This window comes from Scyliorhinus canicula, chromosome 6 (genome assembly GCF_902713615.1).
Source record: "Scyliorhinus canicula chromosome 6, sScyCan1.1, whole genome shotgun sequence".
Classification (NCBI taxonomy): Eukaryota; Metazoa; Chordata; class Chondrichthyes; order Carcharhiniformes; family Scyliorhinidae; genus Scyliorhinus; species Scyliorhinus canicula.
In genome coordinates this window covers 19,742,308-19,814,396 of record NC_052151.1, presented here as the reverse complement: position 1 = coordinate 19,814,396, position 72,089 = coordinate 19,742,308, and the positions used below count along the sequence as shown (strand labels likewise).

Below are 72,089 nucleotides of genomic sequence, written 5' to 3'. Positions count from 1 at the left end.
AGGTAGGGAATATGCAGTGAATGGTAGAGCCCTCAAGAGTATTGACAGTCAGAGAGATCTAGGTGTTCAGGTCCACAGGTTACTGAAAGGGGCAGCACATCTGGAGAAGGTAGTTAAGAAGGCATACGGCATGCTTACCTTCATTGACCGGAGCATTGAGTATAAAAATTGGCAACTCATGTTGCAGCTGTATAGAACCTTAGTTAGGCCACACTTGGAGTATAGTGTTCAATTCTGGTCACCACACTACCAGAAGGATGTGGAGGCTTTGGAGAGGGTGCAGAAGAGATTTACCAGGATGTTGCCTGGTATGGAGGGCATTAGCTATGAGGAGCGGTTGAATAAACTCAGTTTGTTCTCACTTGAACAACGGAGGTTGAGGGGTGACCTAATAGAGGTCTACAAAATTATGAGGGGCATAGACAGAGTGATAGTCAGATGCTTTTTCCCAGGGTAGAGGGGTCAATTACTAGGGGGCATAGGTTTAAGGTGCGAGGGGTAAGGTTTAGAGGAGATGTACAAGGCAAGTCTTTTACACAGAGGGTAGTGGGTGCCTGGAACTCGCTGCTGGAGGAGGTGATGGAAGCAGGGACGATAGTGATGTTTAAGGGGCACTTTGACAAATACATGAATAGGATGGGAACAGAGGGATACGGACCCAGGAAGTGCAGAAAATTTAGTTTAGATGGGCAGCATGGTTGGCACAGGCTTGGAGGGCCGAAGGGCCTGTTCCTGTGCTGTACGTTTCTTTGTTCTTCGTTCTTTGTTCTTTGAACCTAGCCTGTACCTGGAACTAGCCTGTACCTGGAACGAGCCTGTAACTGGAACGAGCCTGTAACTGGAACGAGCCTGTAACTGGAACTAGCCTGTACCTGGAACTAACCTGTACCTGGAACTACCCTGTACCTGGAACTAGCCTCTACCTGGAACTAGCCTGTAACTGGAACTAGCCTCTACCCAAAACTAGCCTGCACCTGGAACTAGCCTGTACTGGAACTAGCCTGTACCTGGAACTAGCCTGCACCTGGAACTAGCCTGTACTGGAACTAGCCTGTACCTGGAACTAGCCTGCACCTGGAACTAGCCTGTACTGGAACTAGCCTGTACCTGGAACTAGCCTGTACCTGGAACTAGCCTGCACCTGGAACTAGCCTGTACCTGGAACTAACCTGTACCTGGAACTAACCTCTACCTGGAACTAGCCTGTACCTGGAACTAGCCTGTACCCGGAACTAGCCTGTACCCGGAACTAGCCTGTACCTGAAACTAGCCTGTACCTGGAACTAGCCTGTACCCGGAACTAGCCTGTACCTGAAACTAGCCTGTACCCGGAACTAGCCTGTACCCAAAACTAGCCTGTACCTGGAACTAACCTGTACCTGGAACTACCCTGTACCTGGAACTAGCCTCTACCTGGAACTAGCCTGTACCTGGAACTAGCCTGTACCCGGAACTAGCCTGTACCCGGAACTAGCCTGTACCCAAAACTAGCCTGTACCTGGAACTAACCTGTACCTGGAACTACCCTGTACCTGGAACTAGCCTGTACTGGAACTAGCCTGTACCCAAAACTAGCCTGTACCTGGAACTAACCTGTAACTGGAACTAGCCTGTACTGGAACTAGCCTGTACTAGAACTAGCCTGTACTGGAACTAGCCTGTACCCAAAACTAGCCTGTACCTGAAACTAACCTGTAACTGGAACTAGCCTGTACTGGAACTAGCCTGTACTGGAACTAGCCTGTAACTGGAACTAGCCTGTACCCAAAACTAGCCTGTACCTGGAACTGGCATGTTCCTGAAACTAGCCTGTAACTGGAACTAGCCTGTACTGGAACTAGCCTGTACCCAAAACTAGCCTGTACCTGGAACGAGCCTGTACTGGAACTAGCCTGTACCTGAAACTAGCCTGTAACTGGAATTTGCCTGTACTGGAACTAGCCTGTACTGGAACTAGCCTGTACTGGAACTAGCCTGTACCTGGCACTGGCATGTTCCTGAAACTAGCCTGTACCTGGAACTAGCCTGTAACTGGAACTAGCCTGTACCTGGAACTAGCCTGTACCTGAAACTACCCTGTACCTGGAACTAGCCTGTACCTGGAACTAGCCTGTACCTGGAACTAGCCTGTACTGGAACTAGCCTGTGCCTGGAACTAGCCTGTACTGGAACTAGCCTGTAACTGGAACTAGCCTGTACTGGAACTAGCCTGTATTGGAACTAGCCTGTACCTGGAACTAGCCTGTACTGGAACTAGCCTGTACCTGGAACTAGCCTGTACCTGGAACTAGCCTGTACTGGAACTAGCCTGTATTGGAACTAGCCTGTACCTGGGACTAGCCTGTGCCCAAAACTAGCCTGTACCTGGAACTAGCCTGTACCTGGAACTAGCCTGTACTGGAACTAGCCTGTACCTGGAACTAGCCTGTACTGGAACTAGCCTGTACCTGGAACTAGCCTGTACTGGAACTAGCCTGTGCCTGGAACTAGCCTGTACTGGAACTAGCCTGTACTGGAACTAGCCTGTACCTGGAACTAGCCTGTAACTGGAACTAGCCTGTAACTGGAACTAGCCTGTACTGGAACTAGCCTGTGCCTGGAACTAGCCTGTACTGGAACTAGCCTGTAACTGGAACTAGCCTGTACTGGAACTAGCCTGTACCCAAAACTAGCCTGAACCTGGAACTAGCCTGTACTGGAACTAGCCTGTGCCTGGAACTAGCCTGTACTGGAACTAGCCTGTACCCAAAACTAGCCTGTACCTGGAACGAGCCTGTAACTGGAACTAGCCTGTACTGGAACTAGCCTGTAACTGGAACTAGCCTGTACCTGGAACTAGCCTTGACCTGAAACTAGCCTGTACCTGGCACTGGCATGTTCCTGGAACTAGCCTGTAACTGGAACTAGCCTGTACTGGAACTAGCCTGTAACTGGAACTAGCCTGTACTGGAACTAGCCTGTACCCGGAACTAGCCTGTACCTGGAACTAGCCTGTACCTGGAACTAGCCTGTACCTGGAACTAGCCTGTACTGGAACTAGCCTGTACTGGAACTAGCCTGTACTGGAACTAGCCTGTACCTGGAACTAGCCTGTACTGGAACTAGCCTGTACCCAAAACTAGCCTGTACCTGGAACTGTAGCTAGTGTGCACAGCCTTCTTCCAGACTCTTCCATCAGGCAGAAGATACAGAAGTCTGAAGACTCGCACATCCAGACATAGGAACAGCTTCTTCCCCACAGTTACTGGACTCCTCAATGACTGCCCCTAGGACTGATCTGTTCCTGTAAGAACACTATTCACGACGCTCTATGCTGCTCTTTCTTGGCCTTGTTCTGCACTGGAACCAATCACTATTTGTTGATGCACCACTGTCAATGTACTCTGTTGATTATTCTTTTGTCCACTATGTACGCACTGTGTACATTCCCTTGGCTGCAGAAAAATACTTTTCACTGTACTTCGGTACATGTGCCAATAAATATCAATCAATCAATAAAAGATAGCGAACACTTCAGGAGTATTATGGGATATGCTGTACTTGCCTGGATAGGTACAGCTCCAACAACACTCAGGAAGCTCAAATGACTCCATGACTCTAATACCCAGAAATAAGGCCTGACCTGACAGGGTTCCTAGTCATCAGTTTAAACAGCCATTTCCTGCAACAGTGGTAGCTAGTGTGCACAGTTTACAGGGCATATCACAACAAATCACCAATCTGCTTCCTCAGTAGCTCCCAACCCACAACTACCGTTGTCCAGAAGGACAGAGCAATTGGTCCACAGGAGTAACACTCAGTGCCCAACAAAGCTACAAAATTGGCATTTATTCATCTCCACTTGGTCATGTTCCTGGATATTCCCAGGAAACTGTTGTATCTTTAGGCTAACAAAAGAAATACATTGCCAAAACACGTGGGTTTGATGCAAGCAATGTTAGCAGAGGTTTATTGAATACGTCTTTACTGTACGAGGTTTGGTACTCGGCTCACCAAAGGCCAAGTCAATGATGTCATGTAAGTCAGGTGACTCCTTTCACAAAGAGACCTTGCCCACAATGACAATAACCAATAACACCTTCATAGTCCAGACTGCAGCAGTTCAACAATGTGACTCACCGCCAACTTCACAAGGGTACCGAGGGATGGGCAATTCTATCAATGATGTTCACATCTCAAGAAGGAAGAAACAAACATTGAGAACACAATCCGTAATTATCCAGCCAAATCCGTTCCTATTAACATTTACTGCATATCTTGACAAGGAGAAATGATCAATATAAAAATCAGCTCCACCTATTGATCTGAAATGTGGGCCCTGTAAATGCCCCGATGGACAGTTGAAATCAGGGACGGGATTCTCCCAACAGGAGACTAAGTGCCGACGCCAGAGTGAAAACTGGAGCGTTTCACTCCGGCGTCGGAGGCCGCTCCTCGCCCCCTATTCTCCCACCCCGGGAGGCTAGGAGCGGCGCCGCGTCATTTACACGCGCCGGGCCTTGGCGCCGCATAAAAGTGGTGGCGCGTAAATGATGTTACCCGCGCATGCGGAAGTTGGCCGGCACCAACCCGCACATGCGCGGTTGCTGTCCTCCCCGCGGGCGCCCCGCACAAAATAGAGGAGTGATCTTGCGGGGCGGCAGAGGAAAGGAGTGTGTCCTTCAGAGACGCCGGCCCGCCGATCGGTGGGCACAGATCGCGGGCCAGAGCCCTTTTGAGCAGCCCCCCCGGTGCTGGATACCCCCTTCCCCCCTCAAGCATTCCCGCGCTGTTCACGCCGGCAGCAAACAGGTATGGTTGGCGCCAGCGTGAACACGTCGTATTCGGCAGGCCGCTCGGCCCATCCGGGCCGGAGAATCGCCACTCGTCCGTTACAAAGGGTGAGTGGCGATTCTCCGAGCAGCCTGCCGTAAATCTCGGCGCGCCGTTTTGGGGGGGGGGGTGGGAGAATCACGTGCCGGGGCGGCATGGCAGGACTCACACGGCACTCCCTGCGATTCTCCAACCTGGCGTGGGGGGGGGGGGGGGGGGGGGAATTGCGCCCCAGGTTTCAGATCTGCCTTTGGAGGCAGATTTACTTCAGTATTCGTTGGGTGGTCCAGATCTCACCGAACAGGATTCTCCGATAATCGGCGCGATGGCTGGACCCAGCGCCAAAAACGGCACAGATCACTCCAGCGTCGGGCCCCCCCAAACGTCGCAAAGTCTCCGGGCCCGAATGGGCTAGCAGTGGCGTGACGCCATTTGCGACGGCGTCACCCGCTGTGGACGCGGCGTGTCACCTGACGCCAGGCGGCGTAACAGCACAAAAGACGGCCTCGCCCCCGTCTCCGAAAGATCTGCAAACGTGGCCGGCCACCGCGCAGTCCCGAGGTTCCAGGAGCGCAATATCAAGGCACTCCTGGACTCTGTACAAGAGAGGAGGGAGGCCCTGTACCTCGGACATGGCCACAGCGTCGCCCCATGCCTCAGGCGACGGCTGTGGAGAGAGGTGGCAGAGGCCGTCAGCGCTGTGGCTGTGACACCGAGGAGAGGCACCCAGTGCCACAAGAAGGTCAACGAACTTGTCAGGGCAGCCAGGATAAGTCCCCATCCCCTCCCCACGATGAGCGGCACACCCCCACGTGCAACTAACCCTAACCCAAACCCTAACCCTACCCCTGACCCTGGCTCTGGCCCTGACCCTGACCCTGACCCTACCCTAAACCTATCCCTAACCCTGACCCTGACCCTAACCCTAACCCTGACCCTGACCCTGACCCTTACCCTAACCCAGACCATGACCCTAACCCTGACCATGAACCTGACCCTGACCTTGGCCATTACCCAGACCCTGACCCTGACCTTGGCCCTGGCCTGACCCTACCCTAACCCTAACCCTAACCCCTGGCCTGCCTAGGCCCTACCCACCCTGACCCTGACCATGACCCTGACCCTGACCATGACCCTGACCCTGACCATGGCCCTGACCCAGACCCTGATCCTGACCTTGGCCCTGGCCTGACCCTACCCTAACCCTAACCTTAACCCTAATCCTAACCCTACCCCTGGCACTGACCCTGACGCTGACCCTGCCCTGACCCTACCCTAACCCTAACCCTAACTTAACCCTAATCCTAATGTGTTGCGACCTCTGCCAATATACGCACAACCGCTGTCGTGCAGTCATATACCTGTCTAATACTGTTGCCCTTTACCTCTGCCACCCACCCACCTGCCCCCCACAGGAGAAGCGCGCACACAACAACAGGGAGCGTCAGAGGACTGGAGGGGTCGCAGCTGATGAGAGACCGCTGTCCGTCCATGAGGAAAGGGCCCTGGAACTGGCAGGCGGACCTGAGGACCGGGAGATTTTGCGATGCAGAGGTCGGGGGCCCGGCAGCAAGTGAGCCACCCATGGCCCTTCCCCCTCCCCCATATCCCCCCTCCACATATACCCCATATCCCCAATATCCCCCTCCCCATATGCCCTCTCCCGATATCCCCCTCCCCCACATCCCCCCTTCCCCATATCCCCTCTCCCCCATATCCCCCGATCACCGTACGTGTCTCTAACCATGCTGCTGTATTGTGTATTGCAGCACCAAACGTCGAGTCACCCGTCCCCGCGGATGCCGACCACCCGCAGGATGCCCCAGGGCGGCCAGAGGAGAGGGAGAGACCCGGCCCCTCTGGCGTGCGATGCCCGCAGGATGCCCCATGGTGGACACGAGAGAGGGAGAGACCCGGAGCAACACAGAGACGACGCCCGCATCTCGTGCGGGTGCGGCGACGCAGGCGTGTGACACCCAGCGACGAGGGGAGCAGCCACAGGCCCCTGTCGCAGCCGAGCCAGGACACCAATACCCAGGACAGCCCTACCCAGGACACCCCTACCCAGGACAGCCCTACCCAGGACACCCCTACCCAGGTTAGCCCTACCCAGGACAGCCCTACCCAGGACAGCCCTACCCAGGACAGCCCTACCCAGGACAGCCCTACCCAGGACACCCCTACCCAGGACAGCCCTACCCAGGACAGCCCTACCCAGGACAGCCCTACCCAGGACACCCCTACCCAGGACAGCCCTACCCAGGACAGCCCTACCCAGGATAGCCCTACCCAGGACAGCCCTACCCAGGACAGCCCTACCTAGGACAGCCCTACCCAGGACAGCCCTACCCAGGACAGCCCTACCCAGGGCACCCCTACCCAGGACAGCCCTACCCAGGACAGCCCTACCCAGGACAACCCTACCCAGGACAGCCCTACCCAGGGCAGCCCTACCCAGGACAGCCCTACCCAGGACACCCCTACCCAGGACAGCCCTACCCAGGACAGCCCTACCCAGGACACCCCTACCCAGGACAGCCCTACACAGGACACCCCTACCCAGGATAGCCCTACCCAGGACACCCCTACCCAGGCCACCCCTACCCAGGACACCCCTACCCAGGACAGCCCTACCCAGGACAGCCCTACCCAGGACACCCCTACCCAGGACAGCCCTACCCAGGACACCCCTACCCAGGACAGCCCTACCCAGGACAGCCCTACCCAGGACAGCCCTACCCAGGACAGCCCTACCCAGGACAGCCCTACCCAGGACAGCCCTACCCAGGACACCCCTACCCAGGACAGCCCTACCCAGGACAGCCCTACCCAGGACAGCCCTACCCAGGTCAGCCCTACCCAAGGCAGCCCTACCCAGGACACCCCCTACCCAGGACACCCCTACCCAGGACAGCCCTACCCAGGACAGCCCTACCCAGGACACCCCTACCCAGGACACCCCTACCCAGGACACCCCTACCCAGGACACCCCTACCCAGGACACCCCTACCCAGGACAGCCCTACCCAGGACACCCCTACCCAGGACACCCCTACCCAGGACAGCCCTACCCAGGACAGCCCTACCCAGGACAGCCCTACCCAGGATACCCCTACCCAGGACAGCCCTACCCAGGACACCCCTACCCAGGACAGCCCTACCCAGGACACCCCTACCCAGGACACCCCTACCCAGGACACCCCTACCCAGGACACCCCTACCCAGGACACCCCTACCCAGGACAGCCCTACCCAGGACACCCCTACCCAGGACACCCCTACCCAGGACAGCCCTACCCAGGACAGCCCTACCCAGGACAGCCCTACCCAGGATACCCCTACCCAGGACAGCCCTACCCAGGACACCCCTACCCAGGACAGCCCTGCCCAGGATACCCCCACCCAGGATAACACTACCCAGGATAACCCTAGCCAGGCTACTCCTACCCAGGACACTGCCACACTCGATGACAGGACAGTGACACACAGCGTCCGGGTGGAGACAAGGCGCCACCCCAGGGGACCATGGATCGGAGTCTGACGATGCGCACGCCACAACGCCACTGCTATCTCCAACACCCTCCACCATCGCAGAGACACTCCCCTCGGTTGGACACTTTAGCGATGAAGCGTCTGGAACACTCACTGGTGCGCACAACACAGCCGTCCCGGTACAGCAGGTGGAGGCAGGAGCAGCCGAGGGGCCGGGAAGTCGGAGGGCATCCTGGCGCAAGCGAACATCTGCCGCCCAGACTGGTCCCGGGTTCCTGGAGTTACCACACCCACCCATAGACCCGATGCAGCCACCAAACCTGGGACGAAGGAAGAGGATGATGGCTGACTTGCGGCGGCTGCAGAAGCAGGTGGAGGAGTCCACCTGCGTCCAGGAGCTGGGAGTGGTGCCGGTCATGCGTGCCACCCAGGCCGAAACCGCACGGGTGGTGTCTGCTGTGGAGGCAAAGGGTGCGACGGTGTCAGACGTGGGGTGCAGGATGTGAGGCCTGGGGCTTTCCGTGCAGGTGGCATCCGTGGCCCAGAACCTCGCTTCCCTCGCACAGGAAGCCATGAGCCAGAGCCAGCGGCAGATGGCAGAGGCGCTCAATGCCATGGGCCAGTCTCAGCAGGCCAGGGCACAGTCTCAGCAGGCAGTGGCCCAGTCTCAGCAGGCAGTGGCCCAGTCTCAGCAGGCCATGGGCCAGTCTCAGCAGGCAATGGCCCAGTCCCCGCAGGCCATGGCCCAGTCTCAGCAGGCAATGGCCCAGTCCCAGCAGGACATGGCGCAGTCCCCGCAGGCCATGGCCCAGTCTCAGCAGGCCATGGCCCAGTCTCAGCAGGCAGTGGCCCAGTCTCAGCAGGCAGTGGCCCAGTCCCAGCAGGCCATGGCCCAGTCTCAGCAGGCAATGGCCCAGTCCCAGCAGGCAATGGCCCAGTCCCCGCAGGCCATGGCCCAGTCTCAGCAGGCAATGGCCCAGTCCCAGCAGGCAATGGCCCAGTCCCCGCAGGCCATGGCCCAGTCTCAGCAGGCAATGGCCCAGTCTCAGCAGGCAATGGTCCAGTCTCAGCAGGCAATGGCCCAGTCCCAGCAGGCAGTGGCCCAGTCCCCGCAGGCCATGGCCCAGTCTCAGCAGGCCATGGCCCAGTCCCCGCAGGCCATGGCCCAGTCTCAGCAGGCAATGGCCCAGTCTCAGCAGGCCATGGCCCAGTCTCTGCAGGCAGTGGCCCAGTCTCAGCAGGCAGTGGCCCAGTCTCAGCAGGCAGTGGCCCAGTCTCAGCAGGCAATGGCCCAGTCCCAGCAGGCAGTTGCCCAGTCTCTGCAGGCATTGGCCCAGTCTCAGCAGGCCATGGCTGAGAGCATCAGCGCCATTGCCCATGTGCTGGCCGGTGACGCCCAGACACAGATAGGGATGGCCAACTCTCTGAGCTCCATGGCTGCAAACCCACAGACCCTTGTCGATACCAGCACGGGCCTCCAGGACTGGCAGCGCTGGGGCCCGTCCCGGGTCCCCCTGTAGGGGAGGTCCCGGAACACCGCGGCAGCTCAGACTCCCCCCCTTCCATCCCAGGTGCAGCTGGTGGGCAACGGGCTGGACAGGCTGGCAGCTCACCATCCCAGTCGCCCGAGCCGCAGCCTGGCCCATCCAGGCCGGGCCTCCCCAGGAAACGGCCGCCAATGGGATCCCGAGTAACAGGGCAGGAATCACAGGAGTCCACCTCCAGTTCTGCTGTACTGTCTGGGGAACCACCTAGGCGTAGTCAAAGGGCCCGGAAGGCCAAACAATTAGGTACTGAATAAGTTGGCACGGGTGAAGGGCACAGACGAGTTTTAGGGGCTAGGGCACGTGTATGGACAGTTTGTAATTAAAATCACTTTCACACCACAGAAGCTGCCTTTGTGCTCTGTCCGAAGCGTGCGGGGGTGTCATGTATGTTGAGCGCCAGTGTGTGTGTGTGACGGGGGAATCTGATGTCGGCCCCAGGTGAGTGTGCCCCCCCTCCACCTGGGCCGCCCTCTCCATCCCCCCGGGCAGAGGATGGGACTGTGCGCTGCAGTGTCACGGCCGCATGCAGGGACGGTCCGGGTGGAGGGTGGTATTGTGGCCATGGGTCAGACATTGTCCAATGATGTGGAGCCGGGAGCTCATCGCAGAGCAGGTTGTCATCATCCTCCATGGCCTGCGAGAGACACGCTTCCACCGGCAGCCGTGTGAGCCCGGCCCGTTGTGTCACAGGTGGATGTGCAATGGAGGGGTGGTGTACATGTGGGTGAGGTGGGGGTGGATGGTGGTGGTTGGGGGGTTTAGGGTGCTGGTGCTGGGTGGGTGAGGGAGGGGTGAGGGTGGTCGGACGTTGCCATGGTGTGCGGTATGTGGCCATACTCGCCGATTCTCACGCCCCCCTAGTCAGTGAACCGGGCGGCTATCAGCCTGTCCCGTGCCCGCTGGCCCAGCTGGTAATGGTGGGCAGCCACCCGCCCATGTCCAGCCCATCTGTCCTGACCACTGCCTCCATCCTCCTCATCTGGGGAGGTCTGCGCCTCTTCCTTCTGCTCCTCCCCTCCCCCCTCCTCTGCCTGCGGCACATCGCCCCTCTGCTGGGCGATTTTGTGCAGGAGACAGCACACCACAATAATGTGGCTGATCCTATCTGGCGGGAACTAGAGGGCCCCCCAGAGATGTCCAGGCACCTGAAACGCATCTTCAGCAGCCCAAAGCCCCTCTCGATCACACCCCTTGTCGCTGCATGGGCATCGATGTAGCGATTCTCCGCATCACTCTGTGGCCTCCATATAGGCGTCATCAGCCACGACCGCAACAGGTAACCCCCGTTGCCCAGCAACCAGCCTCACCGGGGGTGGCGCCCCTCAAACATGCCGAGGATGTAAGACTGCGACAACACGTATGAGTCGTGAACACTGCCCGGGTACCGGGCGCAGACGGGCAGGATCATCCTGCGGTGGTCACAGACCATCTGAATGTTCATGGAATAGGTCCCCTTCCTATTGGTGAACATGGCTCTGTTATCCGCAGGTGGCCGCATGGCGACGTGCATCCCATCGATCGCCCCCTGGGCCAAGGGCACTCCGGCTGCCGCAGCGAAGCCCACTGCCCGGGCATCAAATGAAATGAAATGAAATGAAAATCGCTTATTGTCACGAGTAGGCTTCAATTAAGTTACTGTAAAAAGCCCCTAGTCGCCACATTCCAGCGCCTGTTCGGGGAGGCTGGTACGGGAATCGAACCGTGCTGCTGGCCTGCCTTGGTCTGCTTTAAAAGCCAGTGATTTAGCCCGGTGTGCTAAACCAGCCCCGGGCATCCTGGCTAGCCCGATCCACAGGGAGCGCCACGACGTTCTCCACCCTCTCCTCGTACTCCTCCACTTCGTGCTCCCCTCCTCCTCCTCGGCCTGTCGGGCGGGTGGCCCTCCAGCCTGGGCACCTGCCGCCTGCCCCTCTGCGGCATGCCCCTCTGCGGCAGCCTGCGCCGCCTCTCTGCTACACTCCTCCTCCAGGGCAACATGTAGAAGAGCAGCTGCCGCCACGGTGGCCAACATCACTCGCTGATCAGAAAACATGACACATGGGCTGCATGGGCGCGACTGTGGGAGGATGGCACCTGGCCAGGCAGACGACCCTGCTTTCCCCGCCCCCTTTCCGGCACTCTCTCTCCCCCCCCCCCCCCTTCCCTGGCACTTGCTCACCCCCCACTCCCCGGCACTCTCCCCCCCCCCCCCCCCCCCCCCCGCACTCTCCCCCCCCCCCCCCCCCCTCCCCGGCACTCACACTTTTCCCAATACTCGCACGCTCACCCCTCTCCCCTGCACTCTCTCTCACCACCCCCCAGCAGTCGCTCTCACCACCCCTCCGAACACCCCCCCCCCCCCCCCCCCCGCCCCCTCCCCCCCCCCCCCCCTCCCCGGCACTCACACTTTTCCCAATACTCGCACGCTCACCCCTCTCCCCTGCACTCTCTCTCACCACCCCCCAGCAGTCACTCTCACCACCCCTCCGAACCCCCCCCCTCCCAACCCAGCACTCGCTCTCGCCACCACCCCCCCAACACCATCGCCCCCCCCCCCGCCCCCGGTACTCGCTCTCACTCTCACCATCCCCCCCCCAAACGCCCCCACCCCCCTGCCCCCTCTCCCTCCACCCACAGACTGCGGCCACGCCGTCTCTTCTCCTGCGGCCACCCCCCACGCCGGTGACCTACCTCTGCGCTGAACAGCGCCAACCATCAGCACTGGCTGTCGCCGTTAAATAGCTGTTGTGATTTACGCCGAGTCAGCGGGACTTCAGCCCATCTGGCCGGGAGAATACGGGCAGCCCCGGGATCCGTAGCGTGGCGCCGGCCCACGCCATTCTCCGCGGCGGGCGGCGGGATCGACGCTTCCCCGACTTTTTGCCGGTCGGAGAATTCGGGACACTGCGGGGGCGGGATTGACGCCGGCCCCCGGCGATTCTCCGACCCGGCGGGGGGTCGGAGAATCCCGCCCCTTGTTTTTGAGTGAGGCACTCAGCTGATTTGATTACTTTACATTGACAAAGCCCCAAGTCATCTCCTGGCCTCTCTTCACAGTAACATTTACATGGTGCTTTGCATCTTTTGATGCTGAATTCCTGGGAGATGAAGAAAAACATTGTCACAAGATCAAAGTGACTTCATCTGCACCTGGACAAACCAAATTCCTGAATTTTACTAACTTGAGATTTTATATCATGATTCTCAAATCTACCTGCAATTCTCTCTGATTCTTTATTCCCAGGTCTTGTTCTCAGCTTGAAATCTAACTTCCACAAAATCCCAAACTGGTTTAAAGTTATGTGTCAGCAGAGAAATATTCAAGGTTAATTTTAAATGAATGAAAGTCAACACATCCCTTCGACCTGATGGGCTGCATCCCAGGATTCTCAGCGAGGGAATTACTGAGATCGTGAAGACACTGGTTATAATGTCAAAACTTCCATAAATTCTAGAATCACCCCAATGGTTTGAAGTGAGCTCATTTTACACCACTATTGAAGAAAGGAAGGAGAAAATAAAACAGACAAGTTAGCATGACATCAGTCTGCAGCGAATGTTGGGATCTATTACAAAGGAATATTGCTGAAAATATAGACATGCTGTTGAAGCTTTTCATCTTACACTCTTCAGAATAGATGCCGAGAAAACCAAATTTCAAAGAGGTCAGCAATCTATACTGCACAAGAAAAGGGTGCTGATTGATTGTCCATCTCAACTCTGATTGGTTGTGGAGTTACCATGCAGAATGTGCCATGGAGCTGCTCTTCCCCATTATTTTTTTATTTTAGTTTAAAAAGTTGTGATGCCAGGTCCTGTCCTTTCTACTTGCAGAGGATTGATCACGGAGAAGTAAGAATAGGAAACAAAGAAATGACAGACAAACTGAATAGTTACTTTGCATCAGATCTTCAGGAGGATCAGGGGGTAGAGGTGAGTGCATTGGCCATCACTAAGGAGAAAGTTCTGGGGAAACTGGAAGGTCTGAAGGTGGATAAATCACCTGAACTGGATGGACTACACACCAGATTTCTAAAAGAGATAGATGAGGAGATTCTGGAGGCATTGGTAGTGTTCCTACCGGAATCACGAGGCAGGGAGGGATCCAGAGGACAGGAAAGTGGCTAATGTAACACCGCTGTTTAAGAAGGGAGGGAGACAGAAGACGGGAAATTATAGGCCGGTTAGCCTGACTTCGGCCATTGGTCTGATTTTAGAGTCCATTATTAAAGATGAGATCGTGGAGTACTTGGAAGTGCATGATAAAGTAGGACTGAATCAGCACGGATTTGTCAAGGGGAGGTCATGTCTGACAAAACTGTTAAGAGTTCTTTGAGGTGGTAACAAGGAAGTTAGACAAAGGAGAACCAGGTGATTTATTTAGATTTCCAGAAGGCTTTTTACAAGGTGCTTCATGGGATAAAGGGGTATTTTGCAGAATGGGAGCCAGTGACTAGTGGTGTGCCTCAGGGGTCAGTGCTGGGACGACAGCTTTTCACAATATACATTAATGATCTGGAAGAAGGAACTGAAGGCACTGTTGCTAAATTTGCAGATGATACAAAGATCTGTAGAGGGACAGGTAGCATTGAGGAAGCAGGAGGCTGCAGAAGGACTTGGACAGGTTAGGAGAGTGGACAATGAAGTGGCAGATGGAATACAATGTGGAAAAGTGTGAGGTTATGCACTTTGGAAGGAGGAATGGAGGTGTAGACTATTTTCTGAAGGCCGAAATGCTTAGGAAATCAGAAGCACAAAGGGACTTGGGAGTCCTTGTTCACGATTCTCTTAAGGTTAATGTGCAGGTTCAGTCAGCAGTTAGGAAGGCAAATGCAATGTCAGCATTCATATCGAGAGGCCTAGAATACAAGACCAAGGATGTACTTCTGAGGCTGTATTAGGCTCTGGTCAGACCCCATTTGGAGTATTGTGAGCAGTTTTGGGCCCCGTATCTAAGGAAGGATGTGCTGGCCTTGGAAAGGGTCCAGAGGAGGTTCATAAGAATGATTCCTGGAATGAATAGCTTGTCAAAATGAACAAAGAACAATACAGCACATTCGGCCCTCCAAGCCTGCGCCAATCATGTGACCTACCTTGACCAACCGCCTATACCAGGGGTGGGCAAACTACGGCCCGCGGGCCGCATGCGGCCCGCCAAAGGTATTTCTGCGGCCCACCAAGTCATTAAAAAAAAAAAAAAAAAAATTTTTTCTAAAAAAAAAAATTTTTTTTTTTTTTTTAAATTTTTTTTTTAAAGGTTAATGGGTGGGGGGGCTGTTGGATTACTTTCTGGCATAGGGTGGATACGTTGACTTGAGTAGGGTGATCATTGCTTGGCACAACGTCGAGGGCCGAAGGGCCTGTTCTGTGCTGTACTGTTCTATGTTCTATATGAGGCGCCCAGAATCATAACCGGGTGAAGTAATTATTTTACTTAATATACTATGCGGCCCTTTGTGAATTGTGAATTTCTGAATGCGGCCCTTGCACGGAAAAGTTTGCCCACCCCTGGCCTATACTGTTCTCTTCCCCCGTCTGTTTATGTGCCTATCCAGATAAGTCTTAAAGGTCGTTAACGCATCTGCATCAACCACATCACTTGGCACTGCATTCCAGGCCACCACAACCATTTCCGCTGAACCTTTCCCGCCTCACCTTGAACTTGTGCCCCCTGTAATTTTCAATTCCGTCCTGGGAAAAAGCCTCCAAATGTTCACCCTATCTATACACCTCATAATTTTATAAACTTCTGTCAGATCGGCCTTTAGCCTCCGTCTCTCGGGAGAACAATCCCAGTTTCTTCAATCTCTCCACATAGCTGATATCCTCCATACCAGACAACATCCTGGTAAACCTTTTCTGTACTCTCTCCAAAGCCTCTACATCTTTCTGGTAGTGTGGTGACCAGAATTGGACACAGTATTCCAAATGTGGCCGAACCAATGTTCTCTATAACTGTCACATAATTTTCTAGCTTTTCTACTCAATATCCTGTCCAATGAAGGCAAACATGCCATATTGGATTGGATTGGATTTGTTTATTGTCACGTGTACCGAGGTACAGTGAAAAGTATTTTTCTGCAAGCAGCTCAACAGATCATTCAGTACATGGAAGAAAAGGGAATTAAACAAAATTCAAGAAAATACTGGAAAATACATGAGAATACATAATAGGGCAACACAAGATATACATTGTAACTACATAAGCATTGGCATTGGATGAAGCAGACAGGGTGTAGTGTTAATGAGGTCAGTCAATAAGAGGGTCATTTAGGAGTCTGGTGACAGTGGAGAAGAAGCTGTTTTTGAGTCTGTTTGTGCGTGTTCTCAGACTTCTGTATCTCCTGCCCGATGGAAGAAGTTGGAAAAGTGAGTAAGCCGGATGGGAGGGATATTTGATTATGCTGCCCGCTTTCCCCCGGCAGCGGGAGGTGTAGATGGAGTCCATGGATGGGAGGCAGGTTTGTGTGATGGGCTGGACGGTATTCACAACTCTCTGAAGTTCCTTGTGGTCCTGGGCCGAGCAGTTGCCATACCAGGCTGTGATGCAGCCAGATAGGATGCTTTCTATAGTGCATCTGTAAAAGTTGGTAAGGGTTAATGTGGACATGCCGAATTTCCTTAGTTTCCTGAGGAAGTATAGGCGCTGTTGTGCTTTCTTGGTGATAGCATCGACGTGAGTGGACCAGGACAGATTTTTGGTGATGTGCACCCCTAGGAATTTGAAACTGCTAGCCATCTCCACCTCGGCCCCGTTGATGCTGACAGGGGTGTGTACAGTACTTTGCTTCCTGAAGTCGATGACCAACTCTTTAGTTTTGCTGGCATTGAGGGAGAGATTGTTGTTACACCACTCCACTAGGTTCTCTATCTCCCTCCTGTATCCGGACTCGTCGTTATTCGAGATCCGGCCCACTATGGTCGTATCGCCAGCAAACTTGTAGATGGAGTTGGAACCAAGTTTTGCCACGCAGTCGTGTGTGTACATGGAGTAGAGTAGGGGGCTAAGTACGCAGCCTTGCTGGGCACCGGTATTGAGGACTATTGTGGAGGAGGTGTTGGTGTTCATTCTTACTGATCTGTTGGTCAGAAAGTCAAGGATCCAGTTGCAGAGTGGGGAGCCAAGTCCTAGGTTTTGGAGCTTTGATATGAGCTTGGCTGGGATTATGGTGTTGAAGGCGGAGCTGTAGTCAATAAATAGGAGTCTGATGTAGGAGTCCTTGTTGTCGAGATGCTCTAGGGATGAGTGTAGGGCCAGGGAAATGGCGTCTGATGTGGACCGGTTGCGACGGTATGCGAATTGAAGTGGTTCAAGGCGTTCCGGGAGTATGGAGGTCATGCACTTCATGATCAGCCTCTCGAAGCACTTCATACAACTGACATCAGGGCCTCCGGGCGGTAGTCATTGAGGCATGTTGCTTTCCTTACCACCATTTCCACCTGTGCTGCGACTTTTAAGGATCTGTGGACCTGCACGCCCAGATCTCTCTGTGTCTCTATGCTCCTGATGGTTCTGCCATTTATTTTATAGCTCCCACCTGAATTGGATCTACCAGAATGCATCACCTCGCATTTGTCCGGGTTAAATTCCATCTGCCATTTCTCTGCCGAATTTTGCAGCCTATCTATATCCTGCTGTATTCTCTGACAATCTTCATCACTATCCGCAACTCCTGCAACCTTAGCATCATCCGCAAACTTGCTAATCAGACCCGCCACGTTTTTTTTTCAAGTCATTTATAAATATTACAAAGAGCAGAGGCCCCAGTACTGATTCCAGTGGAACATCACTAGTTACAGACCTCCATTCAAAAAAACACCCTTCCACTGTTACCCTCTGTCTTCTATGGCCAAGCTAGTTCTGAATCCATCTAGCTAGTTCACCCCTGACCCCGGGTCATTTAATCTTTTGCACCAGCCTGCTATGAGGGACCTTGTCAAATGCTTTATGAAAGTCCATGTGGACAACATCCACAGCCCTTCCCTCGTCAATCATTTTTGTCACCTTCTCAAAAAATCCAATTAAATTAGTGAGACTATGACCTCCCTCGTACAAAACCTTGCTGTCTGTCGCTAATAAGACCATTCATTTCCAAATCTGCATAGATCCTGGGCTGGATTTTCCAATTTTGAGACTGAGTGCTGACGCCAGGAAAACTTGCGTCAAAAGGCCGCTAATTCCACGTTTTGCTGGGGGCTAGCAGTGAGCTGGTATATAACTCGCAGCTCTAGCTGCCGATATGACCCCCAGCACTTCCAATTCAGAGGCTGCGCATACGTAGGGCGGCGGCCTGCAGCAACCGCGCCATGCTCCATGGTGGACTCAGCCCGCGGAACTGGACCGCCCAAGTAGTGCCCCCCTCTGACCACTCGTGCGCCCCGCACCAAATACCTACAATGCCCCCATCCCTGAATGAATGCCCCTGTCCACCGATTGGCCCTCCCACGACTGTGGTGGTGCCAAACTGAGTCTGCAGCTGCCACACGAGAATCCTGGACCGTGTGAGCACATGTAACTCACGCCGCCGGGATTTCAGCTGGTAGGCAATGGACGATTGTAGGGCTGGCCTTAGGCAATGGCCTGAGATGGTGGATACTCAGTACAGTATACTCCACGAGTACGCCGATTTGCGGGAGGCGGAGAATGAAGAACCCGGCGCCAAAACGGATTCTCCATCCCACCGCCAAACATGATTTTGGCGTCGGGGAGCGGAGAATCCAGTCCCCTATCTTTGGGAATCTTTTCCAAAAAATTCACTATCACTGACCTATAATTACCCGGGTTATCCTAGCTACCCTTTGTGGTGAATGAGATTCACACGGTATTATAAGTTACCAATGTCACTCTGTTCCCAGTATATATATGTACCGATATTGTAAGTGCAGTTGCACTACCTGACCACCAGGGGGAGTAGCTCTGGGAGTATTTGAGAGTTGTACTGGGCTCCCCCCTTAGCTCCGCCCAGAACTACTCCCCCTGGAGCTGCTGTATAAAGATCCGTACCACAGAGTCAGCCAGCCAGTTCACCGAAAGTTCAACGGCTAACAGGCTGGCTCTGTTGTAAGTATATTAAAACCGCTATTCTAATCCTACAAGCACGTGTCCGTAGAATTGATGGTTCCATCACCCTTCTTAAATAACGGGATAATATTGGCCATCCTCCAATCTTCTGTGATCTTACCTGTGGCCAACGAGTCACAAGTGTGGCTAACAAATGAAATAGATTGCTAAAGCACATGGGGTTGATGCAAGGTTAACAGAGGTTTATTGAATATGTCTTCACTGTACAAGGTTTGGCACTAGACTCTCCAAGAGCTGCAGAGAAGCCAATGGTCTCATATGAGTCAGGAGACTCCATTCTTAAAGAGACATTGCCCAAAATGACAATAACCAATAACACCTTCATAGTCCAGACTGCAGCAGTTCAACAATGTGACTCACCGCCATCTTCACAAGGGCACCGAGGGACGGTGAATTCTATCAATGATATTCACATCACAAGAAGGAACAAACAAACAATGAGAAAACAATCCGTAATAATCCAGCCAAATATGCTCCTGTTAACATTTACCGCATATTTTGACAAGAAAAAATGATCAATGATCAGTGTAAAAGCCACTCCACCTATTTCTCTGAAAAGTAGGCCCTGTAAATGTCCCGATGGACAATTGAAATTGTCAAATGGAAATTGTTGAAATGGGCAATTGAACTACCATGGGCAGCATGGTAACACAGTGGTTAGCACTATTGCTTCACACCGTTCCAGGTTCAATTCCCGACTTGGGTCACTGTGCGGACTCTGCAAGTTCTCCCCGTGTCTGTGTGGGTTTCCTCCGGGTGCTCCGGTTTCCTCTCACAAGTCCCGAAAGGTGTGCTGTTACGTAATTTGGACATTCTGAATTCTCCCTCAGTGTACCCGAACAGGCGCCAGAATGTGACAACTAGGGTTTTTTCACAGCAACTTCATTGCAGTGTTAATGTAAGCCTGCTTGTGACATTAATAAAGATTATTATTATTATGATGTTTCAGGTCTGCTTTTGGAGGCAGCTTTACGTCAGTGGTCATTGGGTGGTCCAGATCTTAATGGAAGCATTGGAAAGGGTGCAAAGAAGATTTACCAGGATGCTGCCTGGTTTGCAGGATAGGACATGTTAGGAAAGGTTGAGGGAGCGACTTAATAGAGGTTTATAAGATGATGAGGGGGATAGATAGAGTGGACGTTCAGAGACTATTCCCTCGGGTGGATGTAGCTGTTACAAGGGGGCGTAACTATAAGGTTCAGGGTGGGAGATATCGGAGGGATGTCCGAGGTAGGTTCTTTACTCAGAGAGTGGTTAGGGTGTGGAATGGACTGCCTGCTGTGAAGTCGGACATTTTAGGAACTTTCAAGCGGTTATTGGATAGGCACATGGAGCACACCTGAATGACAGGGAGTGGGATAGCTTGACCTTGGTTTCGGACAATGCTTGGCACAACCTAGAGGGCCGAAGGGCCTGTTCTGTGCTGTACTGTTCTATGTTCTATGTTCATTTCCAATGACCTTATTTTTGAGTGAGGCACTCAACTGATTTGATTACTTTGCATTGACAGAGCCCCAAGTCATCTCCTGGCCTCTCTTCACAGTAACATTTCCATGGTGCTTTGCATCTTTTAATGCTCAACTTATGGGAGATGAAGAAAAACATTGTCACAATATCTAAAGTGACTCCTTCTGCACCTGGACAAACCAAATTCCTGAATTTTACTAACTTGAGATTTTATAACATGGGGCTGGATTCTCCCCTGCCCGGCGTGGCTGGGGGTCCCGGTGGGATGGAGTGGTGTGAACCACTCCGGCGTCGGGCTGCCCCAAAGATGCGGAATCCTCCGCACCTTTAGGGGCCAAGCCCTCACCTTTAGGGGCTAGGCCCGCGCCGGAGTGGTTGGCGCGCCGGCGGCCGGCGGGAAAGGCCTTTGGCGCCACGCCAGCCGGGGCCAAAGGGACTCCGGTGGCCGGTGGAAGTCCGCGCCTGCGCGGGAGCATCAGCAGCTGCTGGCGTCATCCCTGCTCAGGCGCGGGGGGGGGGGGGGTCACCTCTGTGTCGGTATCGCAGAGGCTGATGCCCGGCGCGGAAGGAAAAGAGTGCCCCCACGGCACAGGTCCGCCTGCGAATCGGTGGGCCCCGATCGCGGGCCAGGCCACTGTGGGGGCACCCCCCTGGGGCCAGATAGCCCTGCGCCCCCCCCCAGGACCCCGGAGCCTGCCCACATCACCTGGCCCCGCCGGTAAATACCTTGTTTAATTCAAGCCAGCGGGACCGGCGTAACAGCAGTGGGACTTCGGCCCATCACGGGCCGGAGAAACGGCGGGGAAAGGGGGGCCCGCCAACCGGCGCGGTGCGATTCCCGCCCCCGGCGAATCTCCGGTGCCGGAGAATTCGGCGGCCGGCGGGGGCGGGGTTCACGCCCCCCCCTCCGGCGAATCCCCGACCCGGTGGGTTCGGAGAATCCAGCCTATGATTTTCAAATGTATCTGTAATTCTCTCTGACTCTTTATTCCCGGGTCTTGTTCTCAGCTTTAAATCTAACTTCCACAAAATCCCATTAGCTTAAAGTTATGTGTCAGCAGAGAAAAACTATTGGTTAATTTTAAATGAATGAATGCCAACCCAAGTCTTCGATCTGATGGGCTGCATCCCTGAATTCGCAGCTGGGAAATTATGAAATCGTGAATACACTGGTTATGATTTGCCAAAAATTCCATAAATTCTAGAGGGAGATAAAAAAGAGACAAGTTAGCATGACATCAGTCTGCAGGGAATGTTGGGATCAATATTGCTGAAAACAAACACATGCTGTTGAAGCTTTTCATTGTACACTCTTCAGAACAGATGCCGAGAAAACCAAATTTCAAAGAGAACAGCAATTTATGCTGCATGAGAAAAGGGTGCTGATTGATTGCGTGAATTCTGATTCGTTGCAGAGTTACCATGCAGAATATTCTATGAGCTGTTCCTCATTGTTTTGTTTAATTTAAAGAAAGATGCAATGCCTGGCCCTGTTTGCAGCATGACAGCACAGTGGTTAGCACTGTTGTTTCAAAGCTCTAGGGTACCAGGTTCGATTCCCAGCTTAGGTCACTATCCCCGTGTCTGCATGGGTTTCCTCCGGGCACTCCGGTTTCCTCACACTAGTCCCGAAAGACGTGCTATTAGATAACTTGGACATTCTGAATTCTCCCTCTGTGTACCCGAACAGGCGCCGGGGTGTGGCGACTAGGGGATTTTCACAGTAACTTCATTGCAGTGTTAATGTAAGCCTACTTGTGACAATAAATGATTTTATTATTATTAGGATTAACCCCTTTTTATGAATATACAGAGCTCCTTGCAAGTGTAAAGTATATCCCGAGCCCGACTGATAATCTGAAATTGGTTTTTAATGACGTGCCTGACACACTTGTGATTGTTCAGCCAGGGCTGCCCAACCATGGAATCACATTGAATCTTCGGCATTACGTCCTGAACTTGTCAAGCACAGGTTGGTTAAGTGTAATCAGTATTCTGCCTCTTGTGAACAGCCAAAGGGATGTGGTGTTTGATATTGGAAGGGTGAATGAAGAGATTTAATGAAAGCTAGTTAGATCTATCAGCCCTGTATTACAATAAATAGCACATGATTCTCAAATGCTCTACCTCAAGGACTAAAGGTATTCCAGAAGGCATTCGACAAGGAGCCACACAAAAGACTGCTGCATAAGATGAAGGTGTATGGCGTTACGGGTATGGTATTAGCATGGGTAGAAGATTGGTTAACTGACAGAAAGCATAGAGTGGGGATAAATGGGTGTTTGTCTGGTTGGCAATCAGTGGCTAGTGGTGCGCCTCGGGGATCAATGTTGAGTCTGCAATTGTTCACAATTTATATAGATGATTTAAGGTTGAGGACCATGTTTTATGTGTGGAAGTTCACAGATGACACTAAGATGAGTGGTAGAGCCAAGAGTGCAGAGGACACTGAAAGTCTGCAGAGGGATATAGATAGTTTAAGAGAGTGGGCAAGGGTCTGGCAGATGGAGTGCAATGTTGATATGTGAGGTTCATCCATTTTGGTCAGAGTAACAGCAAAATGGACTATATTTAAACTTTTACCAATCGGCGGACCTTTGGGACCCATGCTGGCCCCGTACCCATGCTGCACGACCTTAGTGACCCATGCGGGCTGACCTTCACAACACACCATTATTGTTTACCTTTAATGTGGAAGATAAGCCTGCTTGGTCCTCACGATCTGACTTGTTTTGTCATTCAATGTTACATTTATGCCTAAGACTTCAGCTGCCAATTTAAATTATCGCTGCATCCTTTGAAAAAAAATCAAGAAGTTTGTCCTCAAACTCGCCATGCTTAGTCTTCAAATGCCTTTGAAGATTTGAGGGTTTTAAACTTTCACTTTCCAGTACATCCCTACATATAACATACACGGGCTTTGCATCCTGATTTGCATTGGCACAATTAAAACCATACCTCAAGAAATCATCTTTATACTGCTTTGTTCCCAATTTCAGTTTCTTCTTAATTGTTTGTTCACCAGAGGCCCTGGAGCTCTGGATCCAGCTCACACCAGCACTGCTTTGTCCTGCCATGGACTCTCCTGTGAAGCTCTCTCCAACAGGTTCAGGTCTGAGATCCTGGCCTCTTTGTGTTTCTGGCCCTCTCTTCCTTAGTCCAAAACGGTGCATCTTCAGTTCTTCACACAGTCCTGTTGCTTGCTTCCTGGCAGCTATAAAATGGCATCAGTGTACGTGCCGGGTGCGTGACCTTCTCTCTGCCGCTGCCTCTGGCGGAAAGACTCCATCGTTCATATTTAAAGGTCGGTCACAGCTAGCCTTCTTTTTTTTATTTGAAACTGTATTTCCAATATCTGTTTTTTTCCAAGTTTATGACTTTTCACTGCTGAAAATTTCTTCAGAAATTTAAACAAGTATAGAAAAAGTACAATCTTGTTTTTAACTTTACAAGCTATGAACTTGGGGGAGATGAAGTAACTTTTCAAACACAGACAATGTCAAATATTTCTTACTGGTTCCACTGCATTGCACTGTCCATGCATTTCCGTTCCGTACCGTACTGGCCTCCCCAAACAGGTGCCAGAATGTGGCGACTAGGGGCTTTTCACAGTAACTTCATTGAAGCCTACTTGTGACAATACGCGATTATTATCATTATTATACATCTAACTCATCTCCTTCTCCATTCTCACCAAAAGTACATACTTCCTGGTTTCCAGAAAGTGGCGACACAACGTGATGACTGTAGGTTTCTTCCAGTGTTGTCATGTATCGGCCGTATTGACTGACCTCGGTCGATCGGTATTCTTCACTAACAAGCCTGTCCAGGCTTCCCTCTCACTGTCCAGTAGCTGCATCCACCCTAGTCACAGACTGCTGATGACTTCCCGATCAGTACATCATGTCGACGGAGTGCAAGCGAACGTTGTGGCGAGCATTGAATAGCTTGACCACAAACCAGAGCAGAGCAGCAAGCTGGGGCCACCACCGTGAGCATCAAGCGCCCATGTGGATGCCTGTCAATTCCAGTCCCCACCCCCGCAATCACGCGGGGACCAGCACCCACCCAGCCTCACGCCGGACCGTCCCCTCCAATGCTACTACCAATCGAGGAGTTCACACAGAGGCATTCTTAAAAGCCGGGCGCGGCTGTTGGTGACTTCTTCTTGTGGCTGGGAACGCTGCAAACAAGTACTCTGTGACCCCCCCGACCCTAGCCCGTGACCCACCCGCGGGTTGTGACCCTGAGTTTGAAAAACCCTGCACTAGGGTCATTCCGGAGTTGAGAGGATTCGCTTCTGACTTGAATGTGACTATACTCATTGGAATTTTAAGGGTGAGGGGGGATCTTATAGAAACATATAACATTCTGAAGGAAATAAATGAGGTAGAAGCAGGGAGGTTGTTTCCACCGGTGGGTGAAACCCACACAGAGGCTGGCTGACGCCCGCAGAGGTGAGGAACCACTGGGCTCCATCTGAGGGCCTGCCAAACATGAGTAGTGATTGCCTTACTGACTGACCCATCCCCCCACTGACCACATGTCCATTCTCCCCCAGGTCCTCTAGCTGACGGCACCGGCCCATCCCAGGCGGCCCCCTATCCTGATTCCAAGGAGAACACCTCGGAGGAGAGCTTCAAGGATGCAACTGTTGCAGACGCGGCACAGCTGTCATCCCCACCCTCCGCCAGCGCAGAGACACACACCTCGGTGGGACACGTTAGTGGTCAGGCTTCTGGGGCACAATCTGGAGAGCACCACACAGCTGCTGATGTACATCTGGTGGAGGCAGGAACCCCCAGGCGAGACAGCAGTCAGAGGTCTGCTGGATCCCAGGGCCCAGCTGGGTCTCAGCCTGATGCTGAGCCTCTGGCAAAGAGTTTCCTAGAGCTGATGGAAATGTTAGGAAATGTTCAAAGGGAGATGTTAGCATCACTCCAGCAGATCCATAGCCAATTGGAGGGATCCCACAGGCTACAGGCGCAGGAGTTGGCGTTGGCAATGAGTGGCAACGAGGCCAACACTGCCAGGGTGGTGACCGCAGTGGAGAGCCTCGTGCACGACAACAGCACCATGAGTGAAGGTGTCCAAGGCATCACTCAGTCGGTGATGGCCATGGCTGAGGGTCTCGGCAGTATGTCTGCTGCACTGGGAGATGTTACCCAGTACCAGGACGACCTTAATGGGGTTCTGCGGGACATGTTCCGCTCTCAGATGGGAATGGCCGTGGCGCTGCGGAGCTCGTTTCAGGTGGGCATGGCTGCGGCACTGGCAATGTGTCCCAGTCATTGAGGAGCATCGCCGAGAGCGTCAGCACGATGGTGCGGACTATGAGGAACCACCAGGGCTGGCAGAGCCAGGTAATGCACAGGCAGCCGGGGCTTGTACCAGCTGCTTCTTCATCGCAAGGTGAACCTCAGGGCCCTTTGGGCACCAACTGGGAGGAGGTGGTGCTGAGTGCCAACCCGGGCCCATCCCATGGGGCAAGAATGGCCACCAGCACTCCCGAGTTCCACCCCTCTGATGAGGCCGTGTCTCGGAGTCAGCACATGGACAGGGCGGCATGGCTCTGCATGTGCTGCCAACAAGTGAGCCGGGTCCTCTGGGCCAAGCGCTCCCAGGGGACAGGAAGGGGGTGTTGTACAGCACATGAAACAACTCTTTGCACAAACATTATGATGTGTCTGTCACTTTTTTCCATGATGTGGGATGCCCCCGGACCCTTTGCCTGTCTCTCCAGGCAACCCCCCCCTCCCTGTGGCACCCACCCACCCTCGGGCTGTGGTCGTGCCCCAGGAGCTGTGCCCCATCCCCTGGGTGTTGCGGATGTTGGCTGCTGTGTGCGTGGTGCTGACTCCCACACAGTGTCCAGGCATCAATGTTTGATTGGAATGCTGGGCAATGACTCCCACAGGCTACGTAGCCAACCTACCCACGGGAACCCACTTGACACGTGTCAAGTGCTCACTTAACCACAATTGCCAGTTCACTATTAGCGATAGCCTTCAGCCGCGCAGCCAGAGGTCTCAGCAGTCGGTGTGGGTTATGGGTGATCGGTGGGGCAGATGGGCAGGGTCAGGGCCTGGGATCCAAGGGTTGGCACTGTGGTGCTGAGAGCATTTGCTCCCCTCCCCCCAGTTGCCCCCTCCCCCCCACAAAGCACCTCCCCCTCCACCCTCCCATGGCATCCCACCCCAGCAGAACGACCCCCACCACCGCGGGGCACTGAGGTGGCAAGGCCAACAACCCTGTCTCTTTGCCTGTGAACAAAGATTGCTGCTCCCCTCCTCGGCCGCCCACAGAAACCCTTCCGTGAGGTTCACGTTTTTAAAAAGGAGTTCCAATCGGCACCAGCGAGAGCACTTGCTGGGGAGGCCAGTGAATGACAGGAGGCCGCTGGTTGATGGGTGGCTCTTGTTAATTGTATGGAAATTGGGAATTAAGTGGATTTGGCTTCTGGCCACGCTATGGAGGGATTCCGAATTTGCCTACGGGATCAGGCCAGTTGCACGCAAACTGTTTGGCACCTGGCGCAGATCCCGTTTTTGGCCTCTGCTTCCATTCACCGGCCTCATTATGCTTGAGCGCGAGTGGACCGAGGCCGGAAAATGGAGCCCGAGATTTCAGATCTGCCTTTGGAGGCAGCTTTACTTCAGTGGTCATTGGCTGGTCCAGATCTCACCGACATTTCCAATGACCTTGTTTTTGAGTGAGGCACTCAGCTGATTTGATTACTTTGCATTGACAGAGCCCCAAGTCATCTCCTGGCCTCTCTTCACAGTAACATTTACATGGTGCTTTGCATCTTTTGATGTTGAACTCATGGAAGATGAAGAAAAACATTGTCACAAGATCAAAGTGACCACATCTGCACCTGGACAAACCAAATTCCTAAATTTTACTAACTTGAGATTTTATAACATAATTCTCAAATGTACCTGTAATTCTCTCTGACTCTTTATTCCCGGGGCTTGTTCTCAGCTTGAAATCTAACTTCCACAAAATCCCATTAGCTTAAAGTTATGTGTCAGCAGAGAAAAATTATTGGCTAATTTTAAGTGAATGAAAGTCAACACATCTCTTTGACCTGATGGGCTGCATCCCAGAATTCTCAGCGAAGAAGCCAATGAGATCATGAATACTAAATTCCAGAATCAACCCAATGGTTCGAAGTGAGCTCATTTTACACCATTATTGATCAGTTCAGAAGATATAGGAGCAGAGTTAGACCATTCGGTCCATCGAGTCCTCTCCGCCATTCAATCATGGAAGATATGTTCCTAACCTGTTACCTACACTGTTACAGACCAAGAGCTGGGTGGCAAAATCAGCCAGAGCATCTCTTCCCTGGAACACGTGATCTATGAGCGGGAGTAGGCAATTTAGCCTCCCGAGCCTAACACCCTTAATGTGATCATGGCTGATCCCATCCTGACCTCAACTCCACCCTCCTGCCCATTCTCCATAACCCTTCAACCCATCACCAATTAAAAATCTATCTAACGCCTCTTTAACTCAGGCAGCATGGTAGCACAGTGGTTAGCACTGTTGCTTCACAGCTCCTGGGTCCCAGGTTCGATTCCGGGCTTGGGTCACTGTCTGTGCGGAGTCTGCACATTCTCCCGTGTCTACGTGGGTTTCCTCCGGGTGCTCCGGTTTCCTCCCACAAGTCCCGAAAGACGTGCTGTCAGGTGAATTGGACATTCTGAATTCTCCCTCTGTGTACCCGAACAGGCGCCGGAATGTGGCGACTGGGGGATTTTCACAGTAACTTCATTGCAGTGTTAATGTAAACCTACTTGTGACAATAATAAAGATTATTATTATTATTCAACATATTCACTGTCCCTGCATTCACCGCATTCTGGGGTAGTGAATTCCAAAGATTCACAACCCTTTGGGAGAAGTAGTTACTCCTGAAATCTGTTTTAAATTTGCTACCTTTTATGATTATGACCTCATTTTAGAATTCCCCACAAGAGGAAGCATCTTCTCCACATCTGCTTTATCCATACCTTTTAGCATCTTGTATACCTTGATTTGATCTCCCCTCATTCTTCTAAACTCTAGAGAGTACAGGCCTAAACTGTTCAATCTCTCCTCATACGACAAACCCCTCATCTCTGGAATGAATCTAGTGAACCTCCTCTGAACTGCCGCCAATTCCACTACATCTTTTTTTATTGAAGAAAGGAGGGAGAAAAGAAACAGACAAGTTAGCATGACATCAGTCATCAGGAAATGTTGGGATCTATTATGAAGGGAATTTTGCTGAAAACAGACACATGCTGTCGAAGATTTTCTTCTTACACTCTTCAGAAGAGATGCCAAGAAACCAAATTTCAAAGAGAGCAGCAATTTATACTGAATGAGAAAAGGGTGCTGATTGGTTGTCCGTGTCAGCTCTGATTTGTTGCGGAGTTACCATGCAGAATGGGCCATGGAGCTGTTGTTCCCCGTTGTTTCATTTAATTTTTAAAAAGATAAAAATGCCGGGTCCTGTCCTTTCTGCTTGCAGATGATTGATCCCGGTGTATGAATATATGGAGCTCCTTGCAAGTGTAAAGTATATTCTGAGCATGACTGATAATCTTAAATTGTTTTTTAGTGACATTCCTGACACACTTAGGATTGTTCAGCCAGGGCTGCCCAACCATGGAATCACATCTAATGTTCGGCATTATGTTTTGAATTTTTCAAGCACAGGTTGGTTAAGTGTAATCAGTATTCTGCCTCTTGTGATCAGCCAAAGGGGTGTGGTGTTTGATATTGGAAGGGTGAATGAAGAGATTTAGTGAAAGGGTAGTTAGATCTAACTTCCCTGCATTCCAGTAAATAGCCCATGTTACTCAAATGCTCTACCTCAAGGACTAAAGGTGTTCCAGAAGGCATTCAATAAGGTGCCACACAAAAGGCTGCTGCATAAGATGGAGGTGTATGGCGTTACGGGTAAGGTATTAGCATGGATAGAGGATTGGTTAACTGACAAAAAGCATAGAGTGGGTATAAATGGGTGTTTTACTGGTTGTCGGTAAGTGGCTAGTGGTGTGCCTCAGGGATCAGTGTTGGCTCCGCAATTGTTCACAATTTACATAGGTGATCAGGAGTTGGGGACAAAGTAAATGTGCCAAAGTTTGCAGATGACACTAAGATGAGTGGTAGAGCCAAGTGTGCAGAAGACATTGAAATTCTGAATTGGAATATAAATAGTTTAAGTGAGTTGGAAAGGGTCTGGCAAATGGAGTACAATGTTGGTAAATGTGAGTTCATCCATTTTTGGCACGAGTAACAGCAAAATGGACTATTATTTTTTAAAAATTTAATTTGCAGCACGCTACTGTGCAGAGGGACCTGGGTGTCCTTGTGCATGAATTGCAAAAAGTTGGTTTGCAAGTGCAGTAAGTAATTAACAAGGCAAATGGAATTGTGTCCTTCACTGCTAGAGGGATGGGGTTTGTGTGGACCAGCACTGATCAGCGCCCGGCTACAGCCTCCCTGGGAATGCCGAAGAATCGAGGAAGGCCGGTGGATCCCAAGCATATAGATCCCCTATCTAAGGAAGGGTGTGCTGGCCTTGGAGATGGGCAGCACGGTAGCATAGTGGTTAGCACTGTGGCTTCACAGCGCCAGGGTCCCAGGTTCGATTCCCTGCTGGGTCTCTGTGCGGAGTCTGCACGTTCTCTTTGTGTCTGTGTGGGTTTCCTCCAGGTGTTCCAATTTCCTCCCACAGTCCAAAGACGTGCAGGTTAGGTGGATTGGCCATGATAAATTGCCCTTAGTGTCCAAAAAGGTTAGGAGGTGTTATTGGGTTAGGGAGATAGGGGATTAAGTGGGTCAGTGCAGATTTGATGGGCCAAATGGCCTCCTTCTGCACTGTATGTTCTATGTTCTATAGTCCAGAGGAGCTTCACAAGAATGATCCCCGGAATGAAGTAATTGTCATGTGAGGAGTGGTTGAGGACTCTTGGTCTGTACTTGATGGCGTTTAGAAGGATGAGAGGGGATCTCATTGAACCTTACAGAATACTGAGACCTAGAGAGAGTGAATGTGGAGAGGATGTTTCCACTAGTAAGAGAAAATAGATCCCAAAAACACAGCCTCAATTTGAAGGGACGATTCTTTCAATCCGAGGAATTTCTTCAGTCAGAGGGTGGTGAATCTATGGAACCCATTACCGCAGGAGGCTGTGGAGGCCAAGGCACTGAGTGTCTTTAAGATGAGATAGTTAGCTTCTTTATTATTAAGGGAATCAGGGGTTTTGAGGAGAAGGCTGGAGAACGGGGATGAGAAACATATCAGCCGTGATTGAATGGCGGAGCAGACCCAATCGGCCGATTTGCCTAATTCTGCTCCTGTGTATTGTGGTCTTGTGACCATCTTTTTCTTCATCTGTCATGAGTTCAACATCAAAAGGTGCAAAGGACCATGTAAATGTTACTGTGACGAGAGGCCAGGAGATGGTGTGTGGCTCTGTCAATGCAAAGTAATCAAATCAGCTGAGTGCCTCACTCAAAAACAAGGTCATTGGAAATGTCGGTGAGATCTGGACCAGCCAATGACCACTGAAGTAAAGCTGCCTCCAAAGGCAGATCTGAAACCTCATTTCAATTGTCCATCGGGACATTTTAGAGGGCACATTTCAGAGCAATAGGTGGAGCTGATTTTTATATTTTAAATTACTCTTCAATCCGGTAGAAAAATGAAGCTGTAAAAAACTTTAATCAGGAACACATTTGGTTGAGTCATTGCAGATTGTGCTCACATTGTATTTATTATTGCTTCTTGGGACATGGGAGTTGCCGACCAGGTTGGTATTTATTACTTTTTCCTTACAGTCTAAAGTAGACAGCCGCTTTAAGCAGGCATGCATCAAAAGTGTCATGTGACATAAATGCCAATGGGGAACGAGCGCGGAGTTCTTGTTGCAGAGCGCAGGATTTTGCAGTCAGTTGTGATCCTCATGCTGAGAATGAATAAATCGATTATAGTGCTCTGTATATAGTTTGAATTTATAATATACCCAGCGTTGTTAGTTAGCAAACTGGTAGTCACCAATTATTGCATCCCTGTATTGATGATGAGGAAAAAAACAGCAAATCCGGTTGTAATGAAGACGGAATTTTGAAGGCAATTTTGGTTGCAAGAGTTGCAGAACAAGTTCCATTGAGTGCAGCTTGCAAAAGAGCAAAAAGTAGTCATGCCTCTCTTCGGAAATTTAGAAGCTTTAGAAGGGTAAATAGGAGGCACCTGTTCCCTTGGTTGAGGAGTCGATTATAAGGGGGCATAGTTTTAGGGTGAGGAGCAGGAAATTCCAAGGCAATTTGTGGAAAGTATTTTCACTCAGAGGGTGGTGAGAATCAGGAATGCAGGGCCTGGGATGGTAGTGGAGGCTGGGAATCTCACAAAGGCGGAAGAGCATATTCTGGAGTACAGAAGGCAATTTGGGACAGAGAGGTGGTCCAAACCACATCAGAGAGGCAAGAGCAGGGGGGGGGGGATTTAAACCTGTAAGGCAGGTGGTGGGTCGACTAATGGGCCTAGTTTTAGAAGTACCAGTAAGTGCAAAAGAGAAAAGATGGGGAATATGGAAAGGGAAGCGAGATAATGCTTAGAACTTAGAACTTAGAACAGTACAGCACAGAACAGGCCCTTTGGCCCTCGATGTTGTGCCGAGCAATGATCACCCTACTCAAGCCAACGTATCCACCCTATACCAGTAACCCAACAACCCCCCCATTAACCTTATTTTTTAGGACACTAAGGGCAATTTCGCATGGCCAATCCACCTAACTCGCACATCTTTTGACTGTGGGAGGAAACCGGAGCACCTGGAGGAAACCCACGCACACACGGGGAGGACGTGCAGACTCCGCACAGTCAGTGACCCAGCCGGGAATCGAACCTGGGACCCTGGAGCTGTGAACCATTTATGCTAACCACCATAAGTCACTGATACTGAATAAGTCAACCAACGGGAATACAAATAGACCAGATACTTGCCACACTTAACAAGCCAACTTCATCTTCACGTTCGTGGAAAAACACAACACATTTCGAAGTACAAAAAGCAGCGCATGGACAGTGATAAAAATAATTTTCAGGTGAAACCAGTTACGCACCATCTGAAACATTTAGCACGTCAATATAAACAACCTGTAGGCCGGCCCACAAACCACGCCACAATCTTCTGACTTCTGTTCCTGCCAACGGTGCTCAAATAGGACAGCAGAAAGATTGCGGGGGCTGGAAGTCTGAAGGAAAAGCAGAAAATGTTGGGAGTACTCAGCAGTCCAGCCAGCACCTGTGGCAAGAAATAGAATTAACGGGTTGTGGAGATGCCACAGGCCTTTAAAAATTGGTGGACCCCGACTCGGTTGTCCCACCGCATTTTTGACAGATCCCATTTTCATTGGGAGGCGGAAATTGGTGGATCACGACTCAAAAGGGTGACCCAAACTCAGCATAGCCTTTTACATGACGGTAACAGCTGCAATAGACCTTTATTTTATTTAAATTCAACATGGCTCCTGAGGTCTGTTCATGATGGATACTGGGTGAGGAGGAAAAAAGGGCTTGAGTGTTGACAGTGAGCAAAGAAATGGTCACTTCTCAAAGAGCAAGGAAGAGATAAGGGCAGGGTTGAGTTGTATGTATGTAAATGCATGGCGTGTAGTGAACAGAATTGGGGAACTGGAAGCAGAAATTGCTCTCGGGGCATGTGACATAGTAGCACTGACAGAAACATGGCTCAAGCCAGAACAGGACTGGATACTGGGACTATACTCGTTGGAATTTAGAAGGGTACGGGGGATCTTACAGAAACATATAAAATTATGAAGGGAATAGGTAGGATAGATGCGAGCAGGTTGTTTCCACTGGCGGGTGAAAGCAGAATTAGGGGGGCATAGCCTCAAAATAAGGGGAAGTAGATTTAGGACAGCTCAGGAGGAACTTTGTCACCCAAGGGGTTGTGAATCTATGGAATTCCCTGCCAGTGAAGCAGTTGAGGCTCCTTCATTAAATGTTTTCAAGATAAAGATAGATAGTTTTTTGGAGAATAAAGGAATAAAGGGTTATGGTGTTCAGATGGGAAAGTGGAGCTGAGTCCATAAAAGATCAGCCATTGAATGGTGGAGCAGGCTCGAAGGGCCAGATGGCCCTTACCTGCTCCTAATTCTTATGTTCTTAAACTTAACATCCCAGCATATATGGTTTTTAGTAGGAACAGGGTGGGTAAAAATAGAGGAGGTGTAGCAGTCTTGGCCAAAGATAGTACCACAGCTCTTGAACGAGATGCAATTGCTGAATTAGAACCTATATGGTTGGAGGTGAGAAACAGGAAGGGAGCGGTGACCTTGTTTGGTATTTACTATAGACCTCCAAATAGTGTGGAGGTAGTGGAAGAGACCATTTGTAGGCATATTATGGAAAACTGCTGGGCAAGTAGGGTTGTGGTAGTTTAAGGTAGACTGAGAAACGGGTAGAGTGTGGGGCACGAAAGGGATAAAATTCCTACAGTGTGTGCAGGAGAGCTTTCTGGAACAGTACATTTTCAGTCGTACCAGGGAGCAAGCTGTGCTGGATCTGGTACTCGCAAATGAGGCAGGACAGGTGGAGAATGTCAGAATGGGGGAGCCATTGGGAAGTAGCAATCATAATATATGATTCAATATTAAGATGGAAAAGGATAAAAAAATCAGTCATGGATTAAGATCCCAGTCTGGAAAAGAGAAAACTTTAAGGGTCTAAAAGTGTAACTGGAACAGGTTGACTGATTTGATTTGATTTATTGTCACATGTACCGAAGTACAGTGAAAAGTATTTTTCTGCAGCCGAGGGAATGTACACAGTACGTACATTGTAGACAAAGAAAATAATCAACAGAGAACATTGACAAATGGTACATCGACAAACAGTTGGTGACAGTGCAGAACAAAGGGTCAAACAAAGCAAATACATGAGCAAGAGCAGCATAGGGCGCCGTGAATAATGTTCTTACAGGGAACAGATCAGTCTGAGGGGGAGTCATTGAGGAGTCTAGTAGCTATGGGGAAGAAGCTGTTCCTAAGTCTAAATGTGCAGGTCTTCAGACCTCTGTACCTTCTGCCTGATGGAAGGGTCTGGAAGGTAATGTCTGGGTGGGAGGGGTCTCTGATAATGCTGTCTGCCTTCCTGAGGCAGCAGGAGGTGGAGACAGAATCAATGGGAGGATGGCAAGCTTGTGTGATGCATTGGGCTGAGTTCACCACACTCTGCAGTTTCTTGTGATCTTGGACCGAGCAGTTGCCATACCAAGCTGTATTGCAGCCGGATAGGATTCTCTCTATCGCACATCTGTAGACGTTTGTGAGAGTCGATGCAGACATGACGTATTTCTTTAGCTTCCGTAGGAAGTAGAGACGTTGTTGGGCTTTCTTGACCATTGCATCAACGTGAGTGGACCGGGACAGACTGTTGGTGATGGTGACCCCCAGGGACTTGAAGCTATCGACCGTCTCCACTTCGGAGCCATTGATGCAGACAGGTGTGTGTGTCGTGCTATGTTTCCTGAAGTCGATGATCAGTTCCTTGATCTTTCCGACATTTAGATAGAGGTTGTTTTCGGTACACCATGCAAACAAGTGATGTATCTCTCTCCTGTAGCCTGATTCGTCATTGTTTGAGATACGGCCCACCACAATCATATCATCCGCAAATTTATAGATTGAGCTGTTGTTAAACCTTGCCACACAGTCATGTGTGTATAGGGAGTACAGTAGAGGACTGAGCACACACCCTTGCGGGACCCTGGTGTTGAGGACTAATGTGGAGGAGGTGCTGCTGCCTATCCTGACAGATTGCGGTCTGTTCGTGAGGGAGTCAAGGATCCAGCTGCACAGGGAGGGGTCAATTCCAAGATTGCGGAGTTTGGTTATTAGTCTTGTCGGGATAATGGTGTTGAAGACAGAGCTGTAGTCAATGAACAGCAGTCTTACATAGGTGTCTTTGTTGTTGAGGTGTTCGAGTGTTGATTGTAGAGCCAGGGAGATAGCATCTGCTGTGGACTGGTTGTGGTGATGGGCAAACTGCAGTGGATCAAAACCGTCTGGGAGGCTGGCAGTGATCCATCTCATGACTAGCCGCTCGAAGCATTTCGTCATAACACACATCAGGGCCACCGGTCGGTAGTCGTTGAGGCAGGCTACCTTGTTCTTCTTTGGTACAGGTATTATGGTGGTTTCTTAAAGGAGGTGGGGACCTCAGAGCAGAGAAGAGAGGTGTTTTTTTTCTTTTTTTTAAAATTTAGAGTACCCAATTCATTTTTTCGAATTAAGGGGCAATTTAGCGTGGCCAATCCACTTAGCTTGCACATTTTTGGGTTGTGGGGTTGGAACCCATGCAAACACGGGGAGAATGTGCAAACACCACACGGACAGTGACCCAGAGCTGGGATCGAACCTGGGACCTCGGCGCCATGAGGCCGCAGTGCTAACCCTCTGCGCCACCGTGCAGCCTCGAGAAGTGAGGTGTTGATGATATCTGCGAATACACTTGCCAGGTGGTCTGCGCAGGATCTGAGTGCTCGCCCAGGGACTCCGTCGGGGGCCGTCGCTTTCCGCGGATTCACTTTCAAGAAGGCAGCTCTTACCTCTGAGGCTGTAATAGTTGGAAGAACCATTTTGGTGGCTAAAACAGTGGATGAAAAATGGGAGAGATGAATAGGGTGCAAGCTTGGTTCATACCCATGGGAAATAAAAACAGGGTCTCCAAAGCTAGAGTACCTTGGATGACTTAGGATATTGATGATAAAATAAGGTTGAAAAAGAAGGCATATATGCCTACCAGAATAATAATAGCAATAGAAATCAGGAAGAGTACCTCAAATGCAGGAGAGAAGCTACGACTGGAATAAGGAAGGCTAAGAGGAAGCATGAGAAAAAGATTGCAGACTTTGATAAAACAAACAGTAAAACAGTCCTTCAAGCATAAGACCATAAGACATAGGAGCGGAAGTAAGGCCATTCGGCCCATCGAGTCCACTCCACCATTCAATCATGGTTGATTTCAACTCCATTTACCCGCTCTCTCCCCATAGCCCTTAATTCCTCGAGAAATCAAGACTTTATCAATTTCTGTCTTAAAGACACTCAACGTCCCGGCCTCCACCGCCCTCTTTGGCAATGAATTCCACAGACCTACCACTCTCTGGCTGAAGAAATTTCTCCTCATCTCTGTTCTAAAGTGACTCCCTTTTATTCTAAGGCTGTGCCCCCGCGTCCTAGTCTCCCCTGCTAATGGAAACAACTTCCCTACGTCCATCCTATCCAAGCCATTCATTATCTTGTAAGTTTCTATTAGATCTCCCCTCAACCTCCTAAACTCCAATGAATATAATCCCACGATCCTCAGACGTTCATCGTATGTTAGGCCTACCATTCCTGGGATCATCCGTGTGAATCTCCGCTGGACCCGCTCCAGTGCCAGTATGTCCTTCCTGAGGTGTGGGGCCCAAAATTGCACACAGTATTCTAAATGGGGCCTAACTAGTGCTTTATAAAGCCTCAGAAGTACATCCCTGCTTTTATATTCCAAGCCTCTTGAGATAAATGACAGCATTACATTTGCTTTCTTAATTACGGACTCAACCTACAAGTTTACCTTTAGAGAATCCTGGACTAGGACTCCCAAGTCCCTTTGCACTTTAGCATTATGAATTTTGTCACCGTTTAGAAAATAGTCCATGCCTCTATTCTTTTTTCCAAAGTGCAAGACCTCGCACTTGCCCACGTTGAATTTCATCAGCCACTTCTTGGACCATTCTCCTAAACTGTCTAAATCTTTCTGCAGCCTCCCCACCTCCTCAATACTACCTGCCCCTCCACCTATCTTTGTATCATCGGCAAACTTGGCCAGAATGCCCCCAGTCCCGTCATCTAGATCGTTAATATATAAAGAGAACAGCTGTGGCCCCAACACTGAACCCTGCGGGACACCACTTGTCACCGGTTGCCATTCCGAAAAAGAACCTTTTATCCCAACTCTCTGCCTTCTGTCTGACAGCCAATCGTCAATCCATGATAGTACCTTGCCTCGAATACCATGGGCCCTTATTTTACTCAGCAGTCTACCATGAGGCACCTTGTCAAAGGCCTTTTGGAAGTCAAGATAGATAACATCCATTGGCTCTCCTTGGTCTAACCTATTTGTTATCTCTTCAAAGAACTCTAACAGGTTTGTCAGGCACGACCTCCCCTTACTGAATCCATGCTGACTTGTCCTAATCCGACCCTGCACTTCCAAGAATTTAGAAATCTCATCCTTAACGATGGATTCTAGAATTTTGCCAACAACCGAGGTTAGGCTAATTGGCCTATAATTTTCCATCTTTTTTCTTGTTCCCTTCTTGAACAGGGGGGTTACAACAGCGATTTTCCAATCCTCTGGGACTTTCCCTGATTCCAGTGACTTTTGAAAGATCATAACTAACGCCTCCACTATTTCTTCAGCTATCTCCTTTAGAACTCTAGGATGTAGCCCATCTGGGCCCGGAGATTTATCAATTTTCAGACCTTTTAGTTTCTCTAGCACTTTCTCCTTTGTGAAGCATATTAATGATAAAAGATTAGTGAAGGTTAGAGTGGGTCCCATAAGGAACCAGCAGGGTAAACTGCTCACTAAAGTGGAGGTACTAAATGAGTATTTTGCTTCTGTCTTTACCAAATTAGAAGATGGTGACAATGGCCCAGTTGAAAATGTGGGTGTTGAGCAACTGAGCAGTATGGTGATAGTTGAAGAAAAGGTGCTAAAAAGGCTGGCAGCACTTCAGGTAGAGAAGTCACCAGGCCCAGATGGGATGCACCCTAGATTGCTGAGAGAGGTAAGGGAGCATATTGAGGACCATTGACAGAAATTTTCCAGGTCTCTCGAAACACAGGATTAGTCCCAGGGGATTGGAGGATTGCAAATGTGATGCCATTGTTTAAGAAAGGGCCAACGGATAACCCAGGAAACTGCAGACCTGTCAGCTTGACAGCAATAGTGGGAAAACTGAAGGAGGCCGTAATTTTCTTGAATTCTGTTCAATTCCCTTTTCTTCCCACGTACTGAATGATCTGTTGAGCTGCTTGCACTAAAATACTTTTCACTGTACCTCGGTACACGTGACAATAAACAAATCCAATCCAATCCAATCCAATATGGGATGGGATAAAAATACACTTGGAGAAAAATAAGATAATACTAGACAGTCAACAAGGCTTTGTCAAGGGCAGTTCATGTCGGACAAATGTAACTGGTTCTCTGACGAGGTGACATCGACGGTGGATGAAGGAAGTGCTGTGGATGTTGTATATTTGGACTGTCAGAAAGCATTTGATACAGTGCCACATGGCAGGTTGGTTCACAGATTAAAAATATTTGGGTTTGATGGGTCGTTGGAGCATGGATTAGAAGTTGGTGAAGAGATAGGAAACGGAGGGTAGGTAGAGATGGATATTTCTCAGATTGGAGACGAGTTGAAAGTAGTGTTCCCCAGGGCTCAGTGTTGAGACCCTTGCTTTTTCTGATTTATATAAATGACTTAGAAGAGGGTGTTGAGGGCATAATCTCTAAATTAGCTCTTGATACTAAACTAGTATCAACTAAAATATTGAATGGTGAGGATAACGCTGAGCGACTTCAGAGGGATATTGACATGTGGCCAAATGGGCAGAGACCTGGCAGATGAACATGAATGCAGCAAAATGTGAGATAATGCGCTTTGGTAGAAGAAGCATGGGGAGAATATAGAAGCCCAATGGTACAACTTTAAGGGGAGTACAGGAGCAGAAGGACTTTGAGGTTCAAGAGCATAATCCTCTGAAGGTGGCCAGGCAAGTGGAAACAGTTGGTAAGAAGGCTTACAGCATCCTTGGGTTTTTCAATAGAGGCACAGAGCACAAAAGGAAGGAAGTGATGCTACACCTCTACAAATCATTGGTCAGACTATACTTGGGGGTATTGTGTTCAGTTCTGGGAACCTTATTTAAGGAAGGATGTTAGAGCCCTGGAGAGAATGCAGAGGGCTAAATCGCTGGCTTTGAAAGCAGACCAAGACAGGCCAGCAGCACGGTTCAATTCCCGTACAAGCCTCCCCGAACAGGCGCCGGAATGTGGTGACTAGGGGCTTTTCACAGTAACTTCATTTGAAGCCTACTTGTGGCAATAAGCGATTTTCATTTACTAGAATGAGGAATTTTAGATACACGGAAAGATTGGAGCAATTGGGTTTGTTTTTATTGGCGCAGAGAAGATTAAGAGGCAACTTTATTGAGGTGTTCAAAATTTCATAGATTTTACAGTACAGAAGGAGGCCATTCAGCCCATCGAGTCTGCACCGGCTCTTGGAAAGAGCACCCTACCCAGGCCCACATCTCCACCCTACCCCATAACCCAGTAACCCCACCCAACACTAAGGGCAATTTTGGACACTAAGGGGCAATTTAGAATGGCCAATCCACCTAACCTGCACATCTTTGGACTGTGGGAGGAAACCGGAGCACCCGGAGGAAACCCACGCACACATGCGCTCCGCACAGACAGTGACCCAAGCTGGGAAGCGAACCTGGGACCCTGGAGCTGTGCAGCAATTGTGCTAACCACTATGCTACTGTGCTGCCCTTAATTCTGAACAATTTTGACAAGGTAAAGAAGGATATTCTGTTTCCAGTTGATATGTCAGTGACCAGGGGTCACAATTTCAAGATGGTCAGCAAGGGAGCTAGGAGTGAGATGAGGACAAACTTCTTTACTCAGAGAGTTGTTGGGGTTTGGAATGTGCTGCCTGGGAGAGTGGTGGAGGTAGTTTCCATAGGAAGTTTCAAAAGAGAGCTGGATATATATTTGAAAGGGATGAATTTAGAGGGCTTCGGAGATAGGGCTAGGGAATGGGACTAGCTAGGTTGATCTTTTGGAGTTGCTGCAGACATGATGGGCCGAGTGGCCTCCTTCTATGCTGTAAATAACAAACAACAAACAAGCAACAAAAATATATCAATTTAAAGGCAGTAATCAGGGTCCTCCACCATACAAGCAAGGAAACGGGACCCCCCTAATGGGGAACCACTATCCTTGTCAGAAAGAGATAGAGAAACTCAAAGCCCAGCTCATGGCACGGAAAGCCGTGATGTTTGCCTTTGGGACCATCGCAGAGAACGAGGGTCGTGACACAAATTCCGATTTCGAACATCCGATCTCGTTTGATAATACTGAAAAGGTGTACACTGCGGGCCCCCACCTCCATTTCCAGGGGCCCCCGCCGATCACTCCTGGACATCCCCTGCTCACACTGGGGCCTATGGGCTTTCATCCTTTCTTGACCATGTACGGTAGGATCCCACCATACCCCACCCACATCCCTTCTTGAAAGAGTCTGAACCCAATCTTGCCCTTTAGGATTACGGGGATGCCTAACACCATTCCTAGTGCGGTCCCGGGAGTTCCTCTATCGCTGTTGTTAGACCAGACTCGGGTCAGTTGCTGCAATTGGCAGGTTTGTCTTGTGGAATAAATTAAACAATGTCTTCTAGTCTTTGTCTGTCTTTTGTTTTTCAAATGGCTGGGAATGGATTCTCACTGTTAAAAAAAGAGGCCGACGCATCTCAACATCTGGTGTCATAAAATCACAAGAGATGGGGAGGTGGTGGCGTAGTGGTGTTGTCACTGGACCAGTAATCCAGAGACCCAGGTTAATACTCTGGGGTCCTGGGTTCGAATCCTGCTCTGGCAGAGGGTGAAATTTGAATTCAATTAAAAAATCTGGAAGTTAAAGTCTTATAATGACCATGAAACTATTGCTGATTGTCACAAACACCCATCTGATTCATTAATGTTCTTCAGGGAAGGAAATCTGCCGTCCTTACCCGGTCTGGCCTACATGTGACTCCAGATCCAGACAGCAATGTGGTTTACTTCTAACTGCCCCCAATGTAATGACCCAGCAAAAGTAGCCGAGCAAGCCACTCAGTTCAAGGGCAATTAGGGATGGGCAACAAATGCTGGCCCAGCCAGCGACGCCCACATCCCAAGAACGAATAAAAAAAACATTGGAGCTGGAATAGAACAAACAGTCCCTCAAACCGGCTCTATCATTCGATTAGATCAAGACTGATCCGATTGTGGCCTGAACTCCACTTTCATGCCTGACTCCATAACCCTCGATTCCCTTTCCCATCAAAAATCTGTCTGACTCAGGCAGGGAGGTCAATCCTGAGTGTGTGAACTGGAATTAGTAGTGGAATGGCTGCCCCGGGCTGTTCGGATTGCCCAGAAACCAGCACTCACAGGGTTAATGATTTCTAAATTCAAGGCAGGGACCAGGAATCATTTCCATAGTTAATTAGCTGGGGCATTTCTTCAATACCTGATGTTCCTGTAGCTAAACTTTATTCAAAATCATCTCCCTAAAACAGTATAAAAATCTCTGAGCTCTCTGCTCAAACTGCAGATCGAGCTGAAGGTGCTAAGAGTCATTCAGTGGCTTCACCAGTGATCTGAGCCAACACCAAGATGCTGAGAATCTTCTTAACCGTGTCTGTCCTCTTCTGGAACCAACTCGCTGCAGAGAAAGCGGTAAATGAGGTGATCGACTTTTGTCAAGATGCAGATTGCCTTGAACCTGTTGAAGCCATTTTGGGCAAGGTAAGAATGTTTGCTGCATTCTGTAATGTTTGTACCAGCTGAAATTATTTAATGCCTGTATTTTTGGGTTGAAAACCCTTTACTCTCTTTACTGTCAAAAATATGTCTAACTCAGACAGGGAGGGTTGTCAATCCTGAGTGTGTGAACTGGAATAAATAGTGAAATAGCTGCCCCGGGCTGTTCAGACATCCCGGGAACTGGCACTCACAGAATTAATGATTTCCAAAGTTAAGGTTGGAACCAAGAAAGAATTCTGAGGGACAGAATATATTTGCACTTTAGACACGGATTAATCAGGGATAGTCAGCATGGATTTGTTAATGGAAGGTCTTTCTTGACAAATACAATTGAATTTTATGAGGAGTTAACCAGGGGCGGAATTGTCCAATATCCCCCACCAGGTCGGAGAATCCTGGGGGGGGGGGGGGGGGAGCTGCATGAATCCCGCCCCGTCGCTCCGACGCCGGCTGCCATTTTCTCCTGTGCCGGTTTTCGGGTGGGGGCAGGGTTTACGCCACGCCGGTCAAGGGCTGTTGACAGCGCCCCCTCCCCCACCCCCTGGCAATTCTCCGGGCCCCGATGGGCCGAGTGGCCGTCGTTTCCTGGCCAGTCCCGCCGGCGTGAAATGGATATGGTCCATCACGATGGGACCTGGCTTGGAGGCTGGCTAGGTGATTCCTCGTGGGGGGGGTAGGAGGAGGTGGGGAGATCCGGCCACGGGGGGTGGGGGGGGGGGGGGGGGGTAGGAGGAGGTGGGGAGATCCGGCCACGGGGGGTGGTGGGGGGGGGCCATGGTGGTCTGGCCCGCAATCGGGGCCCACTGATCTGCAGGCGGGCCTGTGCCGTGGGGGCACTCTTTCCTTCAGGGCCGGCCTCTGTAGTGCTCCGCCATGGCCAGCACGGAGAAGAACCCCCCCTGAGCATGCGCAGGTAACACACCGGCCGGTCTGCACATGTGTGGAACCACGGTGGCGGTCCTGCGCATGCGCCAACTCGTACCAGCCCTTCAGCTCCTGTTCATGCGGCGCCAGCCCCTCCAGCGCCGGCCTAGCCCCGGAAACAAACAGTAGTATGATGAAGTCACCAGCATCTGAATCACCGCACCTTCCCATCGGCCCGACGCCAGAGCGGTTGGCGCCGCTCTTGGCACCGGGCTATCCGGCCAGTTGCGGGAGAATCCCACCCCAGGAGTGTTGATGAGGATAATACATTTGAAGTGGTCTATATGGACTTTAGCAAGGCTTTTGATAAGGTCCCTTGTGGCAGACTGATCAAGAAAGTCAGGGGCCATGGGATCCAAGGCAAAGTGACACATTGGATCCAAGACCCTCACGATCAGGGGTTTCCCAATCTGCCCCCTCAGGGACCACTGTAGTAAGGAGACCCCCACAAGAACCCCTATGATAGGGAGACCCCCTCCCCCCCCCACTCCCAAAGACCCTGTAATAGAGGGCCACCCACAAGCACCCCAACCCCTGTCCCACACAGACCCGTAAATCCCCACCCAGTGCGCCACATGCCAATACCCATACTGCCTGAAATGGCCAGCTGTAGATGGTGGCCGAGGCACATGACAGGGCGAGAGTCACAGGCAGCTCAGTACCAAGGCCACCTGGACATTGCAGTGGCATTTCCGAGCTTGGCCTAATCACAACGGGTCATGGCTGCGTGTGTCAATGGCATTGCTCAGGCATTGACCTGAGCACAGTCCCAGAAGGAGGTGGCCCAATCCCTGTTCTCCTCGGCCATGAGCATTGAGACCCTGGTCGAGACGAGAGTGGTTCTGAAGGGCTGGCGGTGCTAGATGGTGGGGGAGCCATGGAGCTCGCTCTGGCCACACTCCCATCCCAAGAAGACGCCATTGGGCACCCGAAGGGAGGAGGAGGTGATGAAATGAAATGAAAATTGCTTATTGTCACGAGTAGGCTTCAATGAAGTTACTGTGAAAAGCCCCTAGTCACCACATTCCGGCTCCTGTCCGGGGAGGCTGATACGGGAATCGAACCGCGCTGCTGGCCTGCTTGGTCTGCTTTAAAAGCCAGCGATTTAGCCCAGTGAGCTAAACCAGCCATGGGGGCCGTGCGAGTGACTCACAAAGGGAAGGTGCACCGTGGCACACACACATTGTGCAGGCTCTTGTGTCTGCCCGTGCCCAACCTGGCCCTCCACATCGATGGAGACCTGTCATTCATCTCCCTCCTGTCAGGCGATGTTGTGGAGGATGCAGCAGGTCACCATGATGTGGGAGACGCTCCTTGCGCTATATTGGAGGACCCCTCAGAGCAGTCCAGGCATCTAAACTGCACCTTCAGTACGCTGATGCACCACTCAATCACAGCTCCGATCGAGGCATGGGCATTACTGTAGAAGATCCCCACATTAGTCTGAGGCCTCCGGATAGGTGTCATCAGCCACAGCCGTGCCGGTTAACCTCTGTTGCCCAGGAGCCAACCCCTCACCCACAGGTGTGCCTCGAAGGTGTTGGGAATCGTTGAATGTGCCAAGATGAAGGCGCCATGCACACTGCCTGGATATCGGGTGCAGACACCTGATGTGCATCCCGTGGTCACACATCAGCTACATGTTCATGGAGTAGTAACCCTATCAGTTTGTGAAGGCCAAACTTGAATGTGCCGGTGCTCGGATGGGGACACGTGCCCGTCAATCATGCCTGGACCTGGGGCATCCTGGCGATGACCGTGGCCAAGAAATCCTGGTGTGCTCGGTCCACATTGCATTTCATGCATTTGGACCAACTTGGCATATAACCGAGACAACACGGTAGCATAGTGGTTAGCACCAGTTTCTTCACAGCGCCAGGATCCCAGGTTCGATTCTCGGCTTAGGTCACTGTCTTTGCGGAATCTGTACGTTCTCTCCGTGTCTGCGAGGGTTTCCTCCGGATGCTTCGGTTTCCTCCCACAAGTCCCGAAAGACGTGCGTTAGGTGAATTGGACATTCTGAATTCTCCCTCTGTGACCCGAACAGGCGCAGGGGTGTGGCGACGAGGGGCTTTTCACAGTAACTTCATTGCAGTGTTAATGTAAGCCTACTTGTGACAATAAAGAGTATTATTATAAGGCTTGCATGATAGCGAGGATGCACCAGTGCACCAAGGTCTGTGAGATCCTAGACAGGTCCCCACTTAGCACCTCGAAGGATCTCTTAGCGAAAAGGTTCATGTCAACCATCACCTTTAAGGCCAGGTCTTCCCTCATATTCCCGCAGTTCCAGGTGTACCATGGTCTGGCATATAGGTCTCCCTGCTCAGCTGGAGTCCTGAAGCTGCTCAATGCTGTTCTTCTTCCTGAGCTGTTTCTTCATCTTCCGCCGATTCTGGCAGAGTTTGATGGACAAGGAGGAGTGGATGAGCCGCTGGTCTGTCCAGCAGTCACTTGTCATGGTTTAGGTGATGAGGGCATCATTTTGGTGTTCCGTGCATTTGGCCAGCAGGAGAACCCCATTGGAGTTGCAAGTCCCAACTCAGTCCTTTTCATTTGGTTCGTTCCCAGATTGGATGATCTTATTCGTTCCGGGTTCTCCTCGAAGGACAGGTGCTGACGGTATACCGTCAGCACCTGTCCTTCGAGGAGAACCCGGAACGAATTTGCCGACAAAGATTTTGACAAGCCAAGAAGGCCGTGTGCTACCTGTGCGAGATGATGGCACACCTGGCACCACGAGGGTTTGTAGGAGGATACCCACTCCCAGTGACCATCAAGGCAAAGGTCGCCCTGAACTTTTATATTTCTGGGTCGTTCCAGGGGCCGAGCAGGGACCTGTCTGGAATCTCTCAGATATCCGTAAACAGGTGCATCTGCGCTGTGACAGATTCCCTATGCAGCTGGGCAGCAGACTGTATAAACTTCAGTCTGGACCAGGAGCACCAAGATGCCCTGAGCAGCAATTGCTACCATCGTGGCATGCCCAGGTTCCAGGGGGTAGTTGATGGCACACGTCCCCTTACAAGGGAGTGCACTTCATTAATCGGTAAGTCTTCCACTCCCTAGAAGTTGTCATGCGGGATTCTCCGTCTCTGAGACACTGGGCAGGATTCTCCATCTCTGAGACTAAGGGCGGGATTCTCCGTCTCTGAGACTAAGGGCGGGATTCTCCGTCTCTGAGACACCTGGCGGGATTCTCCGTCTCTGAGACACTGGGCGGGATTCTCCGTCTCTGAGACACTGGGCGGGATTCTCCGTCTCTGAGACTAAGGGCGGGATTCTCCGTCTCTGAGACACTAGGCAGGATTCTCCGTCTCGGAGACTAAGGGCGGGATTCTCCGTCTCTGAGACACTGGGCGGGATTCTCCGTCTCTGAGACACTGGGCGGGATTCTCCGTCTCTGAGACTAAGGGCGGGATTCACCGTCTCTGAGACACTGGGTGGGATTCTCCGTCTCTGAGACACTGGGCGGGATTCTCCGTCTCTGAGACACTGGGCGGGATTCTCCGTCCCTGAGACACTGGGCGGGATTCTCCGTCTCTGAGACTAAGGGCGGGATTCTCCGTCTCTGAGACACTGGGCGGGATTCTCCGTCTCTGAGACACTGGGCGGGATTCTCCGTCTCTGAGACACTGGGCGGGATTCTCCGTCTCTGAGACACTGGGCGGGATTCTCCGTCTCTGAGACACTGGGCGGGATTCTCCGTCTCGGAGACTAAGGGCGGGATTCTCCGTCTCTGAGTGGGATTCTCCGTCTCTGAGACTAAGGGCGGGATTCCCCGTCTCTGAGACACTGGGCGGGATTCTCCGTCTCTGAGACACTGGGCGGGATTCTCCGTCTCTGAGACACTGGGCAGGATTCTCCGTCTCTGAGACTAAGGGCAGGATTCTCCGTCTCTGAGACACTGGGCGGGATTCTCCGTCTCTGAGACACTGGGCAGGATTCTCCGTCTCTGAGACACTGGGCGGGATTCTCCGTCTCTGAGACACTGGGCGGGATTCTCCGTCTCTGAGACACTGGACGGGATTCTCCGTCTCTGAGACACTGGGCGGGATTCTCCGTCTCTGAGACACTGGGCGTGATTCTCCGTCTCTGAGACACTGGGCAGGATTCTCCGTCTCTGAGACACTGGGCGGGATTCTCCGTCTCTGAGACACTGGGCAGGATTCTCCGTCTCTGAGACACTGGGCGGGATTCTCCGTCTCGGAGACTAAGGGCGGGATTCTCCGTCTCTGAGACACTGGGTGGGATTCTCCGTCTCTGAGACTAAGGGCGGGATTCTCCGTCTCTGAGACACTGGGCGGGATTCTCCGTCTCCGAGACACTGGGCGGGATTCTCCGTCTCTGAGACACTGGGCAGGATTCTCCGTCTCTGAGACTAAGGGCAGGATTCTCCGTCTCTGAGACACTGGGCGGGATTCTCCGTCTCTGAGACACTGGGCAGGATTCTCCGTCTCTGAGACACTGGGCGGGATTCTCCGTCTCTGAGACACTGGGCGGGATTCTCCGTCTCTGAGACACTGGACGGGATTCTCCGTCTCTGAGACACTGGGCGGGATTCTCCGTCTCTGAGACACTGGGCGGGATTCTCCGTCTCTGAGACACTGGGCAGGATTCTCCGTCTCTGAGACACTGGGCGGGATTCTCCGTCTCTGAGACACTGGGTGGGATTCTCCGTCTCTGAGACACTGGGCGGGATTCTCCGTCTCTGAGACTAAGGGCGGGATTCTCCTGAGACACTGGGCGGGATTTTCCGTCTCTGAGACACTGGGCGGGATTCTCCGTCTCTGAGACTAAGGGCGGGATTCTCCGTCTCTGAGACACTGGGCGGGATTCTCCGTCTCTGAGACTAAGGGCAGGATTCTCCGTCTCTGAGACACTGGGCGGGATTCCCCGTCTCTGAGACACTGGGCGGGATTCTCCGTCTCTGAGACACTGGGCGGGATTCCCCGTCTCTGAGACACTGGGCGGGATTCTCCGTCTCTGAGACACTGGGCGGGATTCTCCGTCTCTGAGACACTGGGCGGGATTCTCCGTCTCGGAGACTAAGGGCGGGATTCCCCGTCTCTGAGACACTGGGCGGGATTCTCCGTCTCTGAGACTAAGGGTGGGATTCTCCGTCTCTGAGACACTGGGCGGGATTCTCCGTTTCTGAGACACTGGGCGGGATTCTCCGTCTCTGAGACACTGGGCGGGATTCTCCGTCTCGGAGACTAAGGGCGGGATTCTCCGTCTCTGAGACACTGGGTGGGATTCTCCATCTCTGAGACTAAGGGCGGGATTCTCCGTCTCTGAGACACTGGGCGGGATTCTCCGTCTCTGAGACACTGGGCGGGATTCTCCGTCTCTGAGACACTGGGCAGGATTCTCCGTCTCTGAGACTAAGGGCAGGATTCTCCGTCTCTGAGACACTGGGCGGGATTCTCCGTCTCTGAGACACTGGGCGGGATTCTCCGTCTCTGAGACTAAGGGCGGGATTCTCCGTCTCTGAGACACTGGGCGGGATTCTCCGTCTCTGAGACACTGGGCGGGATTCTCCGTCTCTGAGACACTGGGCAGGATTCTCCGTCTCTGAGACTAAGGGCAGGATTCCCCGTCTCTGAGACACTGGCGGGATTCTCCGTCTCTGAGACTAAGGGCGGGATTCCCCGTCTCTGAGACTAAGGGCAGGATTCTCCGTCTCTGAGACACTGGGCGGGATTCTCCGTCTCTGAGACACTGGGCAGGATTCTCCGTCTCTGAGACACTGGGCGGGATTCTCCGTCTCGGAGACTAAGGGCGGGATTCTCCGTCTCTGAGACACTGGGTGGGATTCTCCGTCTCTGAGACTAAGGGCGGGATTCTCCGTCTCTGAGACACTGGGCGGGATTCTCCGTCTCTGAGACACTGGGCGGGATTCTCCGTCTCTGAGACTAAGGGCAGGATTCTCCGTCTCTGAGACTAAGGGCAGGATTCTCCGTCTCTGAGACACTGGGCGGAATTCTCCGTCTCTGAGACACTGGGCAGGATTCTCCGTCTCTGAGACACTGGGCGGGATTCTCCGTCTCTGAGACACTGGGCGGGATTCTCCGTCTCTGAGACACTGGGCGGGATTCTCCGTCTCTGAGACACTGGGCAGGATTCTCCGTCTCTGAGACACTGGGCGGGATTCTCCGTCTCTGAGACACTGGGTGGGATTCTCCGTCTCTGAGACACTGGGCGGGATTCTCCGTCTCTGAGACTAAGGGCGGGATTCTCCTGAGACACTGGGCGGGATTCTCCGTCTCTGAGACACTGGGCGGGATTCTCCGTCTCTGAGACTAAGGGCGGGATTCTCCGTCTCTGAGACACTGGGTGGGATTCTCCGTCTCTGAGACACTGGGCGGGATTCTCCGTCTCTGAGACACTGGGCGGGAATCCCCGTCTCTGAGACACTGGGCGGGATTCCCCGTCTCTGAGACACTGGGCGGGATTCTCCGTCTCTGAGACACTGGGCGGGATTCCCCGTCTCTGAGACACTGGGCGGGATTCTCCGTCTCTGAGACTAAGGGCGGGATTCTCCGTCTCTGAGACACTGGGCGGGATTCCCCGTCTCTGAGACACTGGGCGGGATTCTCCGTCTCTGAGACACTGGGCGGGATTCTCCGTCTCTGAGACACTGGGCGGGATTCTCCGTCTCTGAGACACTGGGCGGGATTCTCCGTCTCTGAGACTAAGGGCGGGATTCTCCGTCTCTGAGACACTGGGCGGGATTCTCCGTCTCTGAGACACTGGGCGGGATTCTCCGTCTCTGAGACACTGGGCGGGATTCTCCGTCTCTGAGACACTGGGCAGGATTCTCCGTCTCTGAGACACTGGGCGGGATTCTCCGTCTCTGAGACTAAGGGCGGGATTCTCCATCTCTGAGACACTGGGCGGGATTCTCCGTCTCGGAGACACTGGGCGGGATTCTCCGTCTCTGAGACACTGGGCAGGATTCTCCGTCTCTGAGACTAAGGGCGGGATTCTCCGTCTCTGAGACTAAGGGCGGGATTCTCCTTCTCTGAGACACTGGGCGGGATTCTCCGTCTCTGAGACACTGGGCGGGATTCTCCGTCTCTGAGACACTGGGCGGGATTCTCCGTCTCTGAGACGAAGGGCGGGATTCTCCGTCTCTGAGACACTGGGCGGGATTCTCCGTCTCTGAGACACTGGGCGGGATTCTCCGTCTCTGAGACACTGGGCGGGATTCTCCGTCTCTGAGACACTGGGCGGGATTCTCCGTCTCTGAGACTAAGGGTGGAACCCTCCGCACCTTTAGGGGATAGGCCCGCCCCGGAGTGATTGGCGCCCCGCCGGCTGGCATGGGAGGCCTTTGTCGCCACGCCAGCCAGGGCCGAAGGGGCTCCGCTGGTCGGCGGGAGTCCGCGCATGCGCGGGAGCGTCAGCGGCTGCAAGGGACCTGGTTCAATTCACGCCTGCGGGACTGGCACAGAAGCAGTGGGACTTCAGCCCATCGCGGCTGCTGACATCATCCCCGGCATGCGCGGGGGGGGGGGGGGGGGTCACCTACACGTCAGCCATTGCGGAGGCTTACACGACCGACGCTTACGAATAGAGTGCCCACACGGCATAGGCCCGCCCGCGGATCGGTGGGCCCCGATCGCGGGCCAGGCCACCATGGGGGTACCCCCTGGGGACAGATCGCCCTGCGCCCTCCCCCCCCGCCATCCAGGGCCCCGAAGCCCGCCCGCGCCGCCAGGTCCCGCCAGTAAGGGACCTGGCTCAATACACGTTGGTGGGACCGGCATAGAAGCAGCGGGACATCGGCCCATCGCGGGCCGGAGAATCGCCGGGGGGGGGGGCCCGCCGACCGGTGCAGCGCGATTCCCGCTCCCGCCGAATCTCTGTGCTGGAGAATTCGGCGGCTGGTGAGGGCGCACCCCCCACCCCCCCCCCCCCCCCCCTTGCGATTCTCCAACCTGGCGGGGAGTTGGAGAATCCCGCATCTCAGGTTCTGAGATTAAGGGCGGGATTCTCCGTTGTCCAATGCCGATATCTGTAATTGGCGATCGGGGTGGAGAATCCCGTTTGACGCCGAAATCTGGAGTGGCCTGTTTTCGGATGCACCGCCCCCTCCAACACGGCGTTATTGGTGAATACACCGCACGCTGTTCCGACGGCCTCAGGAGGTGGCGAGTGGGGTTACAGGAGGGCAGATTTTGGTAGTCCAGGCTGCGTGCAGCCGGCTCCATGTTGTACGTCGTGACCGCAGCAGGTCGTCGCTGTGCACATGCGGTGCCACGGATCCGGTAATTCTCCAGCCGTTTATGTCTGACCACAATTGGCAGAGGCCGTCAGTGTAGTGGGCAATGCCGTCCAGACCAGCCAGCAGTGTCGTAAAAACCTGCATGACCTGCTCAGGGGGGGGCCAGGGTGAGTAGGCAACACTGAGACCCTGGCACTAATCCCCGTAACCCAACACCCTCCCCTCTCCGGAGGACGGGCAAGTACCCCCCTGCCCCACATGTCAGCACCCATACCAGCCGCCATGGCTGTGTGCCCTGGCCACTGAGGCCACCGGCTCCCCAGCCCCCGGGCTGCATGTATCAGAATGTCTATCGCTGTTGTTTTCTGTTTGTCCCCCCCACCCAGAGAAGGCCGGGAGTGGGAGAAGACAGGAGGGGACCACCGGAACTGCGGCCACCTCACTGTGGCAGAGCAGAGGGCCCTGCAAATGGTCGGCGGATCGGAGTTCACCAAAGTGGAGGTCGGCCACGGGCGAGGAAGTGAGACCCGGTTAGTTACGGATCCCCATGGCACGTGCCAATGCCCCCAACACCACCCCCACCCTACACCACGCCCTCACCCTGCACCACTCCACACCATCCTCACCCCCACACCACCCTCACCCCCACACCACCCTCACCCCCACACCACCCTCACCACCCTCACCCCCAAACCCACTACACCCCCTCACCAACCCCACCCTCACCCCCACACCACCCTCACCCCCCACACCATCCTCACCCCCACACCACCCTCACCCCCACACCACCCTCACCCCCTCACCCCCACACCATCCTCACCCCCTCACCAACCCCACCCTCACCCCCACACCACCCTCACCCCACACCACCCTCACCCCCACACCACCCTCACCCCCAAACCCACTACACCCCCTCACCAACCCCACCCTCACCCCCACACCACCCTCACACCATCCTCACCCCCACACCACCCTCACCCCCACACCACCCTCACCCCCTCACCACCCTCACCCCCACACCATCCTCACCCCCTCACCAACCCCACCCTCACCCCCACACCACCCTCACCCCACACCACCCTCACCCCCACACCATCCTCACCCCCACACCATCCTCACCCCCACACCATCCTCACCCCCACACCACCCTCACCCCCACACCACCCTCACCCCCTCACCATCCTCACCCCCTCACCAACCCCACCCTCACCCCCACACCACCCTCACCCCCACACCACCCTCACCCCACACCACCCTCACCCCCACACCATCCTCACCCCCACACCATCCTCACCCCCACACCATCCTCACCCCCACACCACCCTCACCCCCACACCACCCTCACTCCCACACCACCCTCACCCCCACACCATCCTCACCCCCACACCACCCTCACCCCCACACCATCCTCACCCCCACACCACCCTCACCCCCACACCACCCTCACCCCCACACCACCCTCACCCCCACACCACCCTCACTCCACACCACCCTCACCCCCACACCATCCTCACCCCCACACCACCCTCACCCCCACACCATCCTCACCCCACCATCCTCACCCCCACACCATCCTCACCCCCACACCATCCTCACCCCCACACCACCCTCACCCCCACACCACCCTCACCCCCAAACCCACTACACCCCCTCACCAACCCCACCCTCACCCCCACACCACCCTCACCCCACACCATCCTCACCCCCACACCACCCTCACCCCCACACCACCCTCACCCCCACACCACCCTCACCCCCAAACCCACTACACCCCCTCACCAACCCCACCCTCACCCCCACACCATCCTCACCCCCACACCAGCCTCACCCCCAAACCCACTACACCCCCTCACCAACCCCACCCTCACCCCACACCACCCTCACCCACCATCCTCACCCCCACACCACCCTCACCCCCACACCATCCTCACCCCCACACCACCCTCACCCCCACACCATCCTCACCCCCACACCACCCTCACCCCCACACCACCCTCACCCCCACACCATCCTCACCCCCACACCACCCTCACCCCCAAACCCACTACACCCCCTCACCAACCCACCCTCACCCCCACGCCACCCTCACCTCCACACCACCCTCACCCCCAAACCCACTACACCCCCTCACCAACCCCACCCTCACCCCCACACCATCCTCACCCCCACACCATCCTCACCCCCACACCACCCTCACCCCACACCATCCTCACCCCCACACCATCCTCACCCCCACCATCCTCACCCCCACACCACCCTCACCCCCACACCACCCTCACCCCCAAACCCACTACACCCCCTCACCAACCCCACCCTCACCCCCACGCCACCCTCACCCCCACACCACCCTCACCCCCAAACCCACTACACCCCCTCACCAACCCCACTCTCACCCCCACACCACCCTCACCCCACCCCACCCTCACCCCCACACCACCCTCACCCCCACTCCATCCTCACCCCCACACCACCCTCACCCCCACACCACCCTCACCCCCAAACCCACTATACCCCCTCCCCAACCCCACCCTCACCCCCACACCACCCTCACCCCACACCACCCTCACCCCCACACCACGCTCACCCCCAAACCCACTACACCCCCTCACCAACCCCAGCCCACACCACCCTCACCCTCACACCATGCTCACCCACAAACCCACTACACCCCCTCACCAACCCCACCCCAACACCATCCTCACCCTCACACTACCCTCACCCTCACACCACCCTCACCCTCACACCATGCTCACCCCCAAACCCACTACACCCTCTCACCAACCCCAGCCCACACCACCCTCACCCTCACACCATGCTCACCCCCAAGCCCACTACACCCCCTCACCAACCTCACCCCAACACCATCCTCACCCTCACACTACCCTCACCCTCACACCACCCTCACCCTAACCACCCCCACACCCACCTTCATCCCCATAGTACCCGGACCCCAACACTACCCCCACACCCACACCACCCATACGCCACCGCCCCCCACCCACATGCCCATCACCAGCCCCCAACCCACGGTCTAATCTTGCATCTTGTCTTGCAGGACCTGCTGATGACTTGGCTTCCCCCGCCCCCAGGCTGTGTCAATGCCGGAGCACCGCCCCCCCCCCCCCCCCCCCCCCCCCCCCCCCGGGCAGTGATGGGGACAGCAGCTCGGACACCAGCCCTCTGCCCGAGACTCAGGAGACCCCGGAGCTCAGGTCGCAGAATGGCATTGACTGTCCCGTCACAGCTGTCTCCAACACCCCCCACCCTCCCAGAGACACTCACCTCGGTTGGACACTTTAGTAAAGAGGCTCCTGGGACACTCTCTGATGCGCACCAGGGAGCTGCTCCGGTACAGCAGGTGGAGGTAGGAACACCCAACGGGGCGGACGGTAGAGGGCAGGCCGATCCCAGGGACTAACTGCCGTCCAGACGGGTTTCGGGATTCTGGAATGGACAGTCCCATCTCCAGTGGTGATGCAGGCGCAGAGCTAAGGACTACGAGAGGAGCTGTCAGCGAGCATCCAGCACCTGCAGGTGAAGTTAGAGGAGTCCAAACGTGTGCACCAGCAGGAGGCGGTGCTGCCCATGTGTGCCACCCAGGCCAACACGCAAGGGTGGTGTCCGCAGTGGAGGCATTGGTGGCAACAGTCGTGGGTATGGATCAGTATGTCCAAGGTCTGGGGCATTCTGTGCAGGCGCTGGGCGAGGCCCAGGACAGGGTTGCTGCCTCACAGGCGGTGCTATGTCTTTTCGTCCGACGTCATTTCGTCCAACGACACTTCGTCCACGTCTTTTGGTCCAACGTCTTTTTGTCCGCCCGTCTTTTGGTCCAACGTCACTTCGTCCAATTATCCAATTACAAATAGTTTAATTTAGTTTTTCAATGTTACTGCTCAAGGATCCTCTCCACCTATTTCGCCTCTTGAGGTTGAGTTCTGCATTTGTGCTGCTTGATCTTCAGACATTATTAAGATAAGCTGCAGGATATTCACCCATGTATGCTCCAGCGTGATGAGAGCCATTGTATCTGATGGAATATTTGATCATTTCAGACCTGTAATGTCAGAACCCACTGCCAACCAGAGGTTTTAATCACTCGACGAAAATCGAGTTTAAATCTGCTTCTTTCAGAACTGCACTCATTGTCTAAATCCAATTAGACTCCCACTTATATCTGTGTCTGTCGGAATTGCAGAATATCAAATCATCTTGTCCTCTCCCCATTATTCTCTCTCGGGTACAGTTCTGGAAATCTAACTTTTAGGGAATTTCGGGAATTTACAATTTACATCAATTTTAAGTAATTTCGGGATATTCTACAATATATCCGAAGAGCTTTAAACCTGAAAAAGACTAGGTATCAGATAAACAAAGAATGGAGACATTTCGAGAATGTGGGGCATACATTGCAGGTATTATTAACTTTTAGGGAATTTCGGGAATTTACAATTTACATCAATTTTAAGTAATTTCGGGAATTTTAAGTAATTAGTAAACTTTTAGATTTTTTAACTGCATTTTTAGATTTTTTAACTTTTTAACTGCATTTTTCAACTTGCATTTTACTTGCATTTTATCAATTACTTGCATTTTAGCAATTAAATTCACTTGCTGTATTGTACTTGCATTTTATCAATTAAATGGTTTTATACGGAGTTAATTTGTAATTGGATAATTGGACGGAGTGACGTTGGACCAAAAGACGGGCGGACAAAAAGACGTTGGACCAAAAGACGTGGACGAAGTGTCGTTGGACGAAGTGACGTCGGACGAAAAGACGCGACATTCTCACAGGCAGCCATGTCCCAGAGCCACCTGGACATTGCAACAGCTCTTCTGAGCGTGGCCCAGTCACAGCAGGCCATGGCTAAGAATGGCGGCGGCATTGCCCAGGCGCTGGCCGACGTGGCTCAGACTCAGAGGGAGGTGGCCCAGTCCCAGAGGGAGATGGCGCAGTCACTGGCTGATGTAACCCAAACCCAGAAGGTGGTGGCACAGTCACTGGGTGATGTGGCGCAGTCCCAGACAGAGGTGATCCACTCACTGTGCTCACCGTGGAAAGGGGCAATAAACAAAGAAATAACTGATGCATGTAAACATGGTACGGAAATTATCATGGGGGCTTTTAATCCACATGTCGATTGGTCAAACCAGATCAGTCAGGACAGTCTTGAGGAAGAGTTCATAGAATGTATCCGCGATAGTTTCCTCGGACAGTATGTAATGGGACCTGAGAGGGAGAAAGATATCCTAGATCTGGTCCTGTGTAATGAGACAGGAATAATTAATGATCTCATAGTTAGGAATCCTCTTGGAAAGAGCGATCACAATATGGTGGAATTTAAAAGGGCCTTGGTGAGGCCACACCTTGAGTACTGTGTGCAGTTTTGGTCCCCTAGTTTGAGGAAGGACATTCTTGCTATTGAGGGTGTCCAGCGAAGGTTCACCAGACTAATTCCCGGGATGGCAGGACTGACATATGGAGAAAGACTGGATCGACTGGGCTTCTACTCACTGGAGTTTAGAAGAATGAGAGGGGATCTCATAGAAACATATAAAATCCTGATGGGACTGGACAGATTAATGTTCCCGATGTGGGGGGCATCCAGAATTAAGGGCCAGAAGTAGCCAAAGAATAAGGGGTAAGCCATTCAGGACTGAGATGAGGAAGAACATCTTCTCTCAGAGAGTTGTGAACTTGTGGAATTCACTCCCACAGAAAGCTGTTGGGGCCATTTTGTTGGATATATTCAAGAGCGCGCTGGACATGGCCCAAAAAGGCAAAAGGGATCAAGGGATATGGAGAGAAAGCGGGAGTGGGATACTGAATTTGCACGATCAAGCATGATCATATTGAATGGTGGTGCAGGCAGGCTCGAAGGGCCGAATGGCCTACTCCTGCACCTATTTTCTGTTTCTATTATTCTATATTTCCTCTGGGGCAGGCTCCACTGCTGCACAGTCCTCCTCCTGGAGCAGTGCCCGCTCAGACAGCCACAATACATCCCTCAGGGCTGCGGCAATTAGGAGGAAGGCCACCATTGCTAATTGAATTCAAACATCCATTGTCTGCAGGGGGTGAAAGGCCGACATGTTAGCACGGTGTGTACCCCCGTGCCCAACCAGGTCCAGCAGGCTACACGATGCCCTGGGCTAGCACTGCAGACCCTGCCCCTGCATGTCCCCTCCCCCCCCCCCCAATCTCCACACCCCTGGTCCTGGCACCCATCCCTGCTGCCAGTGGTACCATCGGTTAGTGCTGCCCATGCCAGCAGTATGCTCCACGGCTCCCGTCTGGCACCCCCCTGTAGGGACTACTGTGGGTGTTGCCCTTGGGAGGGCCGCGTGATGATCCATCGGCAGCTGGCGGCCGGTTGCATGTGGGTGTGGTATGGTGGACGGTTAGGTGCGGGGGTGGTAAGGTGAAGTTTGGAGTGTGGAGGTGGTGGCGTGGGGGCACCGCACTCATATGGCCGGTGTCACTCTGTAGAATCAAGGGCCAAGGTGGAGGTCAGTAAGGTGCACGGTAAGATTGGCTGTCTTACAGCTTGCGTACCTGGACACCCCGGTCCCATGGGGGTAATTCCGATTTCCCCCCCCCGCCCCCCCCAACCCCATTCCCATTCCCATCAACCAACTTAGCCCACGGTCGTGCCCTGCATGTTCTACCGCCTCTCTCTCCCTCATCAGCCACGGCTCCTGTTTCTTGATTTTTAAAAGCACAAGTGAACCTCGCTGTTGGGAATGCCCCCCAGCGTAGGAGGAACTTTGAGGAGACCACGAAGAATACCAGGTTAGGCCCGCTAATAATATGCCAACATCGTTTACTGTATGTGCGGAGTAGAGCACATTGACGTTGCTGTCGAAGCAACGAAGAATTGCGACCTGTCGTGAACCCTACGCCGGCCATAATGTTGGCGACAATTCACTGCCTAATCGGCTTTCCCAATTAAGATGTTGAACGACGGACAATCCCGTCCAGAATGTCTGCAGCCAGCAGTCTTTCGGAGTTCTTGAAACTTCTCTCAACAACACCATGGAACAGGTGGGGATTGTGTGGGGCAAGTAGAGTTGGGGTTAAAGGTGAGGCATGATGTCATTGATTGGTGGAGCAGGTTTGGGGAGCTGTCAGGCCTATTCCAGCTCCTATTTCTTATGGTCATTTTGGATTAGTGTCTAGATACAAGGATCATTTGGGTGGCATGGTAGCACAATGGTTAGCACTGTTGTTTCAATGCTCCAGGGTCCCATGTTCGATAGCCGGCTTGGGTCACTGTCTGTATGGAGTCTGCACCTCCTCACTGTGTCTGTGTGGATTTCCTCCGGGTGCTCCGGTTTCCTCCCACAAGCCCCAAACGTTGTCCTGTTAGGTGAATTGGACATTCTGAATTCTCCCTCAGTGTACCCGAACAGGTGCCGGAATGTGGTGACTAGGGGATTTTCACACTAATTTCATTGTAGTGTTAATGTAAGCCTACTTGTGACACTAATAAAGGTTATTATTCTAACCCATTGAAACTTCTCTGATAAACAAAGGGCGGGATTCTGCGGTAATGCGGGGCAGGCAATTCCGGCGCGAAGGAATGGCGTGAACCACTCCGGCATCGGGCTGCCCCAAAGGTGCGGAATCCTCTGCACCTTCAGGGGCTAGGCCGCCGCTAGAGTAGTTTGCGCCGTGCCATCCGGTGGGGAAGGGGCTTGGTGCCACGCCAACTGGCAGTGAAGGGCTTCCGGCGGCCGGCGCGAGTTGGCGCATGCGCGGGAGCACCATGTCTGCTGGCGTCATCCCAGCGCATGCGCAGGGGGGGTTTATCTCTGCGTCGGCCATCACGGAGGACCAGAGCGGCCGACGCGGAAGAATAGAGTGCCCCCACAGCACAGGTCCGCCGCGGATCAGTGGGCCCCGATTGTGGGCCAGGCCACCGTGGGGCCACTTCCTGGGGCCAGATCCCCCCCCACCGAGGCCGCCCACGCAGCCACGTCCCGACGGCAAATATCTGATGTAATATACGCCGGCGGGATGGGCTGAAAATGGCCACTCGGCCCATTGCAGGCCGGAGTATCACCAGGGGGAGGGGCTGCTGGCAACGGTCGCCAACCGGCGCGGCACGATTCCCACCCTCGCCAAATCCCCGGCTCCGGAGAATTCGACAGCCGGAGGGGGCTGGTTCACGCCGCCCCCCGGCGATTCTCTGACCCGCGGGGGGGTCGGAGAATCCCGCCCAATGTGGTAAAACACCTAAAGGGAAACACAATTACTGGACATGATTCAGTGTAGATGGTCTTCCATAACATTCTCTATATTTGTTTTAATTGAAAACCCAAGGGGAAGGAATGAGGCCCATTGTGCAGGACATCTCTAAAGTTGAAAGGGTGCATGAGAGGGTAAGGAAAATGTATCCAGAAGTGGTGAAGCCTAGACTTCCATCAAAAACTGCAAACTCTTTCACAAGGTCAGTCCATCCAGGACATGAATACTGCTCCCACACCTGGGAACCCAGGACAGTCCTCTCAACACTGAGGTGTTTTGGTGCTCGTTCAGTTGTGTCATTTGGTGATAGATTTTATTTTCTTGTTTTAGAATTATAATGAGTTGGAATTTGATTTTCGCCAATGGATTGCAACTGATGCTTACGGAGATAATATACAAGATGCAGTGGATTTCAACTTGATGAAATTTTTCAATTATTCACGTTGTGGTAATGTTGCAGGTATGTCAGATGTTCCTTCAAAGTAACAACAGAATATAAAACAACCATTCACTCTTTAACAAGTCACGTTTGAAACTTTCTGTACAGACTGACACACTGACCAAAGAATTCCACCATTGTCAATTCCAGAGCGTTCCTCATTCACATGTGATTAGTGGGTTGAAGGGCCATTTGGGCTACTTCTTTATTACCCACAGGCTTTATGTTCCCAGAATCTGGGAAGGTTTCCCACGTGTGCTGGGAGTGAGATTCCAAACTCATGTTCTGACTCCAGCTGTGGCTGTTGAATTTTCCGAGTATAAGAAAGGCTCTTTGTCAGGCATGAATCCCACTATTGGAGTCGACATGAACCCGTGTGGAAGCTGATAAACTGCATCTCTCTTAGTTTACTGGATGCTGTGATAATGCTGGCTCCTAACTGAGACACAGTGGCAGGAAATTTGGCTTGTTCAAGAGGAATTGTGTTTGAATAACTTCATCCAGATGTGTAATGGTTTAAAGGGTGTACAGTTGATGTTGTGGCGGCACACTTTCAAAAGGTGTTTCACAAATTATTATATTTATAACAGACTATCAGCAATATTGAAACTCATGCGATGGAAGGGATTGGCAGCACGGAGACAGAATGGATCCAGTGACAGAAAGCAGAGAATAGTGGTGAACAGTTGTTTTTCAGACTGGGGAAGTATCCAGTGATGTTCCCTAGAGTCCCCTGGTGATAATCCCCAGTATTTGGTCTATTGCACATTTGATGAATACTATTCATCTAGATTTGGGTCAGCAATGTATAATGTCAACATTTATAGATAATGAAACTTTGGGAAATCTGGTAATCTGAGGGCAGCACGGTAGCATAGTGGTTAGCACAATTACTTCACAGCACCAGGATCCCAGGTTCGATTCCTCGCTTGGGTCACTGTCTGTGCGGAGTCTGCACGTTCTCCCCGTGTGTGCATGGGTTTCCAAAGATGTGCAGGGTAGGTGGATTGGCCATGTTAAATTGTCCTTAGTGTTCAAAATCGCCCTTAGTGTTGGGTGGGGTAACTGGGTTATGGGGACAGGGTGGAGGTGTGTGGTAGGGTGGTCTTTCCAAGAGCCGGTGCAGACTCGATGGGCCAAATGGCCTCCTTCTGCACTGTAAATTCTATGATTCTCTCCGAAAATTCCAAACAGGAAAGCCAATATTATGATCTGACAGATAGCCAGCAGAAGTGCTGGTGGGAGAGGGAGGCGGTGACGTAGTGGTATTGTCGCTGTACTAGCAATCTAGAAACCCTGGGTAAAGGTACGGGGGTCCCGCACTGGTGGGTTCGAATCCCACCACTGCAGATGGTGAAATTGAAACTCAATAAGCCAACAGGGAAGGGGCATGACCAGAACATGTGAGAATGGTTGGCCAGGCATTCCTGGCACTGTACACATTTGTCCTCCAGCTCCAGGTTCTGGTTAAGTGAGCTCTGTGCATCACTTTCAGCTGCATTAGGCTTAGCCTTGCGCAAGTGGGAGCGGAGATGACCCTGTGCAGTGCTTCACTCCAGAGTTCCCACCCAATTTCAAACCGCAGGTCTTTCTTTCTTCCCTTGTCGCGTCCAATGGGGAGCATGCCTTTTCCAGGAGCCGCCATACAGGTCCCCGCAGTTTCCCATCCCTAGGATGTCCGCATCCAATTGGTCCTGAATAGCGATTGATGGGGTCAGTGTATCGGGCCTCCGAGACATCACTGAGGCCCTATATGACCGGTCGCCACAATATATCAAATTCAACATGGAGAGAGCCCACCAGGATGCCCAGGAATCGGGGATCGCCACAATCGGCGAGATGCCCCAGGTCCAGGAGGTGTCTGAGGGGATGCGTGTTGCCCTCCGAGCACCTGCAGATGACAGGCCGGTCTTCACAAACTGAAAGGGGTTCCACTCAATGAACGTGCAGCGGGTGTGTGACTATGGGATGTGTATCATGCAGATTTGTGCATGTCACCTTCATTCCTGGCACTCTTGATGGTTCCTGACGTCTATAGACCCGCCCCCTCCCCCGCTACCCCCGGCCCTGCCGCTAAGAGGTTGGCTCTTGGGTGACAGGGGTTATCTGATGTGGTCTTGGCTGGTGTTGCGAATCCGGAGACTACAGACAGATGCAGAGACGCGCTACAATGACGCCAATACAGCGACAAGGGGCGTGATCGAGCGGGTCTTTGGTGCTTGGACCGCTCTGGAAGGGTCTCCAGTATAGCACTAGGAGTGTCTCTCATATCATGGCGGCAACGGCGACAAACTTTGCTTCCCGGACATCCTGATGGCATATCGGGCCTCAGTGACGTCTCGAAGCAGACGAGCGATGTGCTGGGTAAGGGCATGAATACCACGCCTTGTCCGACGAGGAGGCATAGATACATAGAAGATAGGAGCAGGAGGAGGCCTTTTGGCCCTTCGAGCCTGCTCCGCCATTCATCACGATCATGGCTGATCATCCAACTCAATAGCCTAATCCTGCTCTCTCCCCATAGCCTTTGATAATAATAATCATTATTGTCACATTAACACTGCAATGAAGTTACTGTGACAAACCCTAATTGCCACATTCCGGCGCCTGTTCGGGTACACGGAGGCAGAATTCAGAATGTCCAATTCACCTGACAGCACGTCTTTCGGGACTTGTGGGAGGAAACCGGAGCATCCGGAGGAAACCCACGCAGACACGGGGAGACTGAGCAGACTCCACACAGACAGTGACCCAAGCCAGGAATCAAAGCTGGGACCCTGGCACTGTGAAGCAACAGTGCTAACCACTGTGCTACCATGCTGATCCCATTCGCCCCAAGAGGCCGTACAACATGTGCAGGAGGGCCAACATGCACGGGATGTTCTAATCGCCTCCAGGGTCACCGACTAGGGGGAATGGCCAACGGCACAGACGTCACATCTCCCCCACCCCACTGTGGCCACCACCCATCCTATGAAGCACCTCCTGTGCAACTCCCCTGTGGTAAACCACTGTTACACCTGTATTAGGTGATGTAAGGTAGGACCTGTACTACAGGTTCGCCAGTAGCCCCTGCCTGCTGGCTCCGCCCAGTAGGAGGAGTATAAATATGTGTGTCCTCCATTCAGCAGTCATTTCACCAGCTGCTGTGGGAGGCCACACATCTTACTGCAATAAAGCCACAGTTGTATCCAACCTGAGTCTTTGTACAACTGATCGTGCATCAATTTATTGCAATAAGATTTTCTAAAAGATGGACGTCCGAATCAAACCACATCGCCTAGAGCTGGATCCGCAATCAAGCGACGCCAAAAAGGACTTTAATCACTGGCTAGCTTGCTTCGAGGCCTATATCAACTCAGCGACCACCCCTCCGATGGAGGCTCAGAAGGTACAGATCCAGCATGTTTCCGCTGATCCAGGACGCCCTGAACTACGCAGACGCCATGGCGCTCCTCAAAGAAAACTATGCACAGAAAACTAACACACTCTTCACCAGGCACATACTCGCCACTCACTCTCAACTCCCTGGTGAGTCCCTGGGCCCTAATCCCACTCGTCCGGGACTGTGACTGTCAGGCCGTTACGGCCACCGAACATTCCAACCTTATTATTTGCGATGCGTTTGTAACGGGGATTGGGTCGGACCTCATACGCCAAAGACTGCTAGAAGGGGCACTTCGCTGTGGTGTGCCAGGCCCACGCAGTCGCCGCTATCGCCCCCTCCACCCTGACTTGCACACAATGGGCGCCGCCATCTTTGTCTGGGACCACGCGCAGCCAGTGGGCGCCGCCATCTTCACCTCCCGGGGCATCGCGCGGCCAGTGGGCTCAGCCATATTCACCTCCCGGGGCCACGCGCGACCAGTGGGCGCCGCCATCTTCACCTCCCGGGGCAACGCGCGGCCAGTGGGCTCAGCCATATTCACCTCCCGGGGCCATGCGCGACCAGTGGGCGCCGCCATCTTCACCTCCCGGGGCTGCGAGCGGCCAGTGGGCGCAGCCATCTTCCCCCCTCAGTCCACGTGCGGCCCATGGGAGGCACCATCTTGTCCAACCCCCGCAACGTGCGGCCCATGGGCGCCACCATCTTGTCTAACCCCCGCAATGTGCGGCCCATGGCACCGCCAGGTCAATCAGATTGCGCAGTACCGGGTCTTCTCAACGATAGACCTCAAATCCGCCTACCACCAGCTCCCCATTTGTAAATTGGACCGTCCATACACTGCTTTTGAGGTGGACAGTCGTCTCTATCACTTCCTCAGGGTTCCTTCGGCGTCACTAACGGGGTCTCGGTCTTCCAAAGGGAGATGGACCGAATGGTCGACCGGTACGGTTTGCGGGTAACCTTCCCGTACCTAGACAATGTCACCATCTGTAGCCACGATCAGCAGGACCACGACGCCAACCTTGCCAAATTCCTCCACACCGCCACTCTCCTCAACCTCACCTACAACAAGAAGAAGTGCGTGTTCAGCGCAACCCGCTTAGCCACCCTCGGCTATGTTGTCCAGAATGGAGTTCTGGGGTCTGATCTCGACCGCATGCACCCCCTCATGGAGCTTCCCCTCCCCCACTGCCCCAAGACCCTCAAACGCTGCCTGGGTTTCTTCTCCTACTACGCTCAGTGGGTCCCAAACTATGCGGACAAGGCCCGCCCACTTATTCAGTCCATCCACAGCCCCTTATTGCCGAGGCACAACAGGCCTTCGCCCGTATCAGAGCTGATATTGCCAAGGCCGGGATGCACGCAGTAGACGAGACACTGTCCTTCCAAGTAGAAAGCGATGCTTCAGACGTCACCCTAGCCACCACGTTCAATCAGGCAGGCAGACCCGTGGCATTCTTTTCCCGCACCCTTCATGCTTCAGAAATTCAGCACTCGTCCGTCGAAAAAGAGGCCCAAGCTATAGTTGAAGCTGTGTGGCATTGGAGGCATTACCTGGCCGGCAGGAGATTCACTCACCTCACTGACCAACGGTCGGTAGCCTTCATGTTTAACAACACACAGCTGGGCAAGATCAAAAACGATAAAATCTTGCGGTGGAGAATCGAGCTCTCCACCTACAATTACAAGATTTTGTATCGCCCCGGCAAACTCAACGAGCCCCCAGACGCCCTTTCCCGAGGTACATGTGCCAGCACAGAAGTAGACCGACTCTGGGCCCTACATGACAGCCTTTGTCACCCGGGGGTCACACGATTGTACCACCTTGTCAAGGCTCGCAATCTGCCTTACTCTATTGAGGAAGTATGGACAGTCACCAGGGATTGCCAGGTCTGTGCGGAGTGCAAGCCGCACTTCTACTGGCCGGACCATGCGCGCCTGGTGAAGGCCTCCCACCCCTTTGAACGCCTCAGTGTGGATTTCAAAGGGCCCCTCCCCTCCACCGACCGAAACACGTATATTCTCAGTGTGGTCGATGAGTATTCCAGATTCCCCTTCGCCATACCATGCCCCGATATGACGTCTGCCACCGTCATCAAAGCCCTAAACACAATCTTCGCTCTGTTCGGTTTCCCCGGCTACATCCACAGTGACAGGGGATCCTCATTCATGAGTGATGAGCTGCGTCAGTTCCTGCTCAGCAGGGGTATCGCCTCCAGCATGATGACCAGCTATAATCCCCGGGGAAACGGGCAGGTAGAGAGGGAGAACGGGACGGTATGGAGGGCTGTCCAACTGGCCCTACGGTCCAGGAACCTCCCAGCCTCTCGTTGGTGGATAGGGTGCACTTGCTCCATGCCAACCCCCAGTATGCCTATGTGACATACCCGAACGGCCGCCAAGATACTGTCTCTCTCAGGGACCTGGCACCAGAAGGTCCCACCCATACACACTTCTCTGGCCCGGTGCGACCCTCCCCTCACCTGGCGCTCCCAACATTAACCCCACCAGGACCATCCCTCCTTCCACTGCCCACTCCAGAGGATGAAGAGGATTTTGGCACACTCCCGGAGTCATCCAACATCAGGCCAGCATCGAAATCGCCGTCACCAATACGTCGCTCCCAGCGGAACGCCAAGGCACCAGACCGGTTGAATCTCTAACTGGCACCGGACTTTCAAAAGACATTTTTTTCCCCGTATATATAAATAAATTCACTACTGTATATAGTTCTCCACCACCCCCACCGGACTCATTTTTAACAGGGGGTGAATGTGGTAAACCACTGTTACACCTGTATTAGGTGATGTAAGGTAGGACCTGTATTAGAGGTTCGCCGGTAGCCCCTGCCCCTCCCTTCCGCCCAGTAGGCTGAGTATAAATATGCGTGACCTCTATTCAGCAGCCATTTTGCCAGCTGCTGTGGGAGGCCACACATCTGACTGCAATAAAGCCACAGTTATATCCAACCTTAGTCTTTGTACAATTGATCGTGCATCATTTCCCCCCCCCCCCTCCCACCCCTGCCGTTGCAACCCCCTCCGTGATACCTATCTGCCTCACTAATGGGTGCAGGCCCTGGGTTGGCAGTAACACTGGGTCTGGTCCATGGCATGGAGGATGATGACAACTTGCTCTCGTGTTTTGCATCGTTTGACAATGTCTGACTCCAGCCCAAGGTAGCAGTTCCCACTGTCCACCTGGGTGATCCCTGCATGTGAGCTGGCCATTCCATCACATGGTCCCATCGAATGCCTGGGTTGTATTTGGCGGCAGCCTTATCATAGAATCCACAGTGCAGAAGGAGGCCATTTGGCCCATCGAGTACGCACTGGCTCTTGGAAAGAGCACCCTACATAAGCCCATGACTCCACCCTATCCCCATAACCCAGTCACGCCACCTAACCTTTTTGGGCACTAAGGACAATTTATCTTGACCAATCCACCTAACCTGCACATCTTTGGACTGTGGGAGGAAACCGGAGCACCCGGAGGAAACCCACGCAGACACGGGGAGAACGTGTAGACTCCGCACAGGCAGTGACCCAAACCGGGAATCGAACCTGGGACCCTGGAGCTGTGAAGCAACCGTGCTAACCACTGTGCTACCTTGCTGCCCTACTGGGGTTGTGGTCAGTTTGCTCATTCTCCCTGCAGTCCCCGTTCCCATCCACACAGGGAGCAAGAATCTCAAACCTGTTGGACAGGACAAGGGCTGGGGCTCCTGCAACCCTACCTCCTGGATCCCTCTACCAGCCTCACTCGCAGCCACACTCCCCTGCCCCTGAGCATGGGTCAAATTTAAGTCAGTTAGTCTAAGTGGTGTGACTGCCTGTTCGAACACAGTGTCCTCTCCCGTACCTCTCCCGGTTCCTGATGAGTTGCAGTGTCCGTAGCTCAGACTACAGCTCATGGACTCACGCAACCAACACTTACTACAGATGTGGTCACTAGGAACTACAATGGGGTCCAACAGCTCACACATCATGCAGGAACAACACATCACTTGACCGTCCTGTCATGTTTCTTAAATGAATGCTAGAAGTCGTTCAGCAGTTGAAGGATGGTTTATTGTGTTCCACAATAAATGACTTTGTTAGCTTTTACTTACAGAATAGCACTTGTAAAGATACTGCTCTTTTATGCTCTGCAACTAGGCATGACCACACTCGCAGCCCTGAGCTCAACTTCCGTCCCTGTCTTGCTCCACTGTCTTTCCAGCCAAAGTGTGCGAGGGCGGGTCTTCGGCGTCACTCTTATATGTCCCCGTGCTGCCCCCTGGTGGTACTTCCATTTCCCATCAGCCCCTTCTGTACATACTCAGGCGAGGATCACTACACCTATTTTATTTAATTTGTTTTTTAAAAGATTTTAATTAAAATTGTTTTTATATCTCTCCCTATTACCTCAGTTTGAAACCTTTGGGAAACGTTCTCACAATGTCTGCATGGGTTTCCTCCGGGTGATCCGGTTTCCTCCCACAAGTCCTGAAAGACCTGCTGTTAAGCGAATTGGACATTCTGAATTCTCCCTCTATGTACCCAAACAGGCGCCGGAGTGTGACGACTAGCGGATTTTCACAGTAACTTCATTGCAGTTTTAATGTAAGCCTACTTGTGTCACTAACGATTATTAGGGGCTGGTTTAGCTCACAAGGCTAAATCACTGGCTTTTAAAGCAGACCAAGGCAGGCCAGCAGCACGGTTTGATTCCTGTACCAGCCTCCCCGGACAGGCGCCGGAATGTGGTGACTAGGGGCTTTTCACAGTAACTTCATTGAAGCCTACTCGTGACAATAAGCGATTTTCATTTCATATTATTATTAATTGTCCACCAGCATTCATGATTGGAAGTGGCAGCAGAGCTTCGATCTGATCTGTTGGTTGTGGGATTGTTTAGTTCTGCCTGTCACTTGCTGCTTATGTTGTTTGGCTCGCAAGTAGCCCTGTGTTGTAGCTTCACCAGGTAGGCACATCATTTTTCACTATACCTGGTGTTGCTCCTGGCACACTCTGCTGCACTCTTAATTGACCAATGTTGATCTGCTGGCTTTGTTATAGCTGTCATAGAATGCCTACAGTGCAGAAGGAGACCATTTGGCCCATCGAGTCTGCACCGACCCTCTGAAAGACCATCACACCCAGGCCCACTCTCCTGCCCTACGCCTGTAACCCCACCTAACCTGCACATCTCTGGACTAAGGAGCAATTTCAGCAGGGCTAATCCACCGAATGTGCACACATTTGGTCTGTGGGAGGAAACCGGAGCACTCGGAGGAAACCATGCAGACACGGGGAGAACGAGCGAACTCCACACAGTTACATAAGACCGGAATTGAACCCGGGTCACTGACGCTGTGAGGCAGCAGTGCTAACCAATGTGGCGCTGTGCAGCCTGGTGGTTATGGTGGAGGGAGGAATATGCCGAGCCATGAAGTTACAGATTGGGTTTGAGCACAATTCTGCTGCTGATGATGACCCACAGCACCTCCTCAACGCTCAGTCTTGAGTTGCTCGGTCAGTTCAAAGTTTACCCATTTAGCACAAAGGTAACAAAAACAGAAAATACTGGACAATCTCAGCAGGTCTGACAGCATCTGTGGAGAGAAAAGGGAGCTAACATTTCGAGTCTGGATGACTCTTTGGCAAAGCGTAGAGGTAAATAGTGCCACACAACACAATGGAGGGTAACCTCAATGTGAAGATGGGACTTCATCTCCACAAGGACTGTGCGGTGGTCACTCACACTGATACTGTCGTGAACAGATGCACCTGCGGCAGGCAGGTTGGTGAGGAAGGAGCTCAATATTCCTCTGTTAGCGTGGCCAATCCACCGAACCTGCACATCTTTGGATTGTGGGGGAGAAACCCACGCAAACACGGGGAGAATGTGCAAACACCACACGGACAGTGGCCCAGAGCCGGGATCGAACCTGGGACCTCTGCGCCGTGAGGCAGCAGGGCTAAGCCACTGCGCCATCGTGTTGCCCCAGTCTAACGGTTATGCCCTTTCTGACCCAGCCAGCTCGGTCTGTGGTGGTACTACCGAGGCACTCCTGGTGATGGGCAGTGAAGTCTCCCACCCAGAGTATATTCTGCACCCTTGCCACCCTCAGTGGTTCCTCCAAGTGCTGAAGGGTAAATAGGGAGGAGCAATAAATGCTGGTCTAGCCAACGATGCCCACATTCAGTGAATAAAACAGCAAATTAGCATAACCCTGGCACAATGCAGAAGGGGAAGTTTATGATTTCAATTGCTTTGTTGGATAGTTCGCAGCTCAGAAGCACTTCCAGCCAATTGCAAATGCTTCATTTCAAGTCACCCTGTCTCCTCACCTGGAACTTTGACTCCCCATTAGCTGATCACCTGGTTAAATGTTACAACAGATGTTTCTCTGTCTACAGATACCATTGTTCCTATCTCCGCACCTTGGGGATTTCGTGGCTACTTAGAAAATGGCACAGTACAACAGATATTCAAAGTATATACTTTGATAGTACCCCAAGTAAATGATCCACCTGAACCATTGGATCCAACAGTGAAAATAGGAATAGGAACTCCTATTTGGTTCTATACGAGGTGAGTTTAGTGACTGATATATTGTGATTGCTGTTTCTTTCTGTCAGCTCTTGGATCAACATCACTCCCATTTTGAGACTAAGTGCTGCGGTGTGGGCGGGAACGTGGAGTGTTTTCCACTGTAGCAGTTTGCCGGAAAACACTCAGAATCTTCCCACTCATCCTCATTAATTATTCACCTGGGTGTTTGACGCTGATTTCAATAGTGAGTCAGGCCTGGATGGTGTGTAGTCCGCCGTCATTTCTGGGTTTTATTTTGAAAAAATGTCCAACAACAGTGACCCACCATTGAATAAAAGAAGGTGGCCCTCCTGAAATTAAGATCAATCTCCAGGAAAATTGTGAGGCCGGAGGATGGACTCCTCCAAGGCACCAAATCTGGAAGGTCCAAGTTCACATGTTCCCCTAACCCATTGCTGGGGTGTTCCAGGGTCCAGGGTTGTGGGTTGTCTCCATCCTGAGCTCTGTAGGCAGCGTCACGCATCCCGACTTTGGCACACTACATTGCGAAAAATGTTTCTCACACTGGTGTATATTCCCACAAGAATGGCAGAGAATCTAACCTGAAGGGTTCAGTTCTCCCTCTATATGCATTACCGGATGTGAATGATGTTAGAATGACCATAGAATTTACAGTGCAGAAGGAGGCCACTCAGCCCTTCGAGTCTGCACCGGCCCCCGAAAAAAGCACCCTACCCAAGCCCCATACATCCACCCTATCGCCCTAACCCCACCCAACCCTTTTGGACATTAAGGGCAATTTAGAATGGCCAATCTACCAAACCTGCATAGCTTTGGACTGTGGGAGGAAACCGGAGCACCCGGAGGAAACTAACGCACACACGTGGATAACGTGCAGACTCCACACAGACAGTGACCCAAGCTGGGAATCGAACCTGGGATCCTGGAGCTGTGAAGCAACTGTGCTAACCACTATGCTACCGTGCTACCCCACGGTTCACACCGGCCTCTTGTTTCCTTCCAGTTATGTTGGGCACCCCGAGGTCCCTCTGCTATCGCACACTCTCTGGAACTCTGTCATTAAGTCTGTATCTCTCAATCCTTTCTGCAAAATACATCACCTCACATTTCTCTGTATTAAACTCTTTCTGTCACTTGTCTGACCATTTGGCGAGCTTCTCTCTGATGTCACTACAGCTGTGGACTAACTGAATGGTGGAGGCGGCTCAATGGGCTGAATGGTCAATTCCTGTTCCTGTTGTCCTGACAACCGACTTGGTTTCCAAACACATTTTGTCAGGAGGAATAAAAATTAAATTCCACTATTCTTAATTCTGTTGCAGGAGTTTTGACCACAGTTTTCATCCACCAGAAGTTAAAGAACTCGTGACTCAATTCATGGGTGACTTGGAAAAAGACAATCAACCCTTCAATAGGACAACTTTTATTATCGCTGTTTTTAACACTCTTGGGCTAATGGAAATAGGTTTTGAAAAGATAGAACAATGATGGTTTTTGGGAAGGCTCTATTACCTTTCGAAACATCAAACAGTGAGATGTGCTTAACTCTATTCTAAAACTGTTTAACTTTCCATTGGGTTTAATCTGGAAAACTGAGCATAGTTTTAATCTCCTTACCTCAAGAAGGATACATTTACCTTTGAGGGAACGCAATGTCTGTTCATCGGACAGATTACGTATATGTATCAATATTGTGATTGTGGACAATCCCACCAATGTCCATCTCCAAATCCCTGTGACCCTGTTTATAAATATTGTCCTCTACTAGCAGTTAGTAATTTTGACTCCCACACACTGCAGCATATATTGTAGATTCAAAACTATTGAGCCACATTAATATCAGCAGTGAACATTTAGAACACAGAACATAGAATAGTACAACACAGTACAGGCCCTTCGGCCCACAATGTTGTGCCGACCATTTATCCTCATCCAAGATCAACCTAACCTACACCCCTTCAATTTACTGCTGTCCATTTGCCTATCAAAGAGTCGCTAAATGTCCCTAATGACTCTAACTCCACCAGCCACCTCTGCTGGCAGTGCATTCCACATGCCCACCACTCTCTGGGTAAAGAACCTACCTCTGACATCCCCCCGAAACCTCCAATCACCTTAAAATTATGTCCCCTTGTGACAGCCATTTCTGCACTCGGGAAAAGTCTCTGGCTATCCATGCCTCTCATAACCTTGTACCCCTCTATCAAGTCAACTCTCTTCCTTCTTCGCTCCAGTGAGAA

At 52.3% G+C, this 72,089-nt stretch overlaps 1 protein-coding gene across 1 annotated transcript; it reads left to right on the top strand.

Moving 5' to 3' along the window:
• The first annotated feature begins 41,827 nt into the window (after positions 1-41,827).
• On the top strand, positions 41,828-71,786 carry LOC119967021. Its single transcript, XM_038799024.1, has 4 exons — positions 41,828-42,038; positions 59,792-59,921; positions 69,693-69,867; positions 71,172-71,786. Exons 1-4 carry the CDS (start codon positions 41,907-41,909, stop codon positions 71,335-71,337), a joined length of 603 nt encoding a protein of 200 aa, XP_038654952.1. The 5' UTR covers positions 41,828-41,906; the 3' UTR covers positions 71,338-71,786.
• The last annotated feature ends 303 nt before the right edge of the window (positions 71,787-72,089 follow it).

Excerpts from the sequence above, each read along its gene's own strand:
- LOC119967021 (XM_038799024.1), top strand. The coding sequence starts at position 41,907 with ATGCTGAGAATCTTCTTAACCGTGTCTGTCCTCTTCTGGAACCAACTC. Across the intron at positions 59,922-69,692 it reads ACGTTGTGGTAATGTTGCAG|ATACCATTGTTCCTATCTCC; the intron begins GTATGTCAGATG and ends CTCTGTCTACAG. Across the intron at positions 69,868-71,171 it reads CCTATTTGGTTCTATACGAG|GAGTTTTGACCACAGTTTTC; the intron begins GTGAGTTTAGTG and ends ATTCTGTTGCAG.